The sequence below is a fragment of the Tetrao urogallus genome, assembly GCF_951394365.1.
Source record: "Tetrao urogallus genome assembly, chromosome: 6".
Lineage (NCBI taxonomy): Eukaryota > Metazoa > Chordata > Aves > Galliformes > Phasianidae > Tetrao > Tetrao urogallus.
In genome coordinates, this window is record NC_136819.1 from 485,083 (window position 1) to 557,171 (window position 72,089).

General features: G+C 43.5%; 2 protein-coding genes across 2 annotated transcripts; both read left to right on the forward strand.

Moving 5' to 3' along the window:
• Window positions 1-14,793: 14,793 nt before the first annotated feature.
• FIBIN (fin bud initiation factor homolog) lies at window positions 14,794-15,414 on the forward strand (the record flags this gene model as incomplete). The annotated part of the gene is made up of 1 exon (XM_079536966.1): window positions 14,794-15,414. One exon carries the CDS (start codon window positions 14,794-14,796, stop codon window positions 15,412-15,414), a length of 621 nt encoding a protein of 206 aa, XP_079393092.1.
• Window positions 15,415-29,015: 13,601 nt separating this feature from the next.
• BBOX1 (gamma-butyrobetaine hydroxylase 1) lies at window positions 29,016-50,678 on the forward strand (the record flags this gene model as incomplete). Its single annotated transcript, XM_079536941.1, has 7 exons — window positions 29,016-29,237; window positions 29,859-29,973; window positions 42,023-42,221; window positions 45,661-45,766; window positions 47,804-48,000; window positions 48,679-48,845; window positions 50,518-50,678. 7 exons carry the CDS (start codon window positions 29,016-29,018, stop codon window positions 50,676-50,678), a joined length of 1,167 nt encoding a protein of 388 aa, XP_079393067.1.
• Window positions 50,679-72,089: the final 21,411 nt, after the last annotated feature.

Consider the following 72,089-nt stretch of genomic DNA (forward strand, 5'->3'; position numbering starts at 1 on the left):
CCCAGTCCATAACAGGAAACATTATGTTCTAACCAAGGCAAACCATCACAAATCTCATTGTCTGTCTGCAAAAATAAAAGTTATAACTTAACCACACCTCAGATGTGATTGCACAAGCAATTACAAAAAACTCTCATAGTACGTTTTTTAATATATTGTTGTAAAAAAATCTTGTAATTAAAAAGGATTCGGCTCCTGTTCTTTGAAATAAATTGATACATACTCGAAAAGACAAGAGCAATTAATAGCACCATGGTTGCTCTTCCTTGTGCCATACAAAGAGGCTTGTGCTTAGCTTATAGCACTTTCTTGGAGCAGAGCCTTTCGGTAACTGACTTACTGAAGGATGCGACAGATCAGCAAAGAAAAGGATCATTTACAGAGTCCTGAAACTTTACCATTAGCAACAGAAAATAAACATAAACATGAAAATAATATTTCTGCAAGTACATTCAACGCTGCCTTTTTAACTAAGCAGCTAAAAGCTGCTTCACATGTCAGACTTCCTAGAGGAAAGAGCTGTGCTAGATCAGCAAGTCGCCAAGGCAGGGGCTCTGCAACTGCATATGGCTGTAGAAAGAAACTTGAGCCACAAGAAGCTCAAACGCTAATATTGTGCAGCAATGAATTAGCAGGAGTTAACTGAACTTCTTTCTATGAATTAGTGTAACCGGAGAATCGAGTCTGATTTGAGAGGAAACTGAGCTGCAGCTCTGTGCACAGCTCAACCCAAACCTGAGTGGGGACTGTGACCAGAGGGCTGAAATACATTTGAAAAGTAAGAGCTCGGAAAGAGATTGCTTGGTTTCTGCATAAGCCATGGGCTGTTTAGACACATAATTAATGTAGGCTTGCACTTATGGAAACTTGGCCTTTCTGCTTGGATTGTTTTGGCTGAGGGTGTGTTCTTCTTTTTTTTTTTTTTTTAAGGAAGGAATGGCTTGTTATTTATTACTGAGTGAAACAGCAAGCACTATTAATATTGCAGTGCTGACAGAGAAGGCATTTTCCCAGTCTGCTGTTCTTTTTCTCCTTCCCTTGAAATACTTGCTCTCTTTCCATACAGATGCAAACAGGCCGAATGTTTCCTGCAAAATAAGGCAGCAATTGCGAAGTGCCCATAGCAGGGCTACCTGGTTGGTAAAAAGACACATCTCATTGTATGTCTTGGCACATTAAAGCAAAAAAAAAAAAAAAAAAAAAAAAAAAAAAATTGCCAAGAATTTTCTATGCAAAGAGGTTTGCCTTGCCTGCGCACAGTTGTAAGTAATGTTATACCCTATAGAGATGGCACGAATTCAGAGGTGAAGGGATGAATTGGAAAGGTTTTTGACTCCCGTGTCCCCAGCTGTACTGTGTAATGCTGGTTTGGTGTTCTGAGTCTCAGAGCCACACAGCTGTTTTGTGACCATCAGCCCCAGCGGTGCTGCGCTACCCCAGGAGTGGAACATGGGGCTGTTGTTTGGGGGCCTGAAGAGGGCAGAGTCTGTACAAACCAAAATTACTATAATTTTTCAGGCTTTAAAATAAATTAAAAAAAAAAAAAAAAAAAAAAAAGAGTTTAGAGACATATATCTCTGAAGTGTCTTTTAGCCAGAAGTCTGAAATTTGGGAGGCTAGCTCTGCTCCAAGCACACCAAACAATGCATACCACATTTCAGGGCAAACTGAGTTCAAACCCCTTAAAAGCAAAAATGCTTTGTAATCCCAGACTGGCAAAGCTGCCACAGCTGGGAAAACTGAACACAAGCATTTCTCACTGCTGTGAGGAGAATGATATTATCTCAACCTGGTATTTTTCATTGATTTTTGTGCTGGATGTCTCCTGAAGCTCTGCCCTGCCTCGCTGATGCTTTTGACATAGGATTTTGTTGGCCAGGTTGTTTGTTTTTTTTTTTCCCGATAAGAAGAAGATGACAAATATTCTTTATCCCTTCAGTTTATCCCTTCTTGTTATGCCAGGAGCGCTGTGAAACTGTTGGAAGCTACCTAGAATTGGACAAGTACAAGTATGATAGTAGCTGCAGGAAAAATAGAGAGACTGCTGCAGAAAAACCCTGCCATTACTGTAAGCCTGAGAATCTATAACGAATTATATTATGCAACCAGAGCTCTACAGCTCTATTTCCTGGTTTCATGGGTGTGAAGCCACAGTATAGTCATTCAAAGCATTGGTCGGAGGCAAGAGATGTAAGAAAGAATTGTTTAAGGAAATGTAATATTTTAGGCTATTAGTGCTAAGCCACTGCAGATAAAGAAAGATGAAGAAAGTAGGAGTTTCTTAAATAATAAAAATTAAAAATTAAAAAAAAAAAAAAGATAGAAGAAGTCTTTATATTTCTTAGGGTTGAAAAGAAGTAAAGATTTCCAAAGACTATTTATAAAGGAGTTCTGTTAGATCTAGTGATTTACTGTATGTGTTCCTCTGGGCAGAGACTGCAATTTTCTGTTTGTCCAGAACTTACTGCTGCAGGGAGTTATTCACAAGAGAGTTTGCTGTGAAAAGTAAATAAGGAATGGCATCTGGAGATAGTAAGAATTTTAACCAACAGCCTAATGGAATGTCTGCCTGTTGCTTGCATTTCACATGCCTGGCACTTCAGCGTACTTCAGTGCACCTCTTATGTTATTATATTTATAATGGTTGGTGAATCTCATTTTTCCTCCACACAAGCGGAAAGTACTGGGGAAATAGCAGTGCCCAGCCTCCTCTGCAGTGTGTTGGAAAAAGCACATGTGCCTCTTTTTAGAAGCAGTCCCAGCCCTTTCCCAGAGCCAGTCTGAAGCGCCACGAGAGACAGTTTTTGCAATTCCAACTGCTGGAGCTGTTGTTAACAATTGCTTTGTTCCTCTCAGGTGTTTGGTTTTAAAGAGCTTACAAGTCAAAAGCTCTGGGGTTTGGGCTGAAAACGGTTTGGGGGTTCCAGGTTTTCAGTGGCATGGTGCTGGCCCAGTGAGTTACGTGGCAATTTAATTTTCCACTGGGTTCCGTGGAAGCCTTCTGTAAATGCTATAAATGTACTAGACCGATTTCCCTAGTCTGCCTTCAGCAGTCTGCCCGTACAGGCAGCCTGAGCTTTTATCACCTCATCACTGCTCCTAGTTCCCTGCTAAAGGAAATCTCCATCTAGACTAAAGTTCCCATGCTCCATCACACACTGCTGTTTTTTCCTCCCGTAGCGGCTGTGATTAAAACAATGAACAGATGGAAGACAAAGTGCGTAACCTTGCCCTTGCTATCATCCCCACAGGGTGTTTCCAGAGGATGCTTTAAGCAATTCCAGGCTAGGTTGTGCTTTATGTTGCTCCATATTGGGACATAACCTTGCTGTAAGTTTGCAAAGGCATTTCTGGTTGTATTTGTGTAAGCATGGCTGGGGGCTGGTGCAGCTGCAGGAGCTAGCTGTAAGGCAGCTGGCTCACTGTTTGCTTGCAGCAGCACAGAACTTGTCTGCAATCTGCAGCGTCATGGGTGAAGTTAGGCAAACACTTGGATGTTTATCTTGACTTGCAATATGGCTACAAACAGCTGTTATCAGCGCACTGATAAAGCATGGCTGGAAGCTATGCCTCTATATTGCAGCCCGGGACATTTTGACGGCTCGTGGTAATCCCAAAGATTTCCCCAGTGCAGAGCTTCAATCTCTCACTTATCAGCTAATGGCACTCAGCCTCCAAGGTTATCGTTCTGATAACACAAGGACTGGGATTTCTGCCTTCAGTGTGCAATTAGGCAGAAGGGCACGTCTCATGGAACTTCTGATGGCAGGGAGTGTTTTTTCTTTCAGCTGATGTGCTTCTCTCCTGGCACCTCCCAGTTCTCAGAAATCACTTAGTTCATACCACCGTGTCCATCTTTTCCAAATGCAATGAGACATTTCATTTCGGACAGCACTCGGGATCGCAGAGAGATCCACCCTGTTTACAGACTATAAAAGCAACTTCAAGACACCTTCCCACTGCTGTCTAGGAAGAACGTGTGTCCAAGAACAATACAGCAGCAACAGGATGATTAGATCTTTGTTAACTCATATCCTAGAGGAATCACTGATATGAAGTTACACCTAAACTGTGAGTTCCATGAAACTGAGATCCTTCCTCTGCCTACAGGCATATGCTTAGCTGTTCCAGAGCAAAGCTTGTCATTAAGGAGAATCACAAGACAGTAATTTGAGGAAAGCAAGTGAGTGGATTTCCGTTCTGGAGCAACATCTGCATATTCTCTGTTGTTCAGGGAGAACAAGACCCAGCAATTCTGAGAATAAAATAAAAGACTGTAAAAATAGGGAATCTCATCCCACTCTTGCCTGTGAGCCACTCTTTTACCTTAAATAAAAGGAAAGGGGGAAGGGAAGAGAATAACCACTCCGCTCATTTCATAGAATCATAGAATTGTTTGAGTTAGGAGGGAACCTTAAAGGTCATCTGGTCTGACTTCCCTGAGACTACCAGGGACACCTACGGCTCAGGGTGCTCAGAGCCCTGTCCAGCCTGACCTTGAGTGCCTGACCCTGAGTGTCTCCAGGGATGGAGCATCCACCAGCTCTCTAGAAAACCTGTGCCAGTGCCTCACCACCCTTATTATTTCCTATTGTTTCTCAATGTTCTCTACTAGCAGCAAACCTTATCTACATGTGTGGTGGCAGCAGCTTCATGCTGAGCAGGGTTTCAGCAATGAGCCTCACCTGCCAGGGACCGCGTGTGACAGACTGAACTTCCTGGGCTGTGTTTTGATGCCCAGTGCCTTTCTTATGTCTGTCTTTAACAGTCAGACTAGTTATCCTAGAGCAAAGTATTTCCAGGACTCGTTTTTGACTCTGTCCCATTGAAGATACAAGTAAAGTTCTCATCACCTTCAGCAAGAGGCAGAGAAAATATTTTTAGAAAATACAGTACTCCATACTCCTTTCTGAGTTTCCTTAGTTACCGAGGTCATTTTCTCCATTCATGCTGAGGCATCTTTGGACTCCTTGTCCTTTTTTTTTTTTTGTCTGTGTAGTAAAAGAAACAGCAGCAAACATCCCGATACCAAGCTTGGAGGTATGCTCACGTTTTTTATAATGATCCCTTTCAGAAAAAAAAAAGAAGGGAAATAATGCTGACAAATGAAATAAGGCAGACTTTCTGAAGTGCAATTAATATGATTTAAATGAGTTCCACAGAACTGGTGGTCTTAGATGCAACCTCAAAATGGTAGAACCTACATGGTTTAATTACTCAAAGAAATCTTTGCTGCTATTCCAAGCATTTTTGCTTGTAGTGAGCTACCCCTTCATCAAATTCGTATTCCAAGAGGTTAAAAAAACATGGTTGTCCTTCCCTTGCCATTTTCTTAGGTGCAGACTTTCTACAAAAAGGGAGTGCGTTAAGTGCAGTGCTGTACTACTGCAGGAGCATAACCTGCAAAATATATTTTGAGAAGGCAGAGTAAGTAGAGAATTAGTGATTTAGCAGTTTTGAAACCAAGGGTGAAATCCCACCTTCCACCAAAATTTATGATACAGGGGCCAGAACATACTTGGGGTGTGATAGCTAGTATGACGTAACATAACATACAAGAGGGAGCCAGAAAGGAGAATGTGCATTGCCTCTAAGTAGTATGTGTGCCTCTGAACGTGCCTGTTTTTGGGAAAACATGGTGCAGGGTGTATTACAGAGGTCTTATCTTAGAGGTCTTTTCCAACCTTAATGATTCTGTGATTCTAAGAGGCCACACACTCCTGCTATTCCTCTCTGGCCAGCCATTGTGCTGCCAACTGCAGCACCTAATTCTGCAGATTTTTCTTTCCATTGCACGTGGAGGGGTAGGAGAGGCAAGGTGTGTTTCAGACACACTCCTGCTGCAAATGCTGCTAGCCCAAAGCAAACAGAGCACACTACAGCCATTTAACCTGCAGAGGTGTCTGGCACACGAGTTACTCTTGCAGAGGATGGGTTTTCCTGCTCCATCTTCCAAGCAGCTCTCAGTCTCCAGTATTACCCTCTAAATTATCAATTCAAACAGTTGTCCCAGCAATTGGTTTGGTTTGGTTGAACTTTCTTAAAAGTCCACAAAGCTTTTTAAACACCTCCAAATCTGCCCTCCGCAAAGCACTAACTTCCATTGCATTCATTCATTGGGGCTAGAGCACCAGAAAGGATCAATTTGTGAGACTAAATGTGGTGTTCAGTCTGCACGCCTGTAGCAGGGCCAAGATTTTCTTATCTGAGGCAACCGGGCTGGAAGAGACGTAATATTTCGTAAACCTTAGTGAACCCACAAACTTTATTCCACCCAGCTTCTTTCCATTAAAACTAATCACATGCCTTTCTTCTTGACCATAAACCTGGAAGTAGGTGCACAGCATTCCTGTAGAGCTGTGCGTTTTGGTTTGAGGTGGTCTCAGCAAACAACAGTGCTGGGGTAAGATTTATCAGGATGCCTCTTTGTCGCCCGTGCTGAAGGGCTCATAAGGCCACAAGTCATCTCAAATGCCAGGTCCTAAGCCATGCTGTTCTGCATAAAAGTCATAAATTGTAGGAGGAGGTACAAATTCCCTATCAATATTCTGCACAGACCTCAGGCGTAGGGAGAATAACGCAGTGTTAGGATTGCTGAATGAGTGCTCTGTGTGCACTAAGTCATTAAAAACCTGTGGAACAGTCAACCCTGACTGCACAAAAATAAATACAGAGCTGGCTGTAAATAGTATCCCTTCACCTGCTTCTTCAAGTAGAATTTTATAAGGATGTTTGTTAAAGGGAATGATTTTTTTCTTTCTTTTTTCTTTCTTTTTTTTTTTAACAAGGAGATTTTGGTATATTTCAATTGAAACCATATGTTTGGTCTTACGCTGCTCGAATACAAAGTCTAGTTTTAAATTTAATGCACTGTTAAAAACACCTAAATAAAAATCTGCACAAATGTGCTAGGATAAAATATGGACCTTTTCCAACTTCTTAAAACCAGGTCTGGGAATACGAGTGAAATTCACTATGGAAGCATTGTTTCGTTTCATTCTTTATTTGCCACATTGGGAAGGGCATGGGAGAGGAGATTATGTCAGTCAAATGCTGCATTTGTTCATCTTTTCCCATCTCTCAGGTATATTTGAAGAAATGATGGTACCATAAATGTTTCTGTTTGAAACAGGCAGCAGGACGTGGAAAGCTGAACTCTTGTGGGTTCCATGTGGTTGGTTAGGTTGAACATGTAGGTTCAAGCTCTGAACTCACCACCACGGACTTTAAAGCAATGGTGAGAAGAGGAAACTTGACAACTAATCAGTATCGAGTTTGTTCATTTCTTCAGGAATGAATCCCAATCTTGATAAGCCTGTGTGTATGGATCAGAAAATGCCACCCTCCTGAAGGTGGCAAAGCTTGAGATTACACAGTGTAAAATCTGCTCACATGGTCAGGAAACTGACCTACAAATCAGGACCGGTGAAATTCAGCTTTCTGGAAGCTTAGATGTTTTGAGATCCTAGATCAAATGAATGATCACAGGACTGCAAATCCTCACCAACTGTATCCTTGGATTTATCCCATTTGAAACTGCAGCAGCATTTCCCCACCATACTCCCTCAGATTTCTTCCAAAGCTTTTATTCAAATTCTTCTCCAAGCCTGCTGGAGCAGAACATTGCAGGTTTTGTGCTTTTTCTATTTGTGAGAGAGAGAAAAGAAAGAAGTATTTCTTTAAATCCTAAAAAGCACTTAATTTTTTCTCCTGACAGGTTAGGAACAAGAATGTATTATCAATCCTAACGAGTGAACCATGTTTCCATAACATTTGCAAAGTATATACAATACACATACAGCCTTTTCGCTTTCACATACAGCACAAAAAGGAACACGAAAAGCAATGAAAACCAAATCAACGTTTGAACATGCTGACTCAGTAACAAACCACTTTTACAGTACTGGGAAAACTTCTCCATGTTCTGGCCAACAGTGATGCTTCCAAAGTGTTTTCATTTCCACTGAGGAAGTGTTATTATTTCCACTTCGGGAACCGTACCGAAGCAATAGCAGAGATATCCCTTGTGGGGTTTGGAGTTTTTCAACAGCAGGAGGAAACTGCACTAGTATGATACCGATAGCTTTTGACTCCATTTCTCTTTTAATCCTTTCCCCTTCCCACGAGGCATCCAGATGCAGCACTCCCCAAAACTAACCCCAGTACATCCACAGCTCTCCTCTTTAACCGAGGTATATTTATATACTATAGAGACAGGATGTGTAAAATGTTTTTCTCTGCCTTTTTTCTGCCAACGTTGAACTCATTTTATTACTGGCTGAAGCTGAGGCAGATTCAGTACTGATTGCATATTCTTTCAAGACAAGCAGCCTGGCAGACCCCTTTTATTTGCTGTACTCACATTCAGCCTCAAACCAAACTCTGCTCATAAATACTTGTGTTTTTTTAACTCAATTTATTGCTTATCCAAGTAGGGCACAAAGGACTGCGTACCCGGTCATAACTATGGTTTGACCCTGAAATACCATAGAATCATAAAGGTTGGAAAACACCACTAAGATCACCAAGCCCAACCACAACCCATTCCCAATGACCATGTCTCTCAGTGCCACATTGCCACAGTTCTTGAACACCTCCAAGGATGGTGACTCCCTGAGCAGCCTAGAATCTACAGGTTATCAAAATTCCTAAGTTCTTAAGTTGCCAAAAGAGCTGTTTTCTTTACATAGTTGTATGTGAGCAATCTCCTGTTCAGCTTGGAATTAAGTTTACTTCTTAAGATTTCAGTGTAGTCCCTTGCTGGTATTGGGATGTTCAGCACAGCTTATGCTTCAGCATATTCTCGCTTAGCTTGTGTCGCATTCCAAATTCATACTGGATGAAGTGTTTTATAAAAGCTATATGTTACAAATCTAATCTTTTCTGCAGATTTTCTAGTCGTACTCTTATGTTCCTAATATTCCTATGAAAAACTGGCATTACTCTGACATGCATTCCCTGCTCATATCCGTCAACTGTTAATGATGGACCTTCAAGAGCAGAATGAAATAGTGATGACTGCTTTAACTGTTGCACAGCCAAGTGGTAAGAACCAATATTTTTAGTCATGTTTAAGTTGTCAGGCATTCACTTGGTCTGGCAATATTTTCAACATCTCCTCTTGTAAGTAACTAGTAAAGTTAGCGTGTATTTATAAACCAGCCAGCTACTAATAAATCAAACAAAATTATATACCTTTCACTTCAGAAAAGCATACATATTGAACACAATTTAGTAAAATCTGACTAGGGCATTATTCATGCTAAAAACAATTACTACTTAGTTTTATAACAGCTGGATATTGCCAGACCACTGAAAACTATTAAAAATATTGTGTCAGAATAATATTGTTCCATGTGCTTCAGATGCAGATAAAATATCTAAGTACAAAGCCTATTCTTGATCTTGCCTTACGTAACTTTGGCAGAAATCTACTGCTCCTAAAATCAATTTTCCCAGTATTTCTATTGGTATCTTATTCATCCAAACATGTTCTCCAGACGTGATTCGCAGGTTCCATCCTGAAAAATTATCATTAGTCCTGATTATATTTTTGCAGTAACTTTGGGGTAAATTTAAAAAAAAAAAAACAACAAAGAAGAGCTTTAGGTGATGCATAGAATATGCAAGAACACTCGTGGTAACTGACAAAGAACATGAGTGGTGGGGGATAAATACATAAGCTAATATTGACACCTAACTTGATGCTTGGTACTACACCCTACAATTAGACTTTACACTCACATACTTGTTAGTCTCATGTTTAAACAAGGTATCTTTCATACAAAGCTGTATATATACTGTTCGCAGTAGGAAAACAGAAGGCAGTAGTCAGCAAACAGCATTTATACCCTAAAGCCTGTGGGGCCTTTAGGACCATATAACATATACCTGTTCTCTAAATTACTGACTACTTACATCCAAAATATTCTGATGCTGCAAAGTTTACTGTGATCTGTAACAGAAATAGCAAGTTTAAAATGAACGATGAAGCATTGCTTGAAGAAAAAGATTTTGCAGGCATCACCCGGCGCTGAGCACAGCACTACTTATTTGCCTTCAGTTCACTGGCAATTTCTGGAGCCTGATTTTGGTGCTGTTGCAGTAACAGGAAAACTTTTTAAGCAGAATAAATGCTGCTGTTCTTCGTATTATTATAAACCTAATGCTGCTCAGTGGAAAAACAACGGCTTTACCAGTGCAGAGTGCACTGTGCCAAGTATTTGTAAAAAGACAGTGTCAATATCCTTCTTCATTTGTATTTCCAATATTTTTTTCCTCATTTACTGATTTTCTGAAAGAGTGGTCAGGCACCGGAATGGATGCCCAGGGAGGTGGTGGAGTCAGCAGCCCTGGAGGTGTTCAAGGAACGTTTGGCTGTTGTGTTGAGGGATGTGGTTTAGTGAGAGCTATTGGTGATGGGTGCATGGTTGGACTGGATGACCTTGAAGGTCTTTTCCAACCTTGGAGTTTCTGTGATTCTGTGATTTTATGCAGAAGCAATTTTCATATTCTTAAGCAGACACATTAGGTAAAGCACCGTCGCCATGCAGTCAGTAGGACTGTTGACAGTGCCAGGATCGCCATGAATGCCTTCATGGGAGCATGCCACAAGGAACAGCTGTTTCCTGGCTGCATCCCAAAAACTCACCAAATCTCTGACCTCATAGAAGTAGCCGTACGGGCTCCTAGTAGAAGACGTGCCATTCAGGATTAAACTGCCCTCTCCTCTCCTGTGTTCCAGTAAAAAAATCCATTCTGTCCTCCTCCTGTTTTATTGCCTTCTGTGCCTCACAGATAATACTAATAACTACTTTTAAGAGCTCTGCACCGACTCTGATTTTTATGTTGTTGTTCCAGACTCTGCTATAGTGCTGCTACTGACATTGGCTGTGATGAAAATACCTGACACTTCATCTCTTGTCTTGTTACATAAAAGCAAATGTCCCTTTCAGTATCTTTCAAAAAAAAAAAATCTGATTTTCACTTGTATGCACAATGTTTTACAAACAAATTGAAAGAATTCGTATCAGATTGTCTCAGTGTAAAGAGAACTGATTCTTAAAGGTGATTTTGGAGAGATGATGGCCAAAAAGTATTGCTCTGTCAGCTTAAGCCTGTATCTTTTCCTTTGCTTGATGATTACCTATGTTCTCAGTAAAAATTCAGGATTCTGTCACGTTGTAATACTGATCTATACAGGTATTGCCTTAAATCAGGCTCTCACATCCTTCAGCAAGCCCCAACTCTTACCAAAGCTTTGCCCACTGCGTCACTAGAGCTGCAGATCTCTAGTTGCAGCCATCCTCCAGCAGCAGAGACATTCGAGGTGGGTTACTTAAGGCAAGATTAGTTGGGTAGAAAATTTAAATACACATGGATAATTCATGTTGGATTGCAAACAGCAATGGCAGGGAGCAGCAGACACTTCTTGGTCTCTTAATATATGAGGAGAGAGAGTAAAAGAATTTGCTAAGGCTGAAGTTTTCATCTATCAGGGCACTGAGGAACAGAACTATGCTGACAAAGCTGAGCTGAGAGATTTACAGTGTGGTCCTTCCATGAAGAGACGTCAAGAGGGAAGCCCACCACAACACAGTGCCAGCCAAACCAGTCAGCTGGCAGCCATCAGGAAACCTGTGCAGATACAGTGCTGTGGGTGGCACGGAGTGGGGAACCAAGTAAAATATTGGGTGAAACAAGAGCATTCTGGGAATAAAATTATTTGAAAGAGCCTCTGTTGGCAAACATGGACTGAGGACAAATGCCAAGCAAGCTCAGCTGAAGAATCACAGAAACACAGAATCACAGAATGGCCAAGCTTGGAAGGGACCTCAAGGAATCTCCATGAATCTCCAACCCCCTGCCACATGCAGGGCCACCAACCTCCCCGTTTAATACCAGCCCAGGCTGCCCAGGGCCCCATCCAACCTGGCCTTGAACACCTCCAGGGATGGACGGGGCATCCACAGCATCTCTGGGCAGCTGTTCCAGCACCTCACCACTCTCTCTGTAAAGAATTTCCTCCTGACATCCAACTTAAATCTTCCCTCCCTCAACTTAAAACCATTTCCCCTTGTCCTGCAGTTTTGTTGAAACAGGGTGCTCTAACCTCTTACTCCAGGACTGCAGTTCCCAACTACTTTCTTCAAGCACATCTAGAAAGGAATGAGGCTTGAAACCCACTGTCACAGCATTTCCACGCAGCTGGCCTTTGGCACTGCCTGCAGGTTCTGTTTGCAGTGCCTGATTCCCAATGGGTTAGGTGGTGTGGGTTCCTGAGAGCATACAAGTGTGCTTAAGGACAGGGAAAGGCCCTTTAGGATAGAACAGAGTATACTGAAGAAAAGTCGTAGGATCATGGGTAGCCTGTGTCAGTGCCTCACCACCCTCACAGAAAAGGATTTCTTCCTAATGTCTAATCTGAACATCCCCTCTTTTCAGTTTAAAGCTACTCCCCTTTGTTCTATCACTATCAGACTGTGTAAAAAGTTGGTCTGTCTGCTGCCTATAAGCTCCCTTCACGTATTGGAAGACCACAATGAGGTCTCCCTGGAGCCTGCTCCTTTCCAAGCTGAATATGCCCAATTCTTTCAATCTTTCCTCATAGAAGAGCTGTTCCAGCCTGTCATTCATCATTGTGTCACTCCTCTGGACTCCAACAGCTCTGCATCCTTCTTACGCTGGGGTTCCAGGCCTGGATACAGTACTCCAGATGGAACCTCACGAGGGCAGAACAGAGGAGGGCAGTCGCTTCCCTTTCACTGCTGCCATCCCTCTGCTGATGCAGCCCAGGATACTGCTGGCCTTCCAAGCTGCAAAAGCACACTGCTGGCTCATGTCCAGCTTTTTGTCCATCAAGACCCCCAAGTGCTTCTCTGCAGGGCTGCTCTCAAGGAGTTCTTCTCTCAGTCTGTATTCACATCTGAGATTGGCTCGATTCAAGTGCAAACCTTTCACTTGGCCTTGCTGGACCTCGTTATGTTCCCATGTGCCCACTTTTCAAGCGTGTTCAGGTCTTTCTGGATGGCGTCTGTCCCTTCTGTTGTGTCATCTGCACCACGCAGTTTGGTGTCAAATGCAAAGCTGCAGAGGGTGCAAGTCCCTGTGATGAGCATAGCCTTAATGATAACCCGTAACTATCACTGTCCCAAGCAGTGTCTTGAGAGCGTTTACAGAATATTATACGACTGACAAACACAGAAAAAAGAACAAAAATTAAACCAATGAGTCAGCAACCAAAACCCAGCCCAGAGGAAGCAGAGTGGGAGCTGAGTGGTGTTCACTGCTCTGAACATCCTTTCATGACCCAGGTCCATTGAGGCCATGTGCCCATACACCTGGAGGTGCACTGTGTCTGTGGAGTCCAAGCAGCTTCCTTTGCTCTGCTGAAGCCCAAGCCAGACCAGCTATCTAAACACAAACACTCCACATGTTTGGAAACATTTTAGATTTGCAATTAAGCTCAGAAAATGCTAATATAAATAGGTTGGATTAGGCTAAGCTTTTGTGCTTCAGTTTTCTATAAAAGGTCTAATGCTTCTTCAGCTTATTCAGCCTGGAGAAAAGAAGGCTGCGGGGTGACCTCATTGCAGCCTTTCAATACCTAAAGGGAGCCTACAAACAGGAGGGAAATCAACTCTTTGAAAGGGTAGATAACAGCAGGACAAGGGGAAATGGTTTGCAGTTGAGGGAGGGAAGATTTAGGTTGGATGTCAGGGGGAAGTTCTTTAGAGAGAGAGTGGTGAGGTGCTGGAACAGCTGCCCAGAGAGGCTGTGGATGCTCCATCCGTCCCTGGAGGTGTTCAAGGCCAGGTTGGATGGGGCCCTGGGCAGCCTGGGCTGCTATTAAATGGGGAGGTTGGTGGCCCTGCATCCCTTCCAACCCTGGCCATTCTGTGATTCTGTAAAAACAAAGCCAGAGTCCTGCAGCCTGACCACAGCAGTAAGGCCATCCAGCAGGGATAGAAAGGGTTCTCTGTCCAGAGAGTATTTTCTGCTTGGTATCTCAGCTCCTGCTTAATTCCGGGTGAAACTCTCCTAGTCTGCATGGCACAGTCATAAATGAGACCAAGAAGAGCTAAGACGTTTCGGCAGAGCCATGTTTAGAGAGCTTGGAACAGTTTCCCAATGAATAAGTCACAACCATCCCAGTTTATACAGCACGCGGAAAGCACTGGATGATATCTGAAATATTTATATTTAAGAGGCATAAATGTTTATTAATAACGAGGCGTACATATTTTTGCATGCAAAGCCTTCATGGACAGCAGCGGGAATCTGAACTCTGCCTGCCTGCTTTGGCTGGTGTGATCTCTGCAGTCTGATGACTGCTTCCATGAAAGAAGATGTGAGGAGACCCGGTGTCCATACTCGCTATGCACGAGGTTCTACCCTGCTGCAATCCAGCTGCATCCTGGATGCACGCGGAAAAGTTTCACGAAACGCTTCGAAATTCACAAAGCGCGGCGGGACGCGCAGCACCCGCTCTTTTCCAAGGCACGCACGGCTGAGGTCGTCTCGCAGAACAGCCCGGAGGAAGGGAGGGAGGCCGGGCGGGAGGCGGGGGGCGGCCCGACACGCCGGCGGGGCGATGCCCGGAGGCCGGCCCGTCCCGCGCGGTGCCGGGGCCGCTACCTCCGCTCTCGGCGCGGCTTTTAAGGGCGGCGCGGCGTGAGCCGAGCGCAGAGCTCCGGCCGGGCTCCTGGCCCGCAGCGGCGTTTGGGGCGGCCCCGCGGGGCGCCCATGGGGCGGGGGCTGCGCGGCGCCGGCCGGCTCTAGGCTGCACGCAGCATGCCGGCGCTGCGCCTGCTGTGGTTCGGCTGCCTGTGCAGCCTGTGCCTCGGGTACTTCGAGGGTCCGCTGTACCCCGAGATGTCCAACGGCACGCTGCATCACTACTTCGTCCCCGACGGGGACTACGAGGAGAACGACGACCCCGAGCGCTGCCAGCTGCTCTTCAGGGTGAGCGAGCAGCGGCGGTGCGGCGCGGCGGCAGCGGGCGAAGGGCTGAGCCTGCGGGAGGAGCTGACGGTACTGGGCCGGCAGGTGGAGGACGCGGGTCGGGTGCTGGAGGGCATCGGCAAGAGCATCTCCTACGACCTGGACGGGGAGGAGAGCTACAGCACCTACCTGCGCCGCGAGTCCGCCCAGATCAGCGACGCCTACTCCAGTTCGGACCGCTCGCTGAGCGAGCTGGAGGGCAAATTCCGGCAGGGCCAGGAGCAGGGCGGCCGCGAAGAAGCCCGCTTGGGCGACAGCTTCCTGGGGCTGCTGCTGCACGCCCGCGCCCTGCTCCGCGAGACCCGTGCCATCTCCAGCGGGCTGCGGGACAAGCACGACCTGCTGGCCCTCACCGTGCGCAGCCACGGCGCCCGCCTCAGCCGCCTGAAGAACGACTATCTGCGGGCCTGAGCCCGCAGCCTGCAGCCCAGGATGCCCCCCCCGGCCGCCCCGAAAACGCGTATTTATTGTATAGGACCTCCCGAGTGAACGGCAGGTTTGTGTTGAGTAGAAGGGTGGAGGTACGTCTAAAAAGTTGCCCCGTATCGTAGCGTGCAACGGACGGAGCGTTCTCCTCTTCCAGCGTCGGCTCTCGGCTCGCCGTGACACCCGCGTGTGCAGCAGGAGCGCAGACTCCTCCCGTTGTTAATCTCGTTCGGGGCGAACCCTCTGTTAACTCCTAACCTTGTGTAACGGCATGTATTGTACTCATGTAAAGCATTGTTCTGCTGCGTAACTCCAAACTGCGACTTCATCTGCATTCGGGATAGCCGGCAACTTATTCTGGCAGGGTCTGTGCTCCTCGCGGCTTTGCTTATCGGTGGCTCTAAGCAATTGGAACCCCAGAGCCAGCCAAAAAGGCTGATGTCAGATCCCAGGAATGCCGGTTTTATAGCAAGAAGAAGGAGCCCTAGCGGTGATTGCAGTCTCAGGTCCCAAATTCAGAGCCTGGTTTCTCAGAGCATGTTTCTAAAGCAGACAGAAGGTTTTGGTCTGTTCCAGTGTAGCGACGTTTCCCATTGGTGCCTTTGTACTTTTGCTAGCTAAGCTATTAATAAACCTATTCGTGCTCCTGGACAATAGCAGAAGTGCCTGGTGGGAAGGAGGGGGAGGATTGTTTGGGTTCTCACACTCCTTGCTATGTAATCTTCAACTTGGGATAATGTGGCTACTGGATTACAGACAGTGCAGGCAGCATCGCTGCTTGGATGAGAGAAGTTTGTGTTGTTTTAATAAACGTTTGAAAACCGTGTTAAGGCACGCTGTTCTTGTACCCTTCTGCTTGAGACGCTCTTGATTTAAAACATGCTGGTGTAATGTGCCTCTCAGCAAAAAAAAGAAAAAAAAAAATTGTGATTGTGAGCATGTAGATCCTGCCAAACTAAATAACTCGCTTTTTAGTGCAAACGAATAAAAGTTTACAGACTCAAGAGGTAAGCAAGTTTCATTAAAGGGACTATGTTATTGCAGTGGTCTTTTCCAACCTTAATGATTCTATAATAATGATACCGAAGAGCGCATAGGGCTCTTTTTGGATTTTGTAAGCCTTTTTAAAAAGCCAGTGTATGAAACTAGCAACCACACAGCAACGAAAGAGAAGCTGCTTTTTGAGCGTTTGAGGTCTGATCCTGCTGCCTCTACCCCCATTCAGTTCTACGCTGGCCTGCAGACCATCCGGCTGGCTGAGCCCCTCGGAGCTGGTGGGGGTCAGTGTAAGTCACCTGAGCATCAAAGGCATTGGGAGATGTCTCACAGAGGTATGTGCTTACAGGGCCTGGGGGCCATCCCATTTATCTCAAAGGTAGGGAGACATAGCAGTGCCCAAGCAGGATATTATAGGGTGTCTGTGCGCCTTTAGACTCTTAGTGTCTTTGAAGATCTGGAAACATTGAAACATTGCATTGGTTGAGTTCAGTGGAACTACCCAGCGTTATTTTCATGGATGCTTTCAAGGGAGAAAGTGTGACAGGTTCTAGCTGTGAAAAAAATTGTTTATTTGTCATACTTTCCTTGCCACTAAGGCCAGACAGAAAAACATGGGAGCACAGAGGGCCATCACTAAATCTAGTTTGCTCCCTACCACAACAAAGCATAAAGCGTTTTGGGATGGACCAGTGACTGCACAATGAGGAAACGCTCTGACAGTTTCTGAGGGCATCTCCCCATTCTCTCTGGATCCTACCCTTTCAGAAGTACGTGCCAAATTTGTCATGCTTTTCCATTTCTGCCCAGATTCTTCTTAAAACCCTGCCCTAGCCAAACCCTTGCAAAAGAAATCATGTGTTTTAGTCTATGCTTACTCTTTGAGGCTCTGCTTATAATGTGAATTGTAAAGCATCAGTAAAGAAGTCATAGTGGCAAATCATGCCAGTTTTTTTTTTAGCCAGGATGGCATTCACATATTACTAGAAAAATAGTAGTAGCGTAAAACGCAATTTCTTCAATACACTTTAAGCAGCTTGGCTGTTCTGTTTGCAATAGCAATCCCTTGGTCAATCTCAAGCTATTCCACAGTGTGCAGAATATGAGAGTGGTAAATATTTGCAGAGCGGTTACTTTCAAGGCAGGAGATTACATGAAGTACCTGGAGATTTACAGAATAACTCCGTCAGCTCTGCAAGCTGCCATCTAACAAAGCCAAACTGTTGTTCTTTAAAATCCAGGCTGAGGTTTCTTAGGACAAACATGAATATATTGACAGATCTCCCTGTCAATTTATGTTTTGGCAAAATGTAAATATTTTTTGTATTTGAAATTGAGACAACCAGAATTTACTCTTCTACAGAAGGCTTTGAATGTTCTGTTTTAAGAAGAAATGGCGTGAATCCGAGTTTGGGCTGTGTGTATATTTACACGCTTAATAAAAAGGGTGAATTTTATGTGGATTTTGTGAAGCCAGTACAAAAGTATTTCAAGATATTTAAATGCATTTCAGTTTGGTTAACGTCAGTTTGTCTTATCTAAGCAAAAGTAAATAGGACTCTTCATTAAAAGTGCATCAGTTTTGGACCAGAGCTTGTGTAACTGATTGTCCTTTAGACATCTGCAGTCTGATAAGCTGTGCTGCAACAGGCCTGCATGAACTGGCTGCACACTGATATCCAGCAGTTTAAAGTTTTACATTCGAAATAGATCCTAAAAGCAATTGTAACCCACTTTGTAATCCTATCAGTTTTGCTGCTTTTGTGGTGTTTTGTTTGTTGTTTTTGTTTTTTAACCTGATAAAATTTAATTTGTTAGAAGAGATCCATTGGTTTTATGTGATGTATTTCAAATAGTAAAGGCCTTCTTATCACTGAAAACTCATTCCATATTTTTACCTGGGGAGCCTTACAAGACCAGTTGTAGCAGCTATTCTGACCCAATAGCTCCACCTGTTGTGTTTATAGCATCAAGTTTGGGCTTTTTAGCTTTTTTTTACACTAGAACTGAAATTGACTTGGTCTTTCTTATAGAGTTCTGGACATTTAGAAATATGTATGATTTTTCCTGAATTTATTGAAGTGACGATGGTATTGAAGAGCAGATGATGATGCTTGCTGAAAACAATCAAGTAATGCAAATAGAACAGAGGGCAAGTTATAGAGAGCTCACTTACGTAGAACTTCAGTTGTCTTTGACATCCAGCCAGGGATTCAGCTCATTAAGAGTCAGAGCGAGTCATTAAAAGACAAGATTCTGCTCCTCTCCAGGCAGCTTACTTACGCAGTGACTGCTCAGTTGTAGCCAGTCTCCTGCCTACAGATACATACTGAGTTGAAGAAACTCAAAGTCTAACTGTGGAGCAAGCCACTTTCTCACCTGAGCACCAATAAAAGTAGGGAAAGAAAAGGCTTTGCTTGCGGATGGCAGCAGTTGGAAACAACCATATCTGTGACAACTCAATGGCTAGGAATTCAGAGTGGTGCTATAAACCATGGCTAAGCTAAAACTTCAAACTTAAATTTCCCAGGCTGACCTACCCAGGGCCATTCTGAGAAAGGGAGTAGGCAAGGGATGATTTCAAAAACTTGGTAAGCCTCTCAAGGATCCCACGTGTGCCAACCTGAATGGCTGAATATTCTGAAATTAAATTGCTTGAAATTAAATTGCTGCCCCTGTATGCTGTCATGTGCATGGCTGCAGAGGGCCCAGATACCTTGGAAGCAAAAAAATATACTTGCTTCAGACAAAAGAAGCAACAGGCACAGCATCAGCTCTGGTTAAAGTCTTGCCTTGAAAAATCTTACTGTGTGAAGAATGGAGAAATCCTACTGGATGTGCTTGTTGCTGTTGGTGGTGTGGTTTATTGAGATGAGCTGCACGACACTTCAAATGATGCTCCCCTGTGCTTATCACAGTCACTTTCGCTGCTGATAAAGGAGTTCTCGGTTTTGTTTAGTGAAATGTATTTGCCAACTGTTACTCTTAAAATAGTCCTGCATGTTTGAAGGCTATCTGACATTTTTCTGTCTGCTAAGATGTATTTTTATTTACAGCCAAATGGGGAGTTCAGTCCCTCTTTGCTTTTTGGCTAGCCAAAATTTGAAAAAATTATGGATCTGTGCTTTGTTCCTGTAGTATATGAAACTGGCAAAAATACTGACCTAACTCCATGTCCTTAAAAAAAAAAAAAAAAGGCTTTTCCTAGAATATGTATGTATAAAAAAGACTGTAACTCTGTGATTATTTTATTTTCTTCATAAAGTTGTCATCCTGCCTGTAAGATCAGCTTACAATTGGAAAAGACAGCATTTAAAGACTGGTTCTGTAACAAGAAAAACATATGGTCTCCATAATCATTACGTTTTTAATGATGTGGCTTGGAAAGAGTCATTCATGGCTTGTAGAGTCATTCATCCTCGAGAACTGCCTTACCTTGGGGAGGTATCGTTGACTGTCTCCAACATACCATGAACATTCCTTCATAAGAAAAGACAAAGCCAAGCATATTGTATTTTCTCAGATGACAGCCTTGCTCAGGCTGCGTGCATACCTCTTTTAAATACTCAGAGGCTGCCTGTGGAACAGCAGTTGTTCACATCTGAGCTTTCTTTGGGGAAAAGAGAAGTCCTTGGAGAAGCTTGGGTTAGGGAAAGATTTGTTATCCAGCAATAGTTATTGGCAAGTGCAGGATGACTGAAAAAGCTGTGTACTTCCATCATACTTTCCATACTTTTTCCATGCTGCAAACATTTCACTGCAAGAGCAGTTACCACCATAAATCAGTTGTACTGTAAACAATGGAGGCCTTACTATATAGAGACTGTCCAAATTGCAAAATGGTTTGGTTTTTTTTTTTCCCCCTGTCTACTTATGAATTCTTTACAAAAATAATGTGACCTGAATTTTTAGTTTAGGGCTGGGTCCAGGAGAATTACTTCAGCGGGCCATGAATAAGATTCTGGTCTTACATTCTCAGCTATTTGTCATATTGTGCCTTTACCTGGGAAACAGTGATGAAAGAAATCCTGCCCGTACGCTTCTTGTGTTGACAGCTCTTTGGTAAATCAAGAACAGCCATCTTCTCTTAAGATCTTTTCTTTGTGGATGTGAGTTTGTTTCTAATCTAATGTGACAAAACTGTGATTTGTATTAAAGTCCAGAGCAATGTGAATATTATTTTCCTATTTGGATGCTTTCTTACAAAGTATTTACAAAGCTTTTCAACTCTTGATTCTAAAGGCACAACAAAGCATAATCTAATTTGCACTTGGGACAGGACACAAGTCAGGACACTGTAAGGTTGGTAATTTTAAATAATACCTTTTATAGCTTCTATCTTAAGAGTAAACGCAGTCAGAATGAACAAGATGTTGGGAATTTTTTTTGTTCTTTCCCGAGGAAGGAGAATGAAGCTTTCCCCTACAACACACAGTGTTTGCCCCACACACTCAGTTCAGGATCACTGCACCCAAAGGACTGCTTTTCTGTGTTTCAAATTAGAATCAGGGCGAATGTGCTGTGCCTGTCCCCAGAAATGCAGGCACCCCAGACAGACAGGACCACGATGAGTGAAACCAGGGGCAGACAAACTGCATAAATAAGTTTGAGACGCTTCTACCTTCAGAGCAACGATGGCCATCCTGGCCCCTCACCCCTGTCCCTCTCACCTAGCACTACCAGTGCTGACCTGTGCTTGTCCAGTCTGACCTAATCTCCTAAAAATGCTTTGTCTCACTCATCAGAGTCTAAGATGCACTTTTCCTTCTGTGATGGTGATTTCCTAGCCTAGTCACTCCATGTTCTTTACATGCACAAACGTGAGCGCAAAGGGATAAACCTGCCCTGAATGAGCTCAAGTTCACCCACTGCTCATTTACCCTAGAAGCTAATTTGTGACCGGGCCCAGTTTTTGTTTCTGACATCTTTCTTTTGGTGGCAGTTAGGGATTTCAAAAGGCCAAGCATCCCCCTGTGCTACATATATACTGATTTATATTTCCTACCCTAATGGCTTTACCTTTGTGTCTGCTTCCACAGCCATGTGCAGGCTGAGTGGTGTTTATTTACTTATGTAGTCTTACTGAATTTAATGTGAGCTCTTGTACATTTCTAAACCACATTTCAGCCTACCCTGTAGCACCGACTTACTTCAGAGAGTAACTGATTCCTTCTGGCTGTTGCACTGCTCCAGGCTGCCACTGCTGCTCCTTTTCACATCCCTCTGGGGCTTTTCCTCTGTTGTCTTCCAGCTCCTGAAGATCTCCCATTACATCACAGGCCCGCTGCATGTTGTCGTTTCTATCTCTTCAGCACGTGTGCAGAGCTGAAGCTGGCAGGACCAGAGAACCACCATTATTTTGTGCAAGCTTCACTCAACTGGGAATACTGGTCGACTCTTACTGCTGTGGCAAGGTAACGTATTTATTGGACAAAAATCAGTTTGCTTTCTATGGACATTCTGCTTTTTATGCTTTTGTGCTTTTGCCTATGGCTTTGAGTTTGGCAGTGCCCACTGCTGCCAACCTTAAATTTATCTGGCAGTGAGTGCACAGACTGTTAGTCATACAGAAACCCCCAGCATTACCCCCACTGTATCCTAGCTCCCCATGTGAACGATGGAGACAGAGTGAAGTCCAAAGGGAATAAGTTAACTAATCTTGCACAACAGGATTCTGTAAAATGATATTGTGATAGCAAAAAGACACGTAAATGCACCTCAAAATAAATAAGCTCCAGATTTTCACTGCACAGAACTTCTGACATGCTTCTTTTAACATTTCTTGTTTTGTATTCAGCAAATAAAAACACAGCACTAATGAGTCATATTTTGCTGAGTTATTATGTAATCCTGAAGGCAGTTTGTTTTAATTTCCACTTGGATAGGATACTTTTCCACTTACACATTATGTAACACTCCTTATAAAAATAGAGACCCGGTCTTGCAAACACCTTGGAGTGTTCCTGTTACAGAATGAGACTTGTGACCAGTGCAGTTCTCACACCCTCTCATTATGTTTATAATATCACAAAACATTCCCCTTTTATCTTAAAAAAAAAAATCATCATTCTTCCTAAATTTTAAATATTTCTTCTTCTTTTATTTTTTTTCTTTTTCTTTTGGAGCTTGATGGGCATAGGTACATATGTACACTTGAATGCTTACTTTATGTTGATGACAGATCTTGCTTGTTACAAAACTTGATTTGAAATCCTTGTCCTGTTGCTAAATAAGAGCACTTGAAAAATTCATTATAAACATACAAAATATAAAATGCTTTATATCAGGCAGTTTGCATTTAACAGAACGCACACGGCTTATAAGAGGTAACAAAGAAGAAAAAATACTTGAGATACATAGTGTTACTGAAATAGGTGGCAAGGTCAGCAGCACGAGAGTCATCTGGAAATTAAAAGCCATGGCTTCTCAAGCTACAACCTATGTTCAGCACGGGCAGGATGCTGTTTGCTAAGTGCGTGTGCTTGCAGATTGGTGATTGACACTGAGAAAGAAATACATACTCTTCGTCATGACATTTATAAAATTTGCAGAGTATGGACTTCTTGGGGGTTTTTGTTTGTTTGTTTGTTCTGTTTTAATGAAGTCCAAGACATCCAATGTGGCAAATCTTAAAAATCATTTCACGTTCCACATTCTCAAGCTCCTGGATTCAAATAACCTAATTTAAATTGTAAAAAAGTAAAAAATAAAATAAAATAAAGGGGGGGGGGGGGGGGCAAGAATGTGAAAGAAAAATGGAAAATAGATTGGGCACTAATTTTAAAGCAAATAAATCCTATGACAGCTGCCTTAAAGTAAAGGAATGCAATCCAACAGTGCATTACAGTGCTGCTTTGGCACATGAAGACTTCTTTATTGAAGATGTTGAATGATAACTACCAACACAAATATTTAATTTCCTATAAGTTGCAGACATGAGCCTCAGCCTTTTTAATTGCCAGAACACTTGGAGAGACAGTCTCTAAACAGTCATGTAATACTTTCACTTGTGTGTGTGCTTATTTCCATCCAACTAGCCAGCTCTTCATCTTTGTGAATGTTTTGCTGCCTGTGAAAAGTGCTGCTCAGCCAGAGCTTATGTCAAAGGTTTTCCCTGCGCTGATTATATGGAGGCAGCAGGACTTTTCTAGGTGCTCTGCAGAGCACAGTATGGACGCCGAGTACCCGTGGGAATATGTACCTCAGTGTCCATCACAAGGCATTACCTATTACACAAGAAACTACAGCTTTTCCCTTTTTTTTCTTTCTTTTTTTTCTTTTTTTCTTTTTTTTTTTAATATATAAATTCAGGCATGTCACCAGTTCATGCGCAGCGAAGAATGCGTGGATCGCAGTCCAGTACAAGATGGTAACTTCATACCAGCATGTGAAGCTCCACCAGAAAGCCAGTAGGTGAGAGTGCACCCTCAACAAGTTTGTAGACACCAACCAAGCTGAGCGGTGCAGTTTGTATGACAGAAGGAAGAAACACACGCTATCCAAAGGGGCCTCGGCAAACTCCAAAGGTTGGTCCATCATGAGGTTCCACAAAGCGAAGCGCAAGGTGTTGCACTTGGAGTGGGGCAATGCTAGATAGGAGTACAGACTGGGAGAACAACTGCTTGAGAGCAGCCCCGAGGAGAAGAATTTGGGAGGGGTCTGCTGGACAAAAAGCTGGACGCAGCCAGCAGTGTGCTCTTGCATCTTGGAAGGCCAGCCGTATCCTGGGCTGCATCAACAGAGGGGTGAAAGCAGAGAGGGGGAGGGGATTGTCTGCCCTGGTGAAGTTCCATCTGGAGTACTGTCCCCAGCACAGGAAGGACGTGGAGCTCTTGGTGTGGGTCCAGAGGAGGGCCACAGAGATGATCAGAGGGCTGGAGCACTTCTCCAACAAACACAGGCTAAGGGAGTTGGGCTTGTTCAGTGTGGTGAAGGGAAGACTCTGGAGAGACCTCGTTAAAGCCTTCAAATATTGAAAGGGACGTTTTAAGCGGAAGGGAAAACAACTTTTTACACAGTCTGATGGTGATAGGACAAGTGGGAATGGCATTAAAGGAGGGGAAATTTAGAACAAATGTCAGGAGGAAGTTTTTCAGTGAGGGGCAGGTAGGGTTGAGGCACTAGCACATGCTGCCCAGGGAGGACTAGACAGCCTGATCTGGTGAGTGGTAGGGGTTGGAACTGCATGACTTTGAGGTCCTTTCACTGCTTTCCTAGATGTGATCCTGCTTCTGTCTCTCAGAGCCTGCCTCCCTTCCACACACAATTCAGACAAACACAACATTCCCTGTTTTGCCAGGCAAGGAGATGTTCAGCACCGAGCAAGGACTGCACGCTACCGCTCTTTTAAAACTGATTCCCAAGAAGCTCGTTTGCCTGGAGCTCGCTGCTCACAATATTCGACACTGAAACCACCGGCACCGTTAATCAGCACACGCAGCTCCACCTGCAGCACGCCAACAACACCTCCCCCTCTAATGAGCCACCTGGCTCTGAGGCGCAGCCCGGCCCTGCGCCTCCGTTCCCCGCCCCCGGGAGCGGGCAGCCGGCAGCGCCCCGCCGCGGGCAGGGGAAGCCGGGGCCGGGCTCTACGCAAGGCCGGGGGGGCGCTGGGCCTGCGGGCCGCCTGGGCTGGAAGGCGGAGCGTGGCCGGGAGCCGCTTCGCCGATGGGAAGCCGTGCGAGCTGCGTCTCTGCTTGGCTCTCCGTGTGCAGCATGTAAACGTAGGTTTGCTTTCCTTTATGGTGCGCGCCTGCCGCTTTGCTTTTGTGCGTTCCGCGTGGCGAGAGTGGAGAGAGCGCTACGCTGGTGCCTCCTAGGCAGGGGACGGCAGTGCAGGGAGCTGAGATGCAGGGCGCTCGCTTTGTGTTTCTCGGTTATTAATTGCTGTTTCGCGGTTAGTAATTGCTCCTCTGGCCGCGGTCAGGGCACACTGATAAACGACTTCAGGCGAAGCGCTGCTTCTCATTTAACGCGGTGTGAAACGGCACCACGTGGCGATCGTCCGCCTGACGGTGCAGGGGATAGGAGCTCCCTGAGCTTGTAGTTCAGCCTGCATTAGCATCAGATTGACATCTTTTTTTTTTTTTTTTTTTTTTTTTTTTTTACCCTTTAAAGCCTCTGAACAATTGTCAATAAATTGAAAAAAAAAAAATAGCACTTAAACTAACTCATTAGCACAATCTATACGGTGGGAGATTGGGTCCGTTAAGCATCATCGATAGCCTCCTAGAGTACGAGGTGTGCTTTTCCCATTTCTGGCCTGGAATCACCAGCACAGGCATTTGGGTTTGTTTACCTGCAGCTTGCTTTGTGCCTTGAGCTCGAGGCTTTTAAGACATAAAGTTGTATTTATCCAGCACTTAGCACTGTGCCTTAGCTACTGAGAAAACAGCTGTGTAGCTCAGCGGTTACTGGTGTGAGATCATTAACCATGGGTGGGAGCTACTGAGGGGAGTATATTTTTCTGTGAAGCAGTGTGGGACAAAAACTAGACTTATGTGTTTGTTTAATTTGCACGTCTGAGAAGATGAACACCAAGAGGGCATGCTGGAGCAGGTATTTTTAAGCGTTGTCGTCTGGGTTTTCATTTTAATAGTGACACTATGTTATGACAAACTCAAGGAAAACCATAAGCAGGCTTTTTGTTGTTACGGGATTTCTCTCGATAGGTGGCTAACCCAAACAATTGCTTTACACTGAAGGCAGAAACAGAACTGTAATGTAAACACTGCTGAAGTTTTTAGGAATATTTCCAGCACTAGGGAAATCTTTTTGCTATAATAATTTTCATGGCATTCTCTTGTGTAGCTGGCAGCCAAATGGCCCTGAAGCCTTCCAGCTAACAGCAGTGTCGTGCAGGATCTACTGCACTATTTTCAATAAATAGGCATAAAGCAAAGATCTGGCTAGGCCCAAAGTCTTGGGGCAGAGTAACAATGGGCGATGTAGATCTGCATACTAAAAAAGCCACAAAGTACGCAGTGAAGTTGTTTCCTAACCTAAATGTGTTGAAGGCTTCTGCTGCTGCCAGTGAAAGAGAGCCTCCCCTCCATTTGGGTGCAGTGGCTGGCTGCTCGAGTCTGGTTGCCAGGACTGGAAGTATTTCAAGGGAGTACTTTGTGATTCAGAATAGATTAGAGTGATGATGCCAAAAGCTGAAGTCACTTGGGTTGGGGGTACCAATGGCAGCAACTCAGGCCTTCTCTGCGTGGCACTAAAGATAGGGCTGCTACCATCCGCACTGCGTGCAGTGGGTCCTGCGCAGCAGCAGCGGTCTGTGAACAGGAGCAGCAGCTAATCATGAGTCACTGCCATGAAACGTGTTGATGCGTGTGAACGTGGGCACTGTAACATCCACATCAGAGCTAACTGCGGAGGTTCTCTCTTTAGATGGTGGAGAGAAATAAGAGTTCAATTCTCCTCATCCTAAAGCGGGTCTCTAAATAGGTCAGTTGAGCTGGGATCTCAATGAGTGCATTATTTATGGGTGGTGCCTGCGATGTTCAGATGGGGTGACTGTGGTACATGTCTAAAGTTAGGCAAGATGAACCTGGCTGTTCTCATTTCTTGCATCCAAGCAAAACTGGGAATTCCCATTTGACTTACAGCTTTCCCCAGTGTAACATAAATCATGTATATCTCACCTCCATACCTTCCAGAAGTTTTATTACTCTTGTTTTAACTAGAAATTGTATCTGGCAGGATTGGTTGCATCTGTTTTTTTTAAGGTTGACCTTCATTCCAGAGCATTTACAAAACTAAATGTCACTGACTTAGAATTGTGCTTGAGATGTGTTTTGTGAGATATCCATTGCCAGGAGAACAAACAGCAGTTAAGCAACTTCTGTGACAGGTAGGCAATAAGCCCACCTTTGTTCCTTGTCATTAAAAAATAAAATAAATCCAACATCATTTTCTATTTTTTTTTCCTAAGGAGTTTTTTAGAAACAAGTTTAGATTTCTTATCTGAATGGTAGAATACTAGAAACTTGGATACCCTTTGAACCTGTCAAGCTTATTATAGTATTTTAGACTTGATGATGAGTCTTCCTTGAAAGGCATTTAGAAATTAAAGGCTTAACTATTTTTTTACATTGAGCTTCAAATGATTAAAGCAATTTAGTGGGTTGTCAGGTTTGACAATAAGCATGCGCATGACACTTAAATTATTTGGCAAGCCTTGTGAACTGACATGAGAGAACTGTTCTGGGTGTCATGCGTATATGAAATACATTGTGAATGAACTATGTGAAGAACTCATTACATGGATGTTTCACACAATGAAAAATATCTTGTTCTCAGAATTTCCTCACCTCAGGTAAGCCAGAAGAGCTTCCTGGTAGCCTTCAACTTCAAAATGAAATCCTGTTCTCACAGTCTTATCCCAAGCAGTTACTAAAGCAGTACCTGCATTTACATATGGATGCGTGTGTGTTTTATATACGTATATATGAGAGAAGGAAACATATATTCAGTCTGGTTACAAACCCGTTTTTGGATAAAAGAGGTTAGAGTCTGTGTGCACAAAGCTGTTCCTTGGATTGAATTGCAACTGAAAGTTGGTAATAAATGCGATTCTTCTGGGACTGCTGTGCCCAAAGAAAAGGAAGCAGAAATCAATTTTGTGCTTTGCTGTACTCAATCAAATGAAATAAAAACAAAAGGAGACCACAGGGTCCTATACAGCATTGTTCTAACTATGCTAGTCGGAATCCTTTTGATCCTCTTCTAGATCTCAGTGTGTAAAGATACTGAATCTAAAGAGATATTCCCTGTGTTAGGACAGAGGGAAGGCTTTGGTTGCAACCAGGCATCAATATTTGTGCAAGAACCAAAACAGCAGGGGAAAAAAAAACAACAAAAACTGAACAAATTAAGAGTAGATATACAAACTTTGAAACGGCTGAACTTCCAGTTAAAAACAAATGTGATTACTTAGTGATCTGCCAGGAGCCCAAGGAAAGTGTTAAACCAGAACTTTTCTTCTGATGTAAGATTTGGATGCGTCATGTTTCGTCAGCACGGCATACAGTTGATTTGAATTACTCAGCTCTAAGCTAGTGGAAACCTCAGTAGCTCAGCAGTAGTACGTATGTTTGGTTTGTGGAACTTGTCTCAGAGTGCCTTACAAAGGGACCTTTATGCTGCAAGTATCCAACGGCTGCAGGAACAAGGATGAACAAACTGGGGAATCCAGCCGAAGCTCTGCTAAATGCAGGGACTTTTGGACAAACAGGTCTGAATATATCCTCTGTGTCCCAAATATATCCTCTGTGGCACAAATATATCCTCTATGTCCCAAAAGCCATCAACGAGATGATAAGTATTCCTAAATATTTCGCTAGAAAGAAATGGGGAGAGTTGCCTTAACGTGCTCCTTCTGTTATAGGTGCTCCCCAAATAATAATCTGCTCTCTGTGGTACTGCAGGAACACCGCCGCCACCCGACCAAGGTCAGCATGTGGAGGCTGGCAGCTCGTGTCATTCTGGGGACCAAAGTCCACCCCGTGACCCGGCGCCTGCTTGCTGGGGCTGCAAACCTGCAGTGCTGCTGGTGGGGGACAGCACGGAGGACCCACACAGGCTACATGAGTGCGGGGATACGGAAAGTGGAGGCTCCAGATGCGGAGCACCTCGTCCGTGTGCAGTGGGAGGATGGAAGTGAGAGCTGCTACCCCTGCGTCTGGCTGCGGGACAACTGCCAGTGCCCACACTGCTTCCTGCACTCTGCCAAGGCCCGCAAGCTGCTCTTCGAGGACCTGGATGTTGACATCGTGGCCAAGGAAGTCACTCTGACAGACAGGAGAAAGGTAAGGATGATGATCTTAATCCATAGAAAGGATACTGTAGAAAGTATAACCCAACATTCAGCACTGGCCCAGCTTCTGTATCTCTCCATCTGCGTTAGCGTTTGTTCATGACAAGGGGAGGTTATTAAGCAAAACGAAACAATCCTTCTGTAAATTTTAATGTTTTCTGACACACGTAGAAACTCTGTATGTCATTTTGGCTTTATACATCTATTTTCTTGAAAAGGAAAAAAGTTTCAAAACTTTTGAACAGTTGATCTCTTAACATTTGTTTTTTTCGTACGTCTCTCTTGGCCTGTTTTTGAAAGGCAGATTTGCTCTTCTGAGTTGTAGTGAAGCATTCTGTGCCAGCTTCTGTGATTCCCAGTTTCTGGTAGGCAAAGTACACGCAGTGACAGCAGCCCACAGAAAATAGCAAATTAGGTCATGTGCTCATGTGAAAATAAACATCTATAAAAGGCATAGGAATTTGGATGCTGTTCAGGTTGGATTTTCATTAATTGTTTGCAGTTACATTACGTGGAAGCCTTAGCTGTGATATTACTGATTTAAATATTCCAATTTCTGTAATTTCTGGTTGTTTTTTTGTCCTTAACATTGCATTTCTTTTTATTTCCCAAGATATCTATCACGTGGCCCGATGAACACACAAGCGAATATGAAGCTGAGTGGCTGAAAAAACGATGCTTCTCTGAAGCAGCCAGAGCAGAAATGCGAGAAGATTTATTTTTACCAGGTAGGAATCAAACCTACATGTGTCCTTTCAAACACCTTTCAAACACGCATGGTCTGGCGCTGCAGACCCTATCTAGATAGAGAGTCAATGTGTGAAGGCCAAGCCTATCCAGCTGACGCAGGAAGAGTTTCTGGGATCACGTTTGCTTTTTCACCTCTTCTGATCTCTGGACTGTGGGCCAACAGCTCTGCTCTATCCCAGCCCACTTGCAGGAAGGGAGGCGTTCTGCTGCTTGCGCCGTGTTCGCTTTCCTAAAAGCTGTTTCCTTTCTGATAAGGTTTGGAGGTCTCAAAAACGAGTCCTGTGGAGCAGTGTTGGTCTGTGTGATACGGCCAGTGTGTGTTGTTTCAAATTGCAAGCAAGTTGTAACTGAAATATTTTTCTCCTTTCCATGGTTTTTGGTTAAAAAGTAACCGTGTAGCTTACCAGTGCCTTGTGCTGAAGTTCTGGTTGTGTTTGCTCTGCCTCCTGTGTAGCAGGCGGCCTCTTGGAAATGAAGAATTTTGTGCAACTGGCAGTGTAGCACAGGCAGTACAAGCTGTGGTTACACATCACTCACCCTTCGGAATGAAGGATTACGAAATCAGTAGGTTTGCCACGATGCACATCCTCATTTCTTCTTTCTTCAGCAGTCTTTCATACAGGGAGTGTGAAATGTGTGAAAACTTGCCAGGTTTCTGCAGTTCGCCTTGATGGTGTTCCTGTGAGTTCTGCTGCTGCAGAAAGCTGTGGAAAAGTATTCAGAGCTAAGAGTTTATCTGTTGAAATAAGGTTTTATTCTAGTAAAGGAAAGAAGAGGCAGACTGATGGTGAGAAATCAGATCCAGCTTCTGGTTTCCTCAGCGAAAGGCCAATTTGTTTATGGTCTTTTTTTTTTTTTTTTTTTCTTGTGAGTGTTGTCTTGTTTTTGTTATTTTTTTTTTTTCTAACAAAGGAAAATGATTTTTATTTTCTCTTGAAAGACCATAAATGCGAAAATGCAAAACCGTAAGTACCATCTGCTTCTTGAGCTGTGTTGGGCAGTTAGAGAGCTGGCTTCTGCAGGTCACATCTTCCTTGGCTGCAAGCTCTCCTGAACAAAAGTCAGTTATTTAGATTCAACCTTTTGTAATTAGCGTAAGGCTTCTGCTGGTGAGTAATATCTCCATTCATTTCAGTAGATCATGTAACAGTTGTTTACTAGTTCCAGTGTGGAACTTTTTTCCCCTGGTGATTGATATAAAAGTTGATGTCTATTTTTGCCTTGGCAAGAATAAATGACGCTGGTTACTAAGTTGGAGGCTTGGGCATGTTCCCAGAGTGAGTGTGATGAAGATGCAAACCCAGTACAGGGAAACTGCTAGACTTGATTTCTCAGGTTCTGAGTTGTTTTTTGGAGAAGTGAAGATGCTGTGGAAGCTAGCGAGACATTCTGTAGCGTTTTGGGGGGAACGCTGTAAGTCAAATGTTGCTCCAGTTCTCTAATTCATGCTCAGGTGCTCAGAAAAATTGGTCCAGATGTCTTGTTATTATCAAATGTATCAGTAACCAAGATTGCAGTATTTCAGATGCAATGCTTCTTTTTGCATCTGTTACAGAACCTAACTGGACATGGCTTGCCACATTGTGCACTGGGATTAATTTCAGGATCTTAATGCCATGCTTCTTTTGGAGGCTTCTCCCTTTTGCTACAGCTTTTCTTTACTGCGGCGGTCCAGAAAAATGTACAGTAAAGATACTTCTATTCTTTGGACACTGCTTTGCAAATTCAGTGAGTTGAGGAAATATGTTTGCAAAAGTTACGTAAAGTAACCACATTAACTTTGGCCTTGCTTAGTAGTGCCACTGTGCTCTTCTTCATAATTCTGGGAAAGATCTGGCTCCTTATGACAGGTTGCTCCTTCCAGCATTTCTCAGGTTTCATTTGCAAGGAAGGCTGCATTTCTAAGGCATGTGAATTTGCTTGCTGGCTATTTGAGACCAGCTTCTCCTTGTGTACTGGGGTAAGCTGAAAATCAGCTTCCTTCTGGTCCCTGCAGCTACAGCACTGCAAATGACATGCTCTTAAGTAGTTGATCATGTCCTAGCAGTATAGCATTACAGACAATGATCTGAAATGGCAGCCCTGTGTGCTGGTTCAACCAATACAAGAGCAGGCTCACCAGACTGCTCTAGTTAGTGGTTAACCTTCATTGCTGACATTGTCAAGGCTGCTGCTCCCTTTTTTCCTCCTCAATAACTGATTTGCTAGAGGAAGCAGTGTCCTGGCACAAGCAGTCAAAACCAGAGGATGTGCACTTGTCTGTGCTTTGTTTTCCAGTTCTTCTTCGTTTTGCTGTGTGGCTAATAACAGTGCGACCTTCCAGAATTTTAATTTCAATATGTCAGCTGGTTCTTAGTTGCTTTGCTTTGGTCATTTGTGGCTTTGTCAATTTCAGAGCTGTAATTGCTAGCACATTTGGAGAAGTACAAATACAACAGCCTCTAGGCAAGCCTGTGCATCACCTGTGGTTAGGTCTTGGAGCTTGCAACACCACTTAAATACAGACACGTACACACACAGACCTCTACCTTATGTGCATCTGTCAGTGGTGCCTATGCTAATCAGACAAATATAAAATGCATTTTCTGAAATGGTGATGTCTGCTTTCCTAAAGGATTTGGGTTTTGTTGCAGATGCTGGCAGTTGTGCCAGTGCAATCTTTTTTTTTCTTTTTCCTGCATTTAGTTTCATTGTGGATCCACTCCAATAACTAATGCCATTTCTTCCTTCTCTGGGAAAACAAAACAACAAAATTTTCACATGAAGTTTATTCTAAAAGTAACCAGCTGTTCCTAGAAACTCTCCTCCCAGTTGTTTCTGAGACACATTTTCGTCAGGTGTCAATCGAGTTGGAGAGCTCTCTCAGTTTCTTGTAACATCAGAATAGATCTCTTTATTGTGTTCACATACATCTTACATGCCATCCACTTACAAGCAGTAAGGTTCTGGTAGCAGTTAATTGGCCATAACTTCTCCCAAACAACGGTGATAAAGGATGAAGGGTTTCTCAATTGTGACAAGATTAACAGCGCATACAGGAGAGCCTCCTGTTTATCCTCTGACTCCCTTTGCTCTTTGTCTTACATTCCAGTCTCTCAGAGCTCCACAGTGATAAGATCTATCAAGGAGTCTGTTAAGCTGTGTGCTGACTCGCTCAGTCACATCTTCCCCCCCAGTCAGGTATATAGTCTTTTGAGAAAGCTCATTATAGACAGAATCATTAAGGTTGGGAAAGACCACTGAGATCGTCTGGTCCAACCCCAGCCCATGCCCACTGACCACATCTGTCAGTGCCACGACTCCATGTCCTTTGGTTCCTTGGACACCTCCAGGGACAGTGACTCCACCAACCCGCTGTGCCACTGCCTCACTGCACTTTAAGAGAAGAAATTTTTCCTCATGCCCATCCTGAACCTCCCCTGAAGAGATTACCTCTCCACTCAATTCTTCCTGTTCATAAAAAAAGAGAATGTGTTTTTGAAGGCATTATGCCACACATCTCCAAGTAATTTCATATCATTTGTTTTGTTTCCATTAGTAGACGTTGTGGGTCTGAAATGAAGGGGCAGAATAACCGACTTAATTCAGTAGTTTAAATCTCCGGAAAGTTCCAGATTTTCCTATCCAGCTACTCTTAGAGTACTAAATACATTTAAAAAACATTTTAGCTGTTTTAAACCGAAAAACAAGCATATGAATTTATTATTCTCCCTTAAAAGGTTCTAAGCTTGCCAGTTGGTACTTACCATGTCACAACTGAAATGCTGAGTAATTCCAGGTGTTTGTTGATGCATGCGTGCTGTCTGCAGAAACTGGGCAAAGGCTATAATCTCTTTTTGTGGAGACTTCTCACTTAGAGCCTTTATGGCTGATGTGGAATGATCAAGAAATGGGATTCTTTTTTTCCTTTCCCCAAAATTGCTATTCTGAAGTTGGAAGACGTGGTGACTGATTGTCTCAAAAGCAGTTCGTTCTTCACGCTTTGAAAAGCACGTAGATGTGGGGTTTTCTTAGTTACAGTGCAGTTGGTCAATAAAAATGAAATAATTCTGCAAGACCTTTGCTTCTATCCTTTGTGAATTATTCAGCTGCAGTTGTAAACTTGGGGATTTTTGATATGGCAACAGCAGCAGCGCTTTGCAAGTGAGAACTAAGGCTGTCCGAATGCTAATGGCTCACTGCTGTCTTTCTTACTCCTTAGTTTTTAAGAGCTTATGTTCTTAAATTTCTGCTGGAATACAATGGAAACTATATTAACTGTACTTATAGAGTGGGGAAAAAAGTATGCTGTGCTGACATGATAAAATAATAAGGAACGTGAGTGGGATCAGTTCCACCAGGAAGTAGTGGCAAATGCTCTTTTTTCTTTTTAAGTAGAAGAACATGAATATCTTTGCATCATAGGATTGTTTTTTGTTTTCTTGAGTTTTCCTCTCCCTTTCCCAAAGAATTATAGACCTGCTAATCTGTAAAGTTGTAAATATTTGACAGCACATCATCCTTCTGTGTGGGTCTGATGAGGAAGGAGGTCTTCACAGTGTCGCTGCTTTTAGTGTCAACCTACTGTTTCTCTCTCCTTCTCCTCCTGGAATTAGAATCAAAGAATCATTTGGGTCAGAAGAGACCTTTAAAGCCTGTCTAGTCCAACTCTGCAGTGAACAGAGACATCCACAGCTCAATCAGGTGCTTAGAATCACAGAATGGCCAGGGTTGGAAGGGACCTCAAGGATCATGAATCTCCAATAAAGATTAATAAGGCTGTACAAAACTCTCTGCTACGAATCATTATAATCTCCTTTTTTACAAGATTACCAAACTCGTTGACCAGCAGAAACCAGATGATGTAATCGTTTTGGATTTCAGCAAAAAGTGTTTCTCACAGTGTTTTTCTGAACATTTCCAGCATCCAGCTAGACAGAAATATAACGTGATGGGTGAACGACTGGTTGATGAGTTGAGCACAAAGGTTTGTAGGAAATGGTGTTACATCAGGCTGGCAGCCAGTCAGCAATGGGGTTCCACAGAGCTCCTTTTCAGGGCCAGCTGTCTTTAGTGTTCTCATCAATGGCTTGGATACAAGACTTGAAGATGTCTTTTCTAGCTTTGGTGAAATTTTTTATGCGGTCCCGCAAGGGCATTGGTTTGGTTTATGCTCTAAATACGTGAGTTTGTTCTTGCTTTGATTATTTTCCTAATTTTCTTTATGTATTTAGCATTAAAAGCAGTAATCATATTCTTAGAGTAAAGCATTTGATACATGCACGTGAAATTATCACAAACATGCTAAGGAAATGTGGCCCATTTGAAGAATAACCAGAGTATCTGTAATGATTTCTCTTTGAGATTAGGTGATAAATCAAGGTAGGCTTTGAGTGGGTTGGTTTTACCCATGCCAGCAGACTGGCTCAAAGTCAGTGGAGTCCAAAGAGAACTCTGACCTGTACCAGAGATGAAGGAGCCATTCTGCTCCATTTGATGGAGCAAAGCTTCCAGAGCACTGTATCTGCATGGGCACCGTGCATTAAAAAAAGCTACAGAGGCAACATGCTGCCTTGGAAAGCTCTGTAAATGATCTGTGGTCTAGAAACATCTAAGAATTTAAGAAATTAAGGAAAAGAGAAAGAAAAGGGAAGAAAAACGCGTTTGCCAGGCTTGTGGTTTGCATACATGTGCTGTGAAAAAATGCATGTGTACATGTATGAAAATATTTGTTTAATTCCTTTCAGAATAGGCAACAATTGGAGTTCAGATAAAGTGCTGAAAGTTTCAAGTTGAATCAAAGATCATGAAGTCATGAAGTAAGGGAATATTTGTTTGCAACTTTGCAAGCTGCACTAGGTTATTTTTTTGTCTCAGATACCAGCTGCTGCTGCGTTCCATACATTTCCCAAGGATTAGTAAAACTTGGAGCTGTACGCAGTGCGTTTTCAGCTTCTGACATTTTTAGCACGGTGTCGTTGCAAAATACAGTGGGAGGAAATGTCCACGGGGAGAGCTTACTCCTGCAGTAGCTGAAATACTAAGCTTTTGGCTGCAGTAACAGCCCGCTGCAGGGCAGGGATCTTAGAGTCTTTCTTTTCTGAAATGTGAGGTAGGATTTAAAACGTGAACTCGAACCCTTGTCTGCTGGCTGCAAAAGGAGTGTGCTACCATGAGGTGGAACTTCCAGCAACACGGTGAGCACGGGGACTTGGAAGGGAACACACTGCAGTTCCTGTATGCAGAGACGCCGGCAGCACTTGGAGCTGCAGTTAAATTCCATCTGCATGTGTTTGTTCTCCAAAGTGAGGGGAAATCTTTTGGTATATTCCCTGATACGATAAAATCCTTCTTTTATGTAAGGAAAATTAGGTACAGCAGGAAAGACCAGAAAGGAAAAGTTGAAACTCAGTTTACCTGCACGAGCACGGAAAATTAAATTTGTCTCCGAGGTTATTCTTGGCAGTTTGCACGGCGTACCAACAGCTGTTTAAACTGCACAAACTTTAATAGGGGAAAAAGGAAAGCATTTATATTTCATTTTTTCTCAATCCTCCAAAATGTGCGAAAAGGCGTGTATTGAGCGAAGCACAGTGGAGCAGTGATCGGACGGCCGTGGAGTGCTCTCACTGAGGCATTCAGTGAGGTGAGGCTGTATGGCTCCGCAGGGATTGCACTTCCTTCATTTTGTGAGCACGTTGTGAGATTCAGCAGCTTGTCAGTCATACTGCAGCTTCTTTGAAACACGGGACGGAGCACAACTGATGGCCCATGTGAGCAGCTTATATCTGGGTACACGTGCTGTTTCTTGGATGATCTCTGGCCAGCCTAAGCCAGAGCAGTAGGGAATAGGAGCGGTTGGAAATTTGCAGACTTTGCAGCTGTTGCCCCGCGGTTCACATTTTTATGAGCACCTTGCATAATGCCCTGTTCCATTTCTTTGCAGTGCAGGGTCTCCCTCCGTGATCAGGTGAAATCCCCCAGAGCTCCCGTGCTGCAGGCTGCTCTTAGGGTTTGTAGTGGTTGTTATCAGTTCTGTCTGCCAAAGGAGCTGGACAGCAAACAGAGATGGGGGGAGGTTATAAAGGATGCAGTCTGCATTTTTCTGTGGTATCATTTCTGACTGATGATCAGTCAGCGTAAGTGGATGTTGGCAAAAGTGTCAAGTAAGCTGGCTGGGGATTTAAAACCATTATTTTGTTAATATTTGAAAATCTATTTGTGTTTGGTTGTGCAATCTCTAATGAATTATCAGCTTCAAACTAAGCGAGGGAAATCAATAATGTCTTAGTTGTAAGAACAGGGCTCTGATTTAAGAGAGTACTTGCCATTAAACTAGTCTCTAGAAAGTTTTGTAATAAAATAGGCAAGATCTCTGTGAAACAAAAAGTAAGAGAGCATCTTTGTCCTGTTCACCCATTGCTGTGCAACATCTTTGGTTTGAAGGACGTGTGTGTTTGTGCGTACAAACCAAGGGACTGGACAGTTTATGAGGCTTACAAATGGAAATTTGCCCGGAGATGTGGTGGATGCCTCATCCTTGGAGACATTCAAGGTCTAGCTGCATGGGGCTCTGAGCACCCGATGGAGCTGTAGGTATCCCTGTTCACTGCAGGGGAGTCGGGCCAGGTGGCCTTTAAGGGTCCCTTCCAACTCAAACCGTTCTGTGATTCTACGATTCTAGTCTATGAAATCAATAAGGAAAGAGCATGGGGACAGTCTGAAATAGATCTTTTGCACAGGAGAGAAAGAAATCAGCCTGCACTGACATCTGTGCCCACAGTCACCTCAAGCATGTGGCCACGTGGGTCTGTCTGAGCAGTGTTTGGTGTCTGTGGCTGCCACTGCGTTGCCAGTTGAGCTGACAGATCTCACCTCGTTGCCTCATTTTGCAGTCAACTTCCACAATTATTAATAAGCCACAAAAGAAATAGAAGATGTAAGAACTGCAGTTTCTACAAAAGAATCTGGGACATCTCCCTCACTGCAGTGCCTTCGCTCCTCTAAGCAGCCAAGCCAGGATAACTCCAACACTGCAGCCATCAGACAGAATCAAAGAGAACATTGTGCCATCCTGGGGCGTTTATGAAGGTTGCTGAGCAATGTGTGTTTGCTGTCCAGTGACAGTTATTGTTAATGTCTGTGCATTAGAATTCAGAGCAGTGTGACCACAAAAGCAGCATCAGGACCTGCAGCAGGCCAGGTCCATCTAGCGGCCAGCGAAGGCACGTGCAGCATGTAGCAATGCGGATCGCACTGGCTGCATTTCAGCACGATATGTACGCTAATTCTGACCATTTAGAGAGGGAAAAAAAGAGGCTGGGGGAGAAAGAAAGAAATCATGAGTGAGTCTACACAGCAGCTGTCTTTCAGGTGTGCAGGCAGCCATTTCACGTGGCTGTTTCAAACTCTGAGTGAAGAAGCAGACAAGCAGAAGAGCAGGATGGCTCCATGGCACAAGCTGTGCAGTACTCGGGGACGTTCTCCTCAATCGTTTCAACTGGGGGAGAAAATCACCAGTAGCTAAGTACAAAACACGATGCTCAGTTGTGGATTTCAGTGCCCTGTGCCAGTAGCACAGACAAATTTAATTAAAGTTAACAGCTTAAACAAGTGCCAGACTCCAGAAAGTGTCCTGGTGAGAAGATGTGCTTTGGGCACCACGATTAATTTCCTGTCTTTTCCCTTTCTGTCTGGCAGGATCTCAGTGGCCCTATTTCAAAGCCACCCTCTGCAGTCCCCCCTATATCACCATGCTGCCCCTCACCCTACTGGTATCCACCCTGTACCCTCAGCACCTCTCAACTTGATAAGCAGGCTGGGGAGATGCTGAACTGGTTTGGAAAGAGAAGTCCCAAGTGTACATGGTACAACTGTGTGTATACACTGCTCCTTCCATGGAGCAATCCCAGATTCAGCAATTGTTCCAAAGACATCAGCACAGCTTTAAGTTTTAAAGTAACACTTCACAGGATTGACATTTATTAACTGGACATCACATCGACACACAAGTGGTCCACAACAAACTCATCCTAGAGTATCTGTGAGTATAAAATAGAGAGAGGAGCGTTGATACTCTGTGGCTTGCACAGCTTCCAAGGTACAGGACTTTGTGTGTTGCTTGAGGTGGGAGACCAGTGGTGTGGTGCACCGTTCTTCCTTTGTTTTCCTTCATTCTGTGTTGGTGTTTTCTTCTTCTCTTGAATGGAAAGGAGGACCCTTCATTTGCTCTTGTTGCACTCTTGTTGAGTTTACTTTTTGTTCCTGCTTCCTGTACATCAAGCATGCAGCCATCTGTGCCTTCCTGCTTGCCCAGCCTCTGTGTGTTTATGCCTTGCTGGTTTATCAAGTGCCTTTTGCCACTGCAATTGTTACAGATCTACAAAGTGCTTAGCCATACTCCATGGTTATGCTTGGTTAATTTGCTTCCGCTTTTTAGGAGCAATAGGGAACAGCTATAGCAACCTGGTCCTGCTGGGTGACCATTCAGTCCCAACAGTGAGTATCTGTGTCTCTTAAAGGACAGGGTGATTGCACAAGGGAAAAAGTAAATGCTACAACTACTTCTAATCATCATCATCATCATCATCATGGGAAAGTGTCCAACATTCTCTTATATGTGTCCTGGAGAAATAATCCTGAGCATTTCCTGTTGAGGCGTGGCAGATGGAAACAAATGCTCTATACTCTTTGTTCATAGAAGAAGAACAGGAATATGTTTACTGACATAAGATGCTGTTAAATCACAACATTACAAAATGGCTGGATACGCGTGATGTTCTGCACAGAGGGTAGGTTAAACACATACAGGGCCCTCCTGTTTAGTCACAAGGTTCAGAATGGATCCCTTTGCTTCCTAAACTCCTTGGACCACAGGGGTAAGGAGCCTAAGTGTGGCTGGATCCTCTCCTAGTCCCAGAATTGGTCAGCAGTTTTTGTCACAATAAATCCAAGATGTGATATTAGCAAAGCTAAAAAAAAAAAAGACAGAACAGGTTATTAGTCATTTACTGAGGACCTGTATCAAGGTGTCTTGACATCAAGGTGTAAGGATTCTCTGCATAGGCATAACTTTGAGAGGCATCTTTACTCACAAGGAGATGCAGCTGTGCAGGAGAGCTTAAAGGGGCTCTTGGGCTACTCACTGTTTATGGGGTAAGATGATTGACTTGTAGTCATTGTGTTGTCTGAAGTTTGGAGTACCAAAGTGGAAGGAATGGAGTTTCTGTCTTACAGCAGAAAGGAGGCAGGGAAGGAAGAGCTACTTGAAGTGCAAGTGAAGAAACTGTAAGCGTGGGGCACACCGGTGGAGCTGAGTGCCTCCAGCACTGAGACAGGCTGAAGCAGCCTGCTCCGTGCAGGAGGGAGGCTACCCATTAGAACTAGTGGTAGGAATTCCTTCTGCCCCTCACACCTAAGATCTTGGGATAGATGGAAGACCCCTGTCTTGGCATCTCCACTTAAGTCGAGTTATGAGTTGTGCTGAGTTACATGCCTGGGAGGTGTGTGTCCGTCTTCTTTGCTGGACATGGACATGACTTTGGACACAAGGACCCCATGCATCACTACAGGCTTGGGGCAGAGTGGCTGGAAAGCTGTGCAGAGGAAACTGACTCAGAGGTGTTGGTCAGTGCTCAGCTGAACATGAGCCAGCAGTGTGCTCATGTGTCCAAGAGGGCAACGGCATCCTGGCTTGTATCGGAAATAGTGTTGCCAGCAGGAGCAGGGGGGTGATCATCCCTCTGTACTCAGCTCTGGTGAGGCCTCTGCTGAGTACTGTGTTCGCTGTTAAGCCTCTCACTGCAAGAAAGACATCAAGGCTCTGGAGAGTGTCCAGAGAAAGGCAAAGAAGCTGTGAGGGGTCTGAAGCACAAGCCTTATGCAGAGCAGCTGAGGGAACCGGGATTCCTCAGACTGGAGAAAAGGATGCTCAGGAGAGACATTATTGGTCTCTACAACTACTGAAAGGAGCTTGTGGTGATGGGGATCAGTCTTTTCTGTGCAACTAGCAAGAATACAAGAGGGAGTGACCTTAAGTTACACCAGGGAAAGTTCAGGTTGGATATTAAGAAGAATTCATCCTCAGAATGGTCAGGCATTGGAACAGGCTGCCCAGGGAGATGGTGGGGTCAGCATCCCTGGAGGTGTTTAAGGAAAGGGCAGATGTAGTACTTAGGGACATGTTTTAGAGGGCAATGCTAGTGATAGGTAGACAGTGGGACTGAATGATCTTAAAGGCCTTCTCCAGTGAAAAATGATTCTATGATTCTTGCAAGCAGATTTTCCTTTTCTAGATGCAGTTTCAAACACAGTAATCCGCATCAAGATTGTGTTCATACAGTTTGATTGAACAGAGAGTATTTTAGGCATAATATTAAAAACTCAGTTATACTGAAGGAAGAATTTTGGATCACGGAATTGCAGGGGTTGGAAGAGAACTCATGAGATCATTGAGTCCAACCCCCCCCCCCCCCCTCCCGCTAAAACTCATTCAACTCTCTTGAATGCTGTTTGAGAATGGGTGGAACCCAACTTCCTGCTCATTGCTCAGTCTTTCCTCACATTGGTTTCCTTACCTCCTGGCATCCCTTGGATTTGTAAATAGTCTTGGGCTGTTATTGGCACTCATCTGAAATAGCATCAGTGCACTCCAAATAAGAAAAAGATGAATGACACCATCCTGCAGGATTTCATCTGGCTGGATGTGCTTTTGTGGAGACAAACCTACAAAAGAAAATTGGTTAGTCACTGATGCATCTGATGTAGTTTCTCAGCTTCTAAGCTGTTACACTGATGTATGTCTTCTGCTGTATTGCGCTGCAAACTTCTGATTTAAATCTGTTTCTTTACTGCAAAGTTTTCTTGCACTTTATCATAAAGATTATTTTTTTGTCTAGAAAAACTTAGGGATTGGGGTTCAGGTCCCTGCAGGTTGACTAAGGGCATTTCCACAAATGCATAAAAACCTCTTTAACTTCATGTTTGGACTGTTCTGTGCTCTGATGCTAAAACAGCTGATCGGTTGCTTCCTTATTCCTTCCTTTTCAGAACATCAGCACTGGGGCTCAGACCTACAGCTTCCCCAAATGCCTTTTGAAGAAATCATGTACAATGATGAGAGTGCCTACAAGTGGCTGCGCACCCTGAAGAAGATGGGAGTTGTGCTGCTAACAGGAGCTGCTGCAAGGCAGGGAGAGTTGGTGAAGCTTGGCCACAGGATTGGTTTCCTGCGTCTCACTTTTTATGGGTGAGTTGGGATTTTTAATAACCTTGCTTTGCCAGCTATTTAATTACTTCCAGAGCATTTGAATTCAGCTTGCTGGACCTCTCTTGTGGGTTAATTTATTACAACAGGATTAATTTTTCCTTGCCTGCAGATGCAAGGACAATTCTTATTGAAAAGCCACAAGCAGATCCACAAGGCAGCACTGTGTACCCCATGAGGCTACGCAGAAGGCCTCTTCCAAATTGCTATATCCACAAACAACAGTGGACTCTGCAGCTTGGCCTAGGTTACCCCTTCCTTGGTGAGATTTCTGGAGCAGGTTCTCATCTTAACTTCAGTTAATGTGTTGTCCAGGAACGGACAACACACTGAGGAGGAGAGGTAAAATGCAGGCTGGTTGAAATCCGGAACCCAGTTCCACTGCATGTCCCATGCCCCTCTGGGCACAGATCCCAGCCATGTATGCTCCTGGGATAATAGATACTAAAGCACAGTTATTTCTTGTGCCTGAATAGACCCCAAAACCAGAATATTTAGAGCTTTCAGCTAGAAAGCTCCCTTCTCCCCTATAAAAAAAATATATATATAAGACTTGTCCTTCACTTGGACCTACTTCATTCAGAAAATAACCAGGTAAACTATATGGGCAACAGCCAGTGTCTCTCGCATTGACTAAATGGCTTAAAACAGAAAGAAGTAGAAATATAAAAAGTCAGCCTTTGCCAGAAGGACCACATTCCATCCAGTCTTCAACTCAGACGGGGAGATTTTCTTCCCCTTCATGCAGTCGGAGGCTTTTTTCTTCCCCCTTTCTACTTACTGGGCCAGAAAGAAAAGTAGATTTCAATGTTAGCTGGGATTCAGTCATGTCAATCCTACTAAAACCAATGGGAACAGAACTCCCTGCTTGACTTGGAAACCTCACCTAGTGCTAGTTCTGCTTTTAAAAGCATTCCTGATGTCAGGCACTTCTCTGCTTGGCAGCCCACCACAGGTCTTGACAGCTTGTGCCATGATGAAAGTGGTACTTCTTGCTGTTTCTGTTCTGACGTGATCCTGGTAAGAAAGTTAAGCCAACAAAAGATTCATATTTACTTGTATCATCAGTTGGAGGGTTTGTTTGTTTGTTTGTTCTACATCTCTTTCATGAAGTTAGATGTACCTCACCGATTCTCACCAAATAGGATTATAAATAGCAGTGTTTACTAAATACTTCTCCTTGTTTCAGGCCAAGGTGGAAACTGGACACCAGTCCACACCATTTGGACAAATAACAGTTAGAGCTGCTTTCACTGTTTAAATCAAATTCTCTGTTGGTGTTGACTAAACCTTATTTTCCCGCTGTTAATCACAAAGACTGTAACCAGAAAGTTGGGCTGCAAAGCATTAACCCTTCTCAAAAGAGTCACTCCCTATTTTGCTGCACAATGGTTAGCCACATCTCCTCCTCACAGTAGGCTTACACACACCTTGGCACACACGGTGCTCATGAAATGGGCTTTAAATGACTCTTCAGACCATGCTTTTTTTAAATGCTTTTAAAAAATAGTTCTATTACTTTGGCTTATTTTTGGGGGGTAGCGGTGCTGGCTTTTTTCAAGTGTTTTATAAGAAAGCAGTTGCTTAATTTTTGCCATGTATATCTCGAATCCACTCTTAAAATACTACTAAAATAGAAGAGAGAAGACTTTACCTATGGTATCTTTTCTCCTAAGTTAACCTGTTTAATTTTCAGGCAGTTAGTGCCGTACCCAGCTGTGCTGTTCTCAGACATTGCTCGCAGTAGCAGAAACTCTCCTGAGCTTCCAGCCTTAACAACAGGCTTAGAGCCATTTTATGTCTCGTCCTCTCTAAAAAAGTTCGTAGATTACTGGCAGGCAGTTCTAAAAAGAGATTTTTAGAACTGTAATAAAATAACCGTTGCTAATCCCCTTGCTATTTCACCAGTGCCCAAATGCAAGACATAACAAATACTGTAAAGGAAAGGGATGACTTTTGGATTGGTCCAGCTTGGCAAATAAAACATACCTCTGTAGGGCCATGTATGCTTACTGGAACGTAACAGTAACAGATCTATCCCTTTTTTCACATCTAGATGTCTGCTTGGTACATGCTGCCCTACAGTGTCATCAGAATCACAGAAAGGCTTGGGTTGGAAGGGCCCTTAAAGGCCATCCAGTTCCAACCCCCTGCCACAGGCTGCTTCCCACCCACCTGAGCAGGCTGCCCCATCCTGCTGGCCTTGAGCACCCCCAGGGATGGGGCATTCACAGCTTCTCTGGGCAGCCCCACTTTACCCCTCCCAGAGGGCTCCGGCTGCCATAGAAGGATGCAGGTCCCAAACCTTTTGTGAATGAGATCTCAGTTTTTAATACAGTGCGAGGCCAGACAATTTACATGTGGCTTCAGTTCCTACTGCAACCATTTGCCAAAACTAAAGATGTGCCAGGCACACTAGTTCTCTGCTCAGAGAGACTGAACTCACATTGCCTCTTAATGCCAAAAAAAAATTGCTACACCTGCCTGGTGCCAAATTTCCTGCTCAGTCAAACAGTATGAGCAATTGAGGTTGAAATTTAACCGTGATTTCTAAGTCATAAACCATTCCAACTGCTTTGCTCTCTCTGAGGGTGAGAGCTTCCTAACACTACCTGTGTTTTTTTTCCTTCACTTATCCTGCACTTGCTGGCTCTCCACGTGGCTGAGTCCATGCTTCAGAGCCATTGATACCCTGACAAAGTGTATTTTCCAGCCAGCTCCCTATTTGCACTGCTTTCTCTTTTTGACCATGGCTGGCTGCAGACAGTGATGAGCTTTGACAGCAGCTCCACACGTGGAGAGGTTCTCGGGGACCAGCTCCCTACCAAGCATAGCAGCAGGACAGCTCTGACTTCCCTCGCAAGGTGGTGTCGCAGTGACTTGTAAATGATTCTCATTCCAGCAATCCTATGTAGAACTGCAGAATTGTTTGAATTGAAAGGGACCAAAGTCATCTAGTCCAACTCCCCTGCAATGAACAAAAAGCATCTGTGGACTGTATAATATGATTTTGGTCTCTATGTTCTTTAGCCTCTGTTTTAAATATTAAGAAGTAAGACTTGAGCACGCTACAAATAGTATATTTGGTGTACAGTAGTTAAGGTAGGAAATAAAATGAGTTTTACATTTTTCTTTTAAGTAATTTATGCTCTTGTGATGCCACAGCCTGCTTATGGTGACATATATAGACAGGGATCTACGCTATGCTTTTGTTGAGGGCTGCCTTCAGGCATGTGCTCTGTACAATCCTAACATGTGATTCATGTGATAATATGTGCTCTGTATAATCCTAACATGTGATAATTTCATATCATTTTGAATGTTCAAAGACACAGTAACTCTCCTCTACTCTGATTTCACACTTTCACCTTGCACTGGCTGATTGCTCAACACGTTTGCTCTTTGCTCTTTCATTGTACAGGCCAACTTGGCAAGTGCAGGACAAAGCAGATGCCAACAATGTGGCTTACACAACAGGGAAGCTGTGCTTTCACACCGACTACCCTGTCCTGCAGCACCCACCTGGGGTAAGGTGAACCTACCAGCTTCTTCACAATGCAAAGGGGGAAAGCACGAGGGTCGTGTATGTGCTTTTGATACTGTTCATTATAACAAAGCAGTTGGGTGTTTAGATGCTGCAGCCACATTGTGACATCTTAGGACAAGAGGAGAAGCAACTGGGAGAAGAACGATTAAGATACTGTATTGCCTTCTGCAAACGGGCTGAGGTTAGACAAGTTTTCACCCTTTCACAGAATCACAGAAACACCAAGGTTGGAAAAGACCTACAGGCTCATTCAGTCCAACTGTCCACCTATCACCAATAGTTCTCACTAAACCACATCCCTCACCACAACGCCTGCACGTTCCTTTCACGAAGGAGCACTCTGTAAAGCTGAACCACCGCAGGAAATAGGTGGTCACCCCCGCCCTGTCACAGCAAAGCCTGATCCACTTCCTCAGAGAACTGAAAAGTAATAGAAACATGTGCAAAGGAACAAGATAATCCTGCAAAGGTTTGCATCTCTACCTACTGCTTCCCTTTCTTATTCGTCAAGAGTACTTGATATCATTTTTTTCAGTAATTAAAAAGTCAGCGTGGTTTATCCACATATAAATGCCAGATTAACATTGCCTATTTAAGATGCTCTTCATTAACATAATACTAAGATTAAGAATAGAACAGGTGTAGCAAGTGGACAGATCAACAGAATGGGAAAAGTGTTACAACAAAGGTGAGATGATAAAAGGACTGGAACAATAGAGAGCTGCTATAAGGGAAGGGAAGAAGATTGCTTAGCTGTATCAGAAGATTCTAGAATGACAGGGGAAAGCTTCACCAAGGAGGGATGTCCAGAAAGAGATCCTGCCCCAGTAGCAGTCAGCCCCTAAATGAGGTCCTAAGGGAGATGGAGCCAGGCTCCTCTCCTGGTCACACAGCTGAATTGCCTTCACCTGTGCTCCAGGGCTGACCAGGTCCTTTCCCCAGGTGCTCAATCAGTGGCTCAGGCCATGACTCAACAGTTCCCCTACAACACTACTTTGTTAATTGAGCACAGATGTGAATTAGCTCAGTGTCTTGTGTGTGCCAAGGCTCTCACTGCTACCAAACATGAGTAAAAGGGCAAAACCTTTTTTCATGCAAATATGCTCACAAGACATAGAATCCAAAGGCAGTGGGACAATAGGGTAGGAACTGCTGCATCGTGTGGATAAGTTATTTGTAGCCTTTGCAAGCCAATGAAGATTAGAGTAGGAATGGCTGTCTGCCAGTCTTGGACAGAGCTGCTTCCTTCTGCTTTATGCTGGTGGAGTCCCCTCCTGCAGCAGCAGCTGCTCGGTCCTTCTCTCAAGGGCTGTGGGTGCAGCACTGCAGTAGACTGTGGCAAGCTGTTCTCTGCTTCTCTCTCCCCAGTGTTTCTTATTTTTCCTCCACTGTCTCAGAAATAGTTCGCTACCATGGAAGGGAAATGTGGCCATTGTTAGCTTTTAGCATTTTTAAGGGTAGCTGTGTTTGCATGACAGATGTGCATTGTCTAGTTTGGCTAAGCTTAATGTGCTTTGCATGATGCTTGACTTATCAGCATCCCAGGGAGTTCCTGTTCCATCCTACTCCTTGGCAATTTCACTATGAAGTGCAATTAAGCTTCCTCAATCCTATTTTATTACAGATACTAGGCCTGTTGCCATCAGTAAGCCATCAGTAAGCCACCTTTCCCCCTATGTGAACAGATAACTCACAATGCAGGAGCAAACTAATCCTCTTTGGAGCGATAAGGAGGGAGACTGCAGCAAAAAGCAGTTTGAGAGAAAGAACTGACAGCACAGACTTGCAGAAAATAATAACAGGCTGCAAGGGTTAGAAGATCTCTCAAAAGGGATGCAATTAGAGTACTTCAATTTTCTGCTTACATGATAATGGTTGCAGAGTGCTATGAAGCTAGAGGAGTTGAAACTTAGTGTTTTGCTTGGAAAAAACCACACCGATATGAGGAGACTGATTCTAATGGACTGTTAAATACAGAAGCTAATTCTTCTTGAAATGAGATCTTAATTCATTACAGGTTCAGCTTCTCCACTGCATTAAACAAACAGCCACAGGAGGTGAGAGTGAAATTGTAGATGGATTTCACGCAGCTAACAAGCTGAAGCACCAAAATCCTCAAGCTTATCAGATCCTGACCTCTACTGCTGTAGACTACACGGACGTTGGGGTTGACTACTGTGATTTTGCTGTGCAGGGAAAACAAAGGATCATAGAGTAAGTGGCCTCCATTCTCACACAATTACTTTGGAAACTAAAGTTGTTGATGCATATATGGAGGAACATGTGTTGGCAGGTCTGCTCCTGCCACCTCGTGGGGAAATGGTGGCTTCACTGGGCTGGGGTTACATTTGTGGTTTTATTTTTTTGGCCAGCATGCTATTTTTCTTCCCTTTGTCTCACTACAGCATAGTTTTCCTTATTCAGTGTCCCTTACAACACTAGCACAAACTCATGGGCATCAGGGTAACTTCTAGGCATGGTGCCACAGCAGTTGGGCTTGTTACTGAACTCCAGTCCGTGCTGTGTGTCTGCACATCTGTACCATGCCAAAGAGAGGTCCTCATTGGAAGCATTCAGACTAAGAAACTACACAGTATAAAAAAATCAAATTCAACTTTTTCTGACTTTTAAAACTTCGGCTCTGTGATTAATGTGTACAGAATACTGATTTTTGTAGAGACTGGTTGCATTTTTTTCTGATGACCCCGTTCCCTCGTTAGGATTGATTATCAACTTCCAACACAATAATCATCTTGAATGAAGGAAATGAACTTGTCCTTTGACATAGAATTGAATTTAGTTGTAGAACAACACTGAAACTTCAACAGGAGAGTTCAGTCATCCATTAGACACATCAAAAGGTTTCTGTTCCTTTCCTCATCTGTTTTGCAGTGTGGATTACAGAGGCCAACCAGTTCGCATCAATTTCAATAATGCAACAAGAGACACAGTGTTTGACATACCAGCTGAAGAAGTGAGGCCATTTTATGCAGCTCTAAAGGAATTCAATGACTTATTAAACAGCACTGAACACAAGTTTACTTTCAAGCTGAAACCAGGTCAGTAAGTTGTTTCTCTTTGCAGTGATTTTTCACATTTTTCCTAACACGTCAAAACATTCTAGCACTGTTAGCTCTACCCTGGCACAGAGAGGAAATTTCAGCCCTTCTGTCACCTGTTTCATTTCACTGCTGTATCCTTACATAGTTTCTTCTGCTGTTGCTTCACTATTAAAAACAAACAAACCATGAACACCGCAGTTAGTGATGGGCAATGTAGTCTATCTTCTTGTGACAGTGACAACTCGTGCCATGTAGGAAGCATGTCGCAACAGTAGCACCTGACACTTGCACAGCTGTTGGGCCATCCCCAGTTCACCACATCCTCATCCCTCTGCTTCATTTGATGCACAGAGCTCCACGCTGTTAGAGGGGCACCTTTATAACTGCTGCAGAACAGCTCAGAAATCACAGATGCACAATGCTAAGGGAGACCGACCGCACAGCAGGGAATTCAGCTGTCTTCTGTGCGCAGACACTGAATGCCTGAGTACAGAGCTGTGTTCTGAACATATAACTGCACAAATGTTCTTTAAAAGTCAGCAGATTTGTAACTAGCTTGGCCTGAATCTCAGATCCTTTATTCTCCAGCTATAAAATAAAGATATGTACAGTCCCTCACCTCTCACAAGGTGTCACAGAAGTAAACTGGTTAGTGTATCTGACTGCCTTGCACACTGTGATGCTACTTGCTTTAAAATATCTGTGAGGAAACTAATTATTACCTATTCTGAACACACAAGAAAATAATGTATAAGATCACATAATAAATGGTAAAACAAAGTACTTCAAAGTCCATCAATTAATGCTCTAAAATGGTGGTAGAGGGAAGGGAGAGGAGGAAAGAAAAAGTATGAGGTTAGTTAATTAGAGATTTTTAATTAGAGATTTTATCATAATGGTAGCACACAAGGGAGAAAAATTGAACTGGCAAGCTGGCCTTAGTTATGCCAGTTCTTAACTTCCTCTCTTTTAACAGGGATAGTAATGCAGGATGCATATTGTATAAGTACTTCCAGACTGATCAAAAGAAAATCACCTTATGCCTTTCATCCCTTCTGCCCTTCCCATGGATTTGCAGTTGTGCTTCTGTTCAGGAGGTGCTTTTCTTTGGAGTGTGGATCCCCTAACACTTAACTTAATTGTGCCTCTGAGCTGTGGCAAGCCTACATACCCCTGGGGCTACATAATGCACTGGGCTGAGCCCCAGCTGCAGGCTTTCTGTTGATCTCTGTACCTAGCATCACCTCAGAACAACTTTTTCCAAACAATAACCACATGGATAAATGAGGTGGAAAGTTAACATAAAAGGTATGTGTTGTACATTACTCTGGTCTATCGTTCTTGCACAGTTCTGGCAGATTCTATTTGTCCACGCATCCCAGCGTCTGGGAAGAAAAATGTGAATTCTTCTATTGGCAGAAGTTCTTTTTTAAACAAGGCCTTCTTATAAGGAAACTTGTCTAATCGTGTTGTCTAAGATATCCCAGCTGGTTTCTTTTCTACTGGCCAATCTCGTGGGCAGGCAGAAGAAAAGCAGTAGAGTTGGAGAGGGACCTGCCTCTTCTTTGAAATGATCGCTCCCTAGCTGTTGATCGAGGTGTACCTCAATGTTGTCTGCTTGAAGGAATATAACTTACCAGATGTCAGAGGCTGTGCAATCTCTTTGCAGGAGACATAATAACGTTTGATAACTGGCGAGTGCTGCACGGCCGCAGGAGCTACCACTCAGGCTCTGAAGTGACACGTCACCTCGAGGGCGCCTACGCAGACTGGGATGTGGTCATGTCGAGGCTCCGGCTCCTCCGAAAGAGGGTCCTCAATAGGGACTGAGTTTCCTGCTGACTAGAGCAAGCAAAACTAGATTGCCTAGCCTCAAAAAAAAAAGAAAAAAACCCAGTGTATTTTAATTGAGAAACTAACGAGCTGAATATCTGAATCTATTACTGATTTCCTTCAGCTGCTAAGAAAGCTGTCACTCAGCACAACATAAGGTCTGTATCTGGTCAGGTAATTTAAGAGTGAATCACTACCTCACTGAGTTTAAAGCCATTTTTTCACACAGTTTAAAGAGCAAATGAAGGTTGTCAGCTTGTGGCTGCCTTAAGTCCCCTCCACTAATACACCTGCCTCCCTAGAAAGCTCAAAGGGATGTCAAGAAAGAGTTTAGAAGCATTGCTTATTAAAGGTTTGTCATGAGCTACCAACCACTATTTTCAAAAAAAAGTGTCCTTCATTGTACAAATCATAACCGAATTCATTACTAAAATAAACAACCTCTGCTTCGGAGTTATTTGTCTAAAGTGACCCTTCTAAACGGAACCACGCTTCAATACAAGTCATTCAACAAGTGCTGTAATCTGTATATTTGTTGTGCATGTGACAGTCACAGCCACGAGGAACTTTTATTACAGAGCTCTCAGAGAATGCATTGAATTATTTTTCAACTGCACTAGGAACAGAAAAATCTCTGTGTAGAGGTCAGAAGCAGGGCCAGAATCACATCAGATGCTGTGCGTAGATAATCAAAATCTTCAGGGCTGATATAGTAAAGTCAGGAAGAGGAATGCTACTTCCACTGCACAGCTTGGAATTAGAACACTTGGGAGGCAGCTGCTGACTCAGCACTTGACAGACAAGTTGCAGCTGTACTCAGGTCCAGTTTTGTTACACCAAACCCAACCTTTGGCAGAGGTGGTCTGCAGGATCATAGAATGGCTTGGGTTGGAAGGGATCATAAAGTTTTGATGCCTCTGCCACAAGCAGGGCTGCCGCTCAGTAGATGAAGTGCTAGATGATCAGACTGCCCAGCGTCCATCTATCTGGGCCTTAAGCCCCTCCAGGGATGGGTATTTCCCTCTCAGTATCATTCCAACTAGAGATCACACCATGCAAAAATCACTGCCATTGGAGCAGTACGTAGCAGGTGAGCTACAGCTCTGCACCACCGCATTTCCTGCCATGTTCAGATGCCAAAATGAAAGGGAAACGTTTAAAATATGTATTTCCTTACCTATCTGTGTCCATACCCGACAATACATCCACTGAGTTGATTCTTTACTGTCCTTCCCACTGCAGTTAACAGGATGCAGAGAGTCAGACACAATCAATACCCTCCACTACTAGATGTGCTCCATTCAGCCACTGGGTGTTTGGAGCCAGTCCCAAATAAATAGTAAATAGTGAAATGCTTTTGTCAGGTTTTGAAGGGGCAGTAACATGATGCATAACAAAATTAGGGCCTGGAGCATCTCTCCTATGAAGAAAGGCTGAGTGAACTGGGTCTGTTCAGCCTTGAGAAGAGAAGACTGAGAGGGGACCTGATCCAGGTCTATAAATATCTAAGGTGTGGGGGGCAGCATGGCGAGGCCGGACTGTTTTCAGTGGTGAGTGGAGACAGGACAAGGGGAAACAGCTGGAAACTGCAGCATAGGAAGTTCTGCACAAACATGCGCAAGAATTTCTGTACAGTGAGGTGACGGAGCACTGGAGCAGGCTGCCCAGGGAGGTGGTGGAGTCTCCTGCTCTGGAGATGTTCCAGACCTGCCTGGATGCTGACCTGTGCGACCTGCTGTAGGGAACCTGCTTTGGCAGGGGGTTGGACTCGATGAGCTCTGGAGGTCCCTTCCAACCCCTACAATTCTGTGATTCTGTGAGCTTTTAGCAGTTATTTGATTTCCCAGTGTGTCCTTTAATAGTTAACTGTGGAAAGAAGATGAAAGTATTTGTTGTCCTTGCTATGAGAAGGGGGGAAGGTTTACACCTATATTCTATGAAATACCAGCAGTGCTGTGCTCTAACTGTGATATTTTGCTTAGAACAATTTAGTGAGAATTTCAATTCATAGCTTTTTAGCAAGACATCTTGGGATTAATAAAGATGATTTTCTGCTAAAGATTTTCTACTTTTATTCTGTACTTTTCTAAAACCTGTTTTATTCAAATGTCTGATTATTAGAAGCCATTAAGGAACTGATTATTGTTTTGGGCTGATGTGTAAACTCACCACAACATCTTGCACACAGATACTAAATCGTTATTTACAACTGTTTGTGAACACAATTAGATCTGGATCATTCAAGCTCCTCCCTGACATTTAAAATATATGTAAACCCATAACTTTGAACAGCTGTAAAATAAAAGAATCAAGTCTCTGTGGATCTAACTTTGCACTACTGGGATATCTGTCATTGAGGTACGTCCTGCTACAATCTCACACAACAGCTCCCTGACATTCATAATTTATTCCTGAGATATGTTGTCCTTTATACATCTCGTTGACCTGGGAAGGGGTCCAACCACTCACACAAAGTGATGTAGAATCAAAACTCAAGGGTTTAACTGCAAACCTTCTACTCACCACCTTCAGCTGCTACATCACAACTTTCAACCAAAATCCATGTGCTACAGTCATATTGGTTGGGAAAAGAGAGTGTTTTTATAACTATCTGCCTAGTAGACCTCTGAATGACTGCACTGGTACGTGGTCTGCTAAGCTGTTCTCATAAAAACACCACTCACTTTGCAGCTGGTTCTCCCATGCTGTAAAACACACTCAGTTTCTCAAGCATTTGTTCCAGCCCACAGCATACAGCACATACTGCTGCTTGGGCTTCACATTCCTATGAATTCACAGCAAATTCAATGCAGGGTTTCATCATGTGCAGTACCTTGGAAAATGCATATTTAATCCAAACTGTGTTTCTCTCTGACACAAATCAGAGAAAGCCATTAGTGATCTTGTCTCAAGTTCTTCCTAAGGCAAGTGAGTTTTTATTCTACACTACATGTTCTCAAAGCTGTCAGCTTTCAACAAGTCCATATTTGAAAGTTTCATGCTGTAAACTTAAAATTGCTTTTAGTAGAAGCTGAATCAATAAATATCTTTTCTACATACATTTTAAGGTTACTGAAGATCCCCCCTCCCCCCCTCCCACCTTGTTATGTACTTCAGGTGCTCAAAAGCAGATGGGAAAGACCAAGATGCCAAAGGAGTCTCCCCTTTTCAACGCCACTCCGCCAAAAGGAAAATAAATGGCAACTGCTCATAAGAAACCCTGTTTCTACATAATGTTTGTTAAACTCTAGAAAAGGAAATAGTTGATGCCAGAGGACCAGCCACAAGGCCTCTCTTCCTGCGGCTCCCTTATAGGAACCCTGGAAGGAAACACAGGCAGTTTTGGGAACTGCATTTGCAGCTTCTCATTGACTCACATTGCTCACTCCACACCATCTCTCTGTCCAGCAGCATGCAACCCACCTGATTCTTTAACTGCATTTTTTTGATAATATACTTTACATACAAGTTCTATCCACATTATTTGCATGGTTATTGACATAAAGAGCATCATTTGCTTTTTTCATAACAAGTTGCTAAAAGAGCCACATCCTCTCTGCTCCATTTCCAGAGCTAAGGATTTACTGGTTTTTCTTTTTTTGCATTTCTGATTTATTATTTTTGAAGCAGAGAGGTAGCCCCAAATATCCCCACATCCGCTGCAGCTACACCTCCTGTAGGAAGAGCTTCTTTCCCACTCTGTAGGATTTAGGCAGCCTAGCAGATTTTCACCTAATAGAATTTGTTTCACTGGCCTCAGCATTTGCAGCTTCATAGCAGCCATGATATAAATGTATGCTGAAGCACAAAGCCACCTTCTTTGTACAGAAGCTACGTGGAGGTCAAAAACTAACGTACAGGTTTACTCCTATGGTTGAGCTGGAGCCAAGGGTATCAGAAACTATTTGGGAATTCAGACAACAGTTGTGGAACTGTAATGAGATCAAGATCTGGCAAGAGATCCACTAAAGCCTAGTGAGAATGAGTACCACTGGTGAAAACAGTCTTATCCTGGCTAGAGGGAGACAGGTGGGCTGCTTCCTTTCTTGGTTGCAACCCACAACCTAACTCAAGTTAAGCTAAGTTCATTTCTCCTAATTCTCTCTTTTGAGCTACCCAGTCTAGAGGGAGGTCGCCCTGCCTATAGTAGGCGGTTGGAAATAAATGATCCTAAAGTTCTTTTCCAACCCAAACCATTCTATGTTTCTACGATTCTAACGGAAGATTTATCTTCCTTAAATTCTCCTGAGACTGAAGGCCATGTTCCAGCCCTGCCTCATTCTCTCCCTTCTAGAAGCAGACCACTGACCCCACCGCTGCAGCCTTTGGTCTATTCAGCATCCCTGCTGTCGTGTACGGGATAGGGAGCACCCAGCTGCAAAGCACAACAGCCAAGGGGAAGATGAGATTCAGAGGAGTTTCATCTCTATCAGATAAATAAAGTGAACCAACACAACAGGAAAAACATACCGCCTTTTTGCTGACAGCCCATCCAGATGTCTGCTGACCGCAGCACTGTCCTGGGTGCAGTGGCTCAGGAGTCCTGCTCCACAATGCCTTCTGCATTTTACAGCCACATCTGCTCTGGAAAAGCACTTGAAGGATGATTTATCACTGCTTGTCAACGAACTGAAAAGCCCCCTGGAACTTTTTCACTTCATACTAACATTCCCAGATCAGTGATCTACCCTGACATTTTCTATTCCTTTTCGTATCATTACTGTTGCATGATGTGGTCACATAGGAGAATGGAAACTAACAGCAAAGGCCAAAGATCCATTTCATCACAAGTTCTTAAGCAAATTAGCACCAACATCCCTTACCCCAGAGAAATCCAGCTTAGGACAAACCTGCAGTACCTACTGCAGAGGCCGTGAGACCATGTAAATGAAAAAAGAGAACCAGTGCTCCTTGAACATCCTCTGCATCGGGCCAATCTCAAAGCCACTGGAGCCAAAACTCCCATTAATTAATGGGAGCAAAGACTCCCATTAATATTATGCACTGTTTGGGTTGGGTGCCAAGATCTCAATAGCCATTTTTTCTACTTTTCCCATTTGACACACCTCTCAGTCTGAGTATGGGTAGAAATATGTGTTTCACACTAAGATAATTCTTAAGCATAAAGCACAGAGGGGTTGGGTCCGTGGGTGGTGACACCATGCCCTGAACCTTAATGCAACTTTTGCAGTCCTTGATTTCCTGGAGCTCACTAGACCATTCACTTCCTGCTCCAGGCACTCATCTTGATGTTCTTCTGCCCTCAGCCATGCAATACTTCCATAAAGGGCACCCAAAAAAAGATGCTGGTGACCCAGTGCATGCAAACAGTGGCAGATGCGGGGTTTCCAACATACAGACCCAATCTGAGAAATCACCTAAGCGCACATTAAGCATTAAGTAAACACCGTCACAAGCTTCTCCAGAGCCCTCTTTTTAAAAGATCTTCTTCAGGAGGCTCAGCCAGGGTTGCAGGCTGGCTAATGGATCTGATCTTCAGCCAGATCTGGAGATGAAACAGCACGTAGGGCAAGTCTGGCTCTGTAACTGACACTCCCTATCAGACCAAATGTCTCATCTGAGTGAACAGACTTACAGCCTCCTTTTTCCCATGGGTTTATTTTTCCAGAGTAAGGTGAAGAATCAGCAATCCCTGAAAGCATGCCTTTCCTTCCCGGTATTTCCATACAGCCTATAAATCTGAAAGGATTTTGAACAAAGGCAGAGCTCCAGTCATCTTTTACACGGCCAAAGGGAGCTGTATTCCGAGTTGTTCAGCAAGCAGCTTTGGCTCTATTTTTAGGCTCTTGTTTAGGAGAGGAGAAAGGATGACCTCAGACATTCTGTTGCCATTCACAACCATCCCTGCTCATAAACACATTCCTCACAGCTTCTCCTGGAGGGGAGAAAGCACTCTCAGAAATGGGAGATGAATACAGGAGGGTCATGAGCTCATGGATTCTCTTCTGTCACAGGGAACATTTCAGAATAATAAAGAAAATAAAAAAAAAGAACTAAGAACGAGAGAGATCTGAAAAAGCAAGGCTTTCTCTCACCACCTGACCTCCCCTGCATGCTCTTGTATGTGGAAGTTGACCCAAGGACTTGTACAAGGGCTCTAACACTGCAGGAAAGGGCAAGGAAAAGATCATAAAACGCATAACGGTGCAAGAGATGGACATCAATGTGTTAAGAATGGACATTCAACTTAGAATGAAAGATCCTGGGCTAACAACTCAGCTTTGTAGCAGCCGCCCTATTAATTCAAAAGCATCAGTGAGCTGAGCGTAGAGGAGGTTGAATATATTCCAGCTCCTTTCTGGGTCAATACAACCTTTGGCATCAGGGTTTACCAGCATGGTCTTGAAGCCAGCAAGATACACAGAGAGGCATTAAACGTGGAGGCTGGTGGCCCTGCATGTGGCAGGGGGGTTGGAGATTCATGATCCTTGAGGTCCCTTCCAACCCTGGCCATTCTGTGATTCTGTGATAGGACTCACCTGGACTCCATTAGACTTCACTCACCATCTCTGCAAGGAACACAAGTGCAGCTGCAGCAACTATATGTGCTGTTCAAGCAATGGCTATCTGCCCTTCCAGAGGAAAAGGAAGCACCACATAATGGCCAAAAGGTCCTGCAATGAGTGTAGCAACTACATAAGGCAGCCACTTAAACAAAGCCAAACAGGAACATTTCTCCTCGTCACCCCTTGGTTCTAATCAGGCTGGAAGGAAGCACAGCAGCTGCAATGTCCATACTCCCCAGGAAAACAGAGCCACCCCAGAGACATCACTGCCTGAACTCTTATGTCACACCTCCACCCAAAAGCAAGAGCAGGGTTATTGGGACCAAATAGGGCAAGAATTCCAGCAGGTCCTCCTGGGAGGCCTCACATCTGCAGTTTGAACACATTCATTTGGGCAAATGCACAGAGGTGCCCAGTTCCACTTCTCCTGCTAACCAGTTCTCAGCAGCACGCGCTTTGCCTCCCAACACAGCTGTGCCAACACAGGCTCACATTCTCCCCTCAGTCCAGCACCCCATCCATACACACACACAGCAGTATTGCCTGATGAAGTTTGAGGACATGAGTCTTCAATAGAAAACTCAACAGGAATTACTTTCTGGACATTTGCAGTGTTTGAGTTGTGCAGAACAAACATGCTGTTCCAACTCACGCCTGAAATTTGAGAACACTCAGCTGCAACCTATAAACGTGACATCAGCCCTGTCAGAGCATCCCAGGAAGATCAGTTTTGCTTACAGCCTCTAAAGTGACAGCCTTCAATGACAGGCAAACATCATTTGGATTGAGGCACAGATTGCCTTTGGGAACCAACGTGAAGAAAGCAGAAAACAAAGTTTTTCTTTAAGTGAGAACCACTTATGCTATTCAATCGCTGACGATATTATGTTCATTCACACATGTATTTGTGTGCACGTGCTACATGCGTTCATAACACTAGCCCTGAAGAAAATAACAGGAAAAAATGATTTTTCAACATTTTTTCTCCCCTTTGATCCAATAGGTAACTACATTTCCAAAAATGAAGTTTAAAGAAGCCTTTCTTTTATTTCCTTGGTGAGCGGAGTGAAGTATTTGAAGTGTCAAATCAGTGATCTGCCAAAATCAGGAAGGAAAGGAGACATCAGCACACAGTGCTGTAAACAACACGAACACTGTTAGTCTCTTTCCTACAGATTTATTGAGTGCAATCCCCTTGAACTATGCACGTTTAAATACTAAACTCATATGTGGATGTTACACAGAGGCTGCCAAGGCAGTGTGAGAAATGCTACAACATTTGTACTAAGCAGACATAGCTTACAATAGACCCACATGTCTGGCTCCAGTGCTTGCACCAGTTTCTGATCTCACTCTTTCCTGGGCCATCACCAAACTATGATCAACCTAGGAACTCTTTCTGGAAAAGGAGTATTTCCACAGTCAACATCCAGTGTCATTTAAAGTACAAATTACTTCTCCAACACATACTGGTAGCTACTTTGTACACGTAGCCTGGTGGCTGCTTTCCAAAAAGGCCTCTGTATTTCAGAGCCCAGGCTATCATTCTTTTGTTTTGAAGGAAGTCTCACTATAAGCATTGCAGTTAACCAGGTGATATTATCAAAGACAACTGAAAAGGTTGGTCAAGACCACCCTCTTCCTACAGCAGAACAGTGGAGTACAGAGCCAGAGGAGCACAGCAAAACGGGCAGCTGAAGACAACGCACAGATCAGTATCGAGCCTTTCCAAGTGAGTACTGTCAGAATATTTGTAAGGGTGGCGTTCCACATGGTAGAAAAATAATGCAGTGCTTAGTTTTGTTTTTAAAGATGCTTACAGTAATATGATGTTTAAGCTCTGGGGCAACTCCGGTCTGAAATCCAATGGACAGGATTCAGTCCTTCATGCCAGTTCTTTACTTTCAGGCTATTGCCCCATGCTAGGAGCAGATGAAACACCAAGTGAACCCCCAGAAAAGTGACAACATGCAAGAAAACACTAACAAACAACGGGGTTAGACAGCCACATCCATGTACATAAAGATGGCATGCAGGAGCATGATTCTCTAGAGATATAATGCCTATTTGCATTTAACAACAACAACAACAAAAAGTTAACATAGCTGAATGGATTTGCAGGAAAAATCTGTCAAGGAACTTCTTAAAACTCACAAAATTCCTACACAGATATCATCAGTAGTGTTTAGGGAGTGAGATAAATGCTAAAAGCTGAAAAAAAAACCATACAGCTGTACCTATTAGCCCAAGACTACATTGGACAATTCCCAGAAGAGGGTGTCAGTCAGTTTGGGGCACTTGGAAAGCCAGGCATCTCCAAATTTCATTGGACATGCATGGAGCTACATTTATATTCTAGGACTCCTGGTGTGGAAAATAAGGCATCTCTCAGGAAAAGGAGAAACAGGCTTCAATCCATGCAGACTGCATGCACAGCAGAAAGCCAAGAGTGTGCACACCTCAAGAGCGCACACCAACAAGTGAGCTTCATTACCCTGCCTCTAAAAGCTGTGCATTCTGGGCACTGACCTGACCATGCACAAGGTACAGGCATCCAGAAAGAAAAAACAAGCAGAGCCATTTGGATTAGGGCAAGAGATGGGAGGGAAAGCTCCATGGTGCCCCAAGAGCAGGGGTGAGGATACCCACAAACACCACACTGTCAGTGGGCACACAGAATCATAGAATGATTTGGGTTGGAAGGGACCCCAAGGATGATGATTGAGGTCCAGTCCCCTGCCACAGGTAGGGCCACCACCCTCCAGATCTGGCAGTAGACCAGGTTGCCCAGGGCCCTTCCAAACTGATCTTGAACACCTTCAGGGACAGAGCATCCACAGCCTCTCTGAGCAGCCTGTTCCAGTACCTTACTGTTCTCTCTGTAAAGAACTACCCCCTGACATCCAAACATTCCCTCCTTAAAACCATTCCCCCTCATCCTATCACTGCCTACCCTTGTGAAAAGTTGATTCCCCTCCTGTTTATAACCCCCTTTTAAATACTAACTCACATCTGTGGTGTGAGCTGTGTATGCATCATTTCTGCGAGTTACAGCAAACAAACAAAACCGATCTATTCTCCTATTTAACACCACTGGAGGGCGTTCATTTCCCTTGCACAACTTCCTCAGAGCAGCTGGCCGGCAGCAGAGGAAAATTAAGATGAGTAAGAAATCTTAAGACAAGGTATTGCATGGACAGCAGGTTGTCAGCATCTCGAGGCTGCACACACTGGCAGCTGTGCATCAGTTTGGCGGCACCTCTGCATCCCAAGATTTGGAAAGGCTTCCAGTTTCCAAGGTGAGGGTTTGTGCAATGTATGAGATGGGGCTAGGAGGAACCAGCTGTAAACACACCCAGTGGCATTCACACAGAGCGGAAAGGTGCTTGCACATCAGTCAGAGATACAGAACTGGCATGTTAGCACCAGATCACTGGCAAATTGTGTTGGCATCAAGTGACAGCCCTCTGCACCAACATTCAACCTCCTGGGAGGGTTTATTACCCCTATGGGCAAGAATTTTTTAGAAGACACTTCTCTGCTCGGCATATTGCCTAGTGTATTTTATTTATTCATTTATTCATTTACTAAAGTTAGTGTTTAAATGGGCTTACAAGCTATAACCAGCCGTTCTTTCAATTGCCGAAAAAATTTAGAAAACTGTACTTGGACTTGAGCACAAACCTCCTTTTTCTCCTCGCTGCAGAATAACACATTGAAATGTTGAGGCGAGCCTCTAAAAACAAACAGTTTGTGTTATCTTCAGGTTCTGAGTGCAGGTGAGAAGGCTCAGCTGTGTATGGCATAAACGTGGCATTAGCTCAGCTCCAGTCTCTGTTAGAATCAAGGGGTGCAGCTTGCAAAACACTGGGCTCAACTGGAAGGCACAAAGCACAAGAGCTTGCACAAAGAGAGCTGAGCTTATGCTTCCTCCTACTCGTGTGTCCCATTCCCCACCTGTGAGAAGCCCACAGGTTGACTGTGAATTGTACATAAGTTAACCATGTACAACCCTCCTGTCTTTAGGCAACTTCATCATCAGGGAGAGAAGAGCCAGCAGTACAGGCACAGACAAGTTCTGTGCAGGCATTCATTACACACATGATACCTGCTTGTCACCACAGCACAAAACTGTACCTGGGAGGTTACTACAGCACAGAATGACTTGTCCTGTAAATTTCAGCAACATATATTACATCTTACCTGGGTGGCAGTAATTATATATCGTAGCTTTCAGGAGACCTCATTGCACTGTACAGCTTCCTGAAGGGAGGTTGTGATGAGGAGGGGTTTGGCCTCCTCTCCCAGGCAACAAACAGGACACGAGGAAATGGCCACAGGTTGTACCAGAGGAGGTTGAGATTAAACAGAAGGAGAAACTTTTTCTCTAAAAGACATTTAGCACATTTGGTAATGTGGTACCCAGGAAGGAAGGAGTCACCTACCATCATCGCTGAGAAATGGGAAATCTTCAGAAATCAGATACATTTTGCTAGTTTATCAATATTTCACAAGAGTTTGGTGTGATAACAGGGAGACCTGGATGTGTGAATAATAAACACACTTGCTGGTATTGATTAAAAGTGAAATAATTAAGTGACTGACTACCCGTTAATAAGACTTATTTAGGTTCATATATACATACAGTGGGTACATATGGTGAAAGAAGTTTCTCTAGCAGTTGCCCAGTACATTTTAGCCCTACATTCTTGCATTTTGTCTATCCCTAATAAGAGCCTAACAAGTTTATTCCCTCTCCCTGTCTACTAAATGCACTGTATGTAGTACTGCATTTAAATGTTCAAAGTATGCTTCATAGCCCTGGATGCCAACAGTCAATACCAACAATAACCTAACTAACCTGAATGCTGCTGTAGACCTTAGAACAGTTAGAAATAACCTTAAAGTGTTTCCTTTGCAAAAGCAGTCCTAGAAGCTGGCATGCTGAATGGAACACAATGCACTTACATGAAGGAGCTGGGCCAAACACAAGAATTTGGCTGAGCAACCTGGAACAAAAGATTGAAAATCTTCATCTGAGATGTACTGGTTAATAAGTGATGAACCAGTGGTTGCTAAACAGAGAGTTTATGCTGACCTGGAGGAGAACACAGTACCTCAGAGCTGCAGATTTGGCCCGCTACTCCCAAAAGACAATAATACACGTTCACCTCCAAATCAAGGGAACTATCGATTCACAGCCAGATGTAAACTCAGTACTTACATCAAGAGAACACAATCTAACCAACTTAATCCCATGAAATCACTATCCCGAGTTTCCTAGGGTTGTCTGTCCAAGAGCTTACATATATGCTTGGATTCAATTTTGCATAGCGTTAAAAAACCTTTTGCTTAAGAAAAAAAATGAAAGTAATTTCTACAGATCGCACGCAGGAGCTAAATGTTTCTTCTGTTTCAGTTCCCGAATATTTGAAACTCTACAAAAGCCTCATATTTGCTGAGAGGTCAAATAAGCAAAAGGTCAGGAGTTCACCAAACATGAGCAGGACCAGCAGTGCTGACAACTGACACGGTGACAAGTGAGGGACAAATACATCAGATAAGGTACAAGATATTTGGACTCTTACTCCTGTGCATGGAGGAGGCTAAATGCAGCGTGAAGACCGCATGCTATTCATTCCTGACATGGGGCAAGCAGCCTACTGCAAGATGGAAAGCTTACAAAAGCTTATGAAATCAGAAAGCAGCATCTCCCAAACAAGTAAACGTTGGATTTCAATTGCATCCAGTTGCAGACAGACACTCATGATTCCAAGCCAGTTTCTGGAGGTCCACTGCCCCAGCACAGTGGGGCAGAACTGATGTGCAGAAATGGAAGATGACCGTATTCACAAACATGAAGGGGAGAGTGAGGCTGGATGGAAAAAAAAAGAAAAAAAAAATAGAGGGAAAACAAAACAAAGCAAAACCAAACCAAAACAAAAACCAGCAAGTAATAATAGTAAAATAAAAACAAGGAGAGAGAAAGCTACAAAGACGCCTCTTTGGAAGAATAGAGATTTGTGAGGTAAATATTTTTTCCAGCTTAACATAACAGCAATGTTTTATATTTTAACTGTATTCGCTGACACAAAATAAAGGCTGAATTTGCCCACAAAAAAAAAAAAAACCCAAACAAAACTCAAAAAACCAAAAACACTTTCTACCTAAAGCATAGCACAGAAAATAGCACTGTATTTCCTCACATATATAACTAGCCAGAAAATCATCTCCAACTTCCATCCTAAGAACACAGTGTTAGCATATGCCAAGCAAAACTGATCTTCAGACACATTCCCCTTATTCTCATGCTTAGCTTCTCCTTAGAAAAATTCCTTATGGTGCTTTCAACACTTGCCCCTTGACCATCATCACACACCTTTGGAAAACAAGGTGGTGACAACAGAAAGCGTGTTTTTTAACATCCCTGGTGCTTTCTTCTTTTATCCAGCAAGGTTGCTGTATCTCAGCAGGACTCGCAATCAGTGCTTTCGAAGGTCAGAGGTTAAGGAAGGAAAGGAGAGTCTGATAAACACATTACAAACCATCTCTGGGTTCACACCTCATTGGATCCCTGCAGTGGTTGCACCCTTTTCAGACTGCTATAAGCAAAGCTACAGAGACCTTTGTAGTCTTTAAGCCATTATGAAACCGTATTGAGGAAACATCTTCTGAAGTACTTACTGACTATACTCACTTTGATACTATTTGTACTCAAGATTCAAAGTTCTGCTTTTGCAAACGAGGTCACCTGGACACTCTTTTTTTTTTTTTTTTTTTACCATTAAGTTCTGTCCTACTATTTGGAGGTCGCACTCCAGGATGCTATACAACCCAGTTAAAAAAAAAAAAAAAAAAAAAGCAGTACAAAAGGGAGATCATCAATACAGGTCATCACAGAGCTTTTAGCCAGGTTTCTCACATTTTCTTACACACAAAACTGCACTTCAAAGGTGGAAGAAATTTGATACGTGTGTCACACGCGTGCAGTTCTTTGGTGCAGCTGAATATCAGCCACTCTGTAGCACCTGTCCCACAGCTCCTTTCCACCAGCCTTGCTAGGTATACTCTCAGCAATCACAGAATTACATCACCTACAACATTTTGATCTGTGCATGCCCACAATCTGCAACAGCTCAGAGAAAGGAAACGGGTGTGTAAGGATTTGCTTCTGTAATAAAGGTCATGTAAGCATTCACTGCTTTCTACCCCCACTGCATGATCCCAGGTCAGGCAGATAACCTCCTCACACCTCACAAGGAGCTTTCTTGATTCAATACTGAAGCCAACAAGTACCTAATGCTGACTTTAAACAGACAGGACCTTTCTCCAACAACTCTAACAGGGACAGGCAAGCTCTCCAACAGTCATTTGCAGGCTGAAAACCAAAACAAGTCAGCAAATTTTCGTAGTATACCACAAACCTGATCAATTAAGAAACACATTGAGCAATTACTTAGAACTCCCACCCTCAACGCCAGTAAAGAAACTGAAATTTCTTACCGACGACAGAAGGCTCGGATCTCCCCGGTAGCAGTGCTGAGAGCTGGCTGAAACCAGGAAGAGGCGGTGCACCAGGGCACCAGTACCAGGTGCCCTTAAGAAATGTGATTACAAACTGCAGCTGTGTGGAATGTTTAGTCAGAGGCAGGTGGTCCTAGCACATGGGAGAGATGAGACACTAGATTCCTGTGCTTGACTTTATTTTATTTTCAACTAAAGTGTCTTCTAGTGAGATGCTAACTCAAGTCCACTGAGTGGCATGACTCAGAGCAGTGACTCCAGCCACCCACAGCCACATTGTTCATGTGCTCCCCAGCAGTGGGTACAGACCAAAGGTGCAATACAGCAAACACTCATCCCATTTAACGTCTCTTGTAATCCTACTGACATCGGCATGTGAGCAAAGCCAGGCAACCACGAGAGCCCAGGATCAAAGCTAGTCGTGCCTGAAGCACCCAGCCCATGCTGAGGCAGCAGAGCCATACTTCCCACAGTCACCTGCCTCAACTCTTGGGTTTTCCCTTCTCTTTGTAGCCTGCCTTGCTCTTCAACCCGGATACTGTCCATAAAAGCCAACACATTAATTTTGTGGAGTTTAATTGTTAGCAAAAATCATAAAGGCTGCATCAAATCATCAAAGGATGATTAATAACATGCCTTGAAAGGCCAGAGGGAAATATGGGACTAACTTTTGGGGCCGAGGTCATTCCTTCGTAAAAAGAGAATGTGGTGAGCAAGAAGAAGAAAGTTTGTCAATACAATGTTCTGCAACTGCTCAGATGCACTGTTTTCTAGCTGAAAAAGTAGCTGCTCAATATCTTCATCTTTGAATATGTGAGAGAAGTTCCGTGCAGAATTCAAAATAACTTTCTTGTTGTAGAAACAGGCTAGAAACACATAGGTCATCATCTCTCGTTAAGCCTTCCAAGTAAAACCACATGCAGATTTGAGTTTGCATGCATTTCCTTGAGCCATTCCAAGGCAAAAAAATAAAAAAATAAAAAATAAAAAATTGTGGGGTAATGGGAAACTTAAAAACACAAGTCCAGCTGTATAACTCCCAGAAATTATCAACTCAATCAAACCAGCCATGTCAGAGTAACCCTCAAGAGGTGCTTAGTCACACTAATAAAGGAGGTGAAATGGAAAATACAGTAGGGCTGGAAGACACCCAACAAAAACTGAGAAAGCAGCCATATTCTGACAGACTGTGGGTCAAGAAGCAGATGAAGGCACACTACGCTTCACAGAGTCAGATGCTTTTTTGGAATTGCTTACAGTTTGATTCAGGCAAACATCCACAAAAGTCCAGACAGCAGAATCGAAGCAAACTCAAACGTTTGACCTCATCTAGTTTGCATGCCCAGCTGTATAGAGGAAAAAGCATTCAAAAGAAGGATTTAAACAGCAAGTTTTGAGTGAGTGAGATCCTTCATAAATATCATGATATTCAACAAATAAGAGTTTCTTAGGGAAAGCAGAACGTGTTGCCCTGAAAATTCAGAACATTTTGAAAATGCTGATTTGAATGAATTCAAATTAAAAAATGGAAAGAGAGTTTTTTTTTAAATCTCCATCCTGCATAATATCAAATTTTTAGTGGTAAGTTGAACAGACATTTCATTCATGAGAACTGAGGCTAAAGGAATGAGACCTGGATCTCCAGGACCTCTCTTTTAAGTGCAGCTTTCCAGTGATGCTCCAGGATGAGACTGTGACCTTGGCTTCAAGGCTTGAATCATCTTGTGGAGATTTTGCAGTCACTTTTCCAGTCTTAACATCAAGAGATCTTCATAGAAAGCACTGAAGAGCTTGCTCACAGCCCAGCAATCCTTCAGTTGGGCTCCAGAGGCCTCACAGGCAGGTTGACGTGGCAGCCCTTTGGAGGTGCTGGCAGATGCCCCTCTCCCTCTCCTGGAGAGGCAGGAGTGGCTGTGTCAAGGCCACACACTGCAGCTGTAATGAGAAACAGACCAAACCCCCAGAATTTGAAAAGACAGGCAAACATTTTTCATGCCAACTTTATCTTAGATCATACCACTGATGTCAGTACTGAGTGCTTCAAGGATGAAAGCAATCACAGCTCTCAGTGGGCTCTGCCTCTACACTGCTGGCAGAGAAGGAGCACATTTTCCAAAATATATTTTGGTGCAAGTTCACTCTTCAGAATGAAGATCTGTCGTGAAGATCAGGAGAGCTTAATGATGCCATCGGTAGTTGGGTGCCTGTGCAGGATCTGACTGTGTTAAGGTTAGACTAGGCTAGTGCTGAAGGAAGGGCAGGGGGCTGGCATAGGACAGAAGTGCTAAGGGAGTCTGTACAAATGGTGTAGGACAAGCTGGAGCAAGACCAGGAAGTAGGATTCAGAAAGACCTCTGCAGCTACTTTCAAAGCACCACCCCAACAGCCCAAAACAGCCAGTGGGGTTTTCACTCATAATTGATGGGCAGCAGGCCAGGTTCATAAGCCAACTCATATGTTTAGGGAGACCAGCTGTGGTCAGGTAATTATATCAGTTTGCCCTGCTGCAGTCAAACGCAGCCTGACAATCACAGAAACCAACACACCTACACAGCTTCCCAAGAGCTGCCTGGGCCACTGACACCATGCAGAGGCATAAGGGAAAACCAAGCAGGTAAACAGCAAGCACACATCTCAGGCCTGAGGGAACCCACAGGCAAGGGATGTAGGACTGCTTTGTCCCAAGCCCTGAAAGAGCAACAGAGGCATTACTCACATGCCCCACGAGTGGAGGACAAGACATAGGGTGCCTAAATGCTGTAACGGTGTCAGTAGGTGAATCTCAGAGTTTGAAAGTGTGTGTTTTCCCAGCACATTCCACAGGGAATATATGAAAATAAAACCACTAACTGGAAAAAGAGAGCTTAAGAAGCTGGAATAATAGCTGATAAGGAAGTGGGAAGCTGTTGCAAACAAGGAGTATAGCACGATAGAAGAGGACAGGGAAGAATTTACAGCACAGAGAGGCCTGGAAAGCCTAGAGCAAAAGCAAGCAAACTAGCCTGAAAGAATTGCAAAGAGCCCTGCAAGTGATGATTTGGGAACAAACTGACAGAGGGACTTCAGCGTGGTAGATCTTAGCAAATCATAATTGCTAGCTACATGGTCTTAAGGCACTCCCCAAAGTTCACCTGCCTGGTCAATCCAGAAAGGGAGTGGCAATTAAATTCCTGGCCGCCAGCCCACTAAACAGGCAAAGGGGAGGGGGAATGTGTAGGGCACTAAGCTAGGAAGCAGGAAATGCAAAAGGAAGAAATGTCCCAGAGATAATCCTATGTGACTTCTCAGCCCGGTTCTCAGCTGAGAAGATGAGATGCCTTGAGACCCAGCTGAGAAGATGGGATGCCTTGAGACCCAGACCATCTCAAGCTCAGAACAGCTTTCTACGCTGAAGAGCCTATGGTCTGTACACAACGATTCCTTGTTTGTTTTTTTTCTCTTCTTTTAAAATGTTGCTTTCAGAAAACAGGCTGCTGATTCTCATAATCCTTTAAGTTGTGGAAAACCGAAACTGCAGGCCCTCTGGTCTGAAAGGATTCAGTTGTGTGTTCCCTGGAGAGTGCTTCAATGTCCGAGATGCAAGCAGGTACCCTCCTCCCTCTTTGAAATCCTTCCCTCGCAAGGCAGATATCTCCTTCCACCAGTTTCCTTTTCTGCTATAGGCAAGCCCTCTCTGAAGTGCAACCTGGTTTCAGGAGGAGCAAGTCTACTCCTTCCCTGCTCCCTGACTGGAAGGTATACTTCTCAGTAATGTGAATTTAAGCACCTTAGATTAAGTAGCAGCACACTGAGTTCTGGCTTGTTGGATAATGCCCCTAATCCCTCAGCTGTTACACCAGAGGACAGGCATCTTTCACTTGTGGAGTTCTTTGGCTCACACACAAGTGAAATTGCTTGACTTCCTATTCACAACCTGATTTGCTCCTTGCTCTTGATGCAAGAGAACAAGAAAAAAAAAAAAAGGAAATAAAAAGAAAGATTCTTCAGAGAAATGAGTGGAGCAACCACAGAGCAGATGACAAGTACCAACAGGAAGAAAAAAAACAACAGCTGCACTACCCAATAGTGAGTGCATGCAACAGAAAGGACAGAGGAAGCAGAACAGACAGACTTATGAGGAAGAGTCAGTGCTGTTTACTTTATTCATTTAAAATCTGTTTTGTTCCATTTTTGTGCTAGATCACTGTTTGCCAAACCTCTATTTCCCACAGAGCTGTAATGCTTGTTGGGTCAGAGTATTGTTCTCTGAGATATCTGGGTTATTCGGAGATGTGGAAATGATCCCTTTTGAATTTAAAAAAGAAATACAAATGCTGCTGTTGACTAGCTCACATTCTGACCACCCATTTTTATACCAGGCTTGATACGTTGAATGTTCTCAGCCTGATTGATCCCAAAAAATAACAGTTTAGCATAGAAGGGCTTGTTGGAACAGGCAGAAACATTTCAGGGAAACACAGATTTAGTCAGAGGATTTAAATGTCAACATATAGAAAATTATCTTGTCTGGATGAAGAATAGTTTTACAGGCTGGGATTCTCAAAAATAGTCAACAGGAGGTAGGCACCCCAATCCCATCTCTCAAAGCTTTTTTTTTAAATCCCATCCTGGAATGTGAATCTCAGGCTAGACGAATGGCTTTGATCCAAATATGAATAAATGAGGGCAGCCTCAGTACAGAGTCACAAAAAATAGAGAAAGAAAATACCTCACCAGGTCACCTGGTTTATACCCCTGCCCCAGGCAGAATTATCTATACCTATATCACTCATGACAGATGTTTGTCTAACATTTTTATAAAGACTCCGAAGACAGAACAACCAGCATCTTATTATCCTGTTAGAAAGCTTTTTCCTATTGTTTAACCTGCACCTTTCTTCCTGTAGAGCAAGATCACAACATTCTGTCACATAAACTTTTAGGAAAGGCTATTTCTGTCCCCCTGCATTCAGGATACTGAAGGTAGCTTGATTCTACTTTCTGCACATTTAAGGATTATCCCTGTGTCATCTTATGTCTTCTCTTTTGAAAGCTGAACCACGCCACCTGATTAGCCCTTCTTACCTCTTTGGTCATATTTGAGACCTCTTATTATACTCCATGCTTCTCGTTGGATTCTTTGCAACCAGTCCACATCTTCAACTGCAACACCAGAGGAGTCCAACTGATGGTTTTCCAATGCTGAAAATCAGCAGAAAGGTGACATATACATATTTGATATATCTCAATGTTTACATCAAGCAAGCTACATTCCTCTTGGTGCATTTTGGTATTCAAGACTGCACTCCATCTTTTTTTCACAACAGCATGACTTATTTTTGACTCATTCAACTCCTAGAATAAAACTTCTCAACTTAGTAAGTTCTCTCCTTCCTTCTATGCTCCTCTTATATCCAGCTGTTCATCTCATTGAGAGACTTCTCTTATAGAATCTCCTAATTCAGATCCTGAGTAGCAAATTCCAATGAACTGATTATTTAAAACAGAGGAAGTAGATTTACCTCCTATGGAGCTTGCTCATTTTTCAGTATGGTGTACTGTGAACAATCAGCAATTATAGAAATGAACTCCTCTATTTCCCTTTGGCCTGTGCAATTTGTTTAAAAACAAAAACAAAATGAAAACATTAGAGCATAACAGTAATTCTAAATAGACTGCAAAACATCAGCCAGCCTCCATTGTTCATTATAATCATAATTGGCTTGTAAGATTTCAGAGAAGAGCATGTCAGCTGATGCTAAACACATGTGCTTATTGTTACTAAGTGACAAATCTGATTATCAGCTGTGAGCACAGAAAAACTGATTTTTAGCTGAAGAAACCTTGCAATGAAATTCCCCTGCTAGGTAACCTGCACAGAGATATGTTTTCAGCATATGCTGCATTTAAGGCTGCCATCCACCTTACTGTTAATTGTGCAGTGTAGACAAATCCTTTATTTAGAGTGCTCCATTAACAGAATGGTGCAGAAAGCAGCCCTTCTCAAGGCTGTGAGCATGGGCTGCAGGTTAGTATCAGTACCTTGGCCAAATCAAGGCTGACTAATTTGTTGTAACAACAATTGGCTATTACATATTCAAGAGTTTCAGTTAGCAGAACACGACACCTAAGTTTCTGTATGTATTTCCCAGTGTATACAATTACATATACATTCTACTTGCTAAGTACTAAACAGCTTTGCCAGTACTCTGCAGGGAACACACATACTTGGTATGCACATGACCTGAGGAATGGTGGCAGCGCTGTTAGTTGTCAGGGCAGCCAGCATCCAGGGAAATCAGGCACAAAGGCTTGGAATACTGCTTGCTAGAGATATCTCAGTTCCTAACCTGCACAGACCAGGGGTTGCTATCAGGCTTAAAGAAAAACGCACGCTCCAGTCTGATCTAAACCACCAGGCATCTTTGCTTGCTTACTGCAATGTTCAGTGAAGCCCGACTGGCAGCACATTAAGTTAGAATTTCAGTTCAGGTGTCCATCCATTGCTCAAAAGTTAAACAGGCTTCTCCTGAGTACTGAAGACATTCCCAAGGCCCTGACCAATGCTATGTGTGTATTGTACTCAGCTCTCTCAACACTCTCCATGCAGGATTAGATAAGATGCAAGATCTTGTCATGCCTACCTCACCCTTTTTTTTTTTTAGTGATTTAAGACCTTGTGCCTACATGAAAGACATACCTATAAAACAGCAGTGTGTATGAGATGGAGCTTAGAACACAGCAGAGAGCACCTGTGTTCACAAGGACCGTGATGTCCCAAGCGTTGTGTCCCACAGAAATACAAATAGATACTCCTACAAGTTTTTAGAGATATTTGGGCTCCATAGGTGCTCATTATCTTATTTGATATTTATTACAACGGCACCTTGCTAATGACAGGCAGTCACAGGAGCCTGAAAGGCACAGGAAGCCTGCAGCTAATCAGAGAGCTGAACAGCAAGCCTGGATTGTTGATGGTAAGGCTGTCAGTACTATTTTCTAAAGCCACCAACATTTATTTCCCAGATGTTTTCACCATGGGTGAAACACAGAATACACACTTGCCATTGTATTGCACATTCACAGTCTTCTTCCCAATTTTGTCACTGCTCCTGTGAAATATATGCACTGGAAATCTGAGTACTGAGATAGTTTCTCTGGAAATTTAGCTTTCAAGAACAATATTTTCCATGGATCTGTTTTTAATTCAGAAGTGATGTGAAAAGCTCTAAGTATTCAGTGTGTTGCATTGTTTTTGTACCTATTTTTCTTTCCTGCACAGCAGATTTCAGGAATTTGCTGCTGCCTCATTAGGGTGAACAGAGCATCATAGGTGAATATTGTTGGCACGTCTGATCTTGACACGTTTCAAGATTTC